The sequence below is a fragment of the Amborella trichopoda genome, chromosome 9 (genome assembly GCF_054954075.1).
Source record: "Amborella trichopoda isolate Santa Cruz 75 chromosome 9, AtrichopodaSantaCruz75HAP2 v2.0, whole genome shotgun sequence".
NCBI classification, from domain to species: Eukaryota; Viridiplantae; Streptophyta; class Magnoliopsida; order Amborellales; family Amborellaceae; genus Amborella; species Amborella trichopoda.
The window spans coordinates 56,078,974-56,139,921 of NC_142344.1; the positions used below are offsets into that span (position 1 = coordinate 56,078,974).

At 34.9% G+C, this 60,948-nt stretch overlaps 3 protein-coding genes and 1 long non-coding RNA gene across 8 annotated transcripts in view; 1 reads left to right on the forward strand and 3 right to left on the reverse strand.

Annotated features, from left to right (window-relative positions):
- Positions 1-2,243, reverse strand: part of HCF208 (chaperone (DUF2930)) — a 3,701-nt gene extending 1,458 nt beyond the window's left edge. Inside the window, exons 1-5 of one of the 4 annotated variants that reach the window (XR_016041589.1) lie at positions 1,817-2,205; positions 1,200-1,312; positions 764-835; positions 455-537; positions 1-59 (exon numbers count right to left, since the gene is read on the reverse strand). The exon at positions 1-59 is cut by the window's left edge and continues 85 nt beyond it. Coding sequence is in view for 3 of the 4 variants with exons in the window: in XM_006857832.4 (XP_006857894.3) it covers positions 1-59; positions 764-835; positions 1,200-1,312; positions 1,817-2,141 (569 nt within the window). In the remaining variant the exon portion in view is untranslated. Of the gene's footprint in view, positions 60-376; positions 538-763; positions 836-1,199; positions 1,313-1,816 lie in introns of those variants that run through there. The other 3 variants (XM_088848319.1, XM_006857832.4, XM_088848318.1) reach the window with 3 other exon arrangements.
- Positions 2,244-5,441: 3,198 nt separating this feature from the next.
- Positions 5,442-13,292, reverse strand: LPLAT1 (MBOAT (membrane bound O-acyl transferase) family protein). Of its 2 annotated transcripts, none has more exons than XM_006857831.4 (8): positions 12,928-13,292; positions 10,250-10,305; positions 9,089-9,309; positions 8,517-8,925; positions 7,419-7,504; positions 7,166-7,229; positions 6,579-6,697; positions 5,442-5,790 (listed from the first exon to the last, which is right to left on the reverse strand). In XM_006857831.4, the coding sequence occupies exons 1-8, from the start codon at positions 13,227-13,229 to the stop codon at positions 5,650-5,652; spliced, it is 1,398 nt and encodes a 465-aa protein (XP_006857893.2). In that variant the 5' UTR covers positions 13,230-13,292; the 3' UTR covers positions 5,442-5,649. The 2 variants fall into 2 exon arrangements, with proteins under 2 accessions (XP_006857893.2, XP_088704447.1); XM_088848321.1 differs by having other exon boundaries at positions 9,089-10,137.
- Positions 13,293-27,312: 14,020 nt separating this feature from the next.
- LOC18447743 (metal tolerance protein A2) lies at positions 27,313-41,900 on the reverse strand. The gene is made up of 2 exons (XM_006857830.4): positions 41,579-41,900; positions 27,313-28,779 (listed from the first exon to the last, which is right to left on the reverse strand). Exon 2 carries the CDS (start codon positions 28,777-28,779, stop codon positions 27,535-27,537), a length of 1,245 nt encoding a protein of 414 aa, XP_006857892.1. The 5' UTR covers positions 41,579-41,900; the 3' UTR covers positions 27,313-27,534.
- A 4,970-nt stretch (positions 41,901-46,870) lies between these two features.
- On the forward strand, positions 46,871-50,707 carry LOC148780673 (uncharacterized). Its single transcript, XR_016041593.1, has 4 exons — positions 46,871-46,919; positions 48,531-48,731; positions 49,968-50,045; positions 50,176-50,707. It is a non-coding gene; the product is annotated as an uncharacterized LOC148780673 (long non-coding RNA).
- The last annotated feature ends 10,241 nt before the right edge of the window (positions 50,708-60,948 follow it).

Sequence of the window (60,948 nt, forward strand, 5' to 3'; positions counted from 1 at the left end):
AGAATAAATATCTGCTGGTTCCCTTCTGGCAGGGATTGGCGCTCCACTGGATTGGCGCCCTGCACAAGAATTAACACTATAAGCTGAAATGAAAACAACCTAATTCATCAGTTCAAACCATACAGCCAGAAAAATAGGTAATGATTAATAAGTTCTAAAGCTAGAAGCCTAGATTAATATACAAATTCATCAAAGGATTAATCTAACTTAAAAGAGGGCCTAATGAAAAAAGAAACAGAAGGAGAAACCAATTTCCATGAGGAATAACCTCGTAATTACTATGGAATGCTAGTGTTGGGAATGGGAATGGTATAGTTTCTAAGGGTTATCAAAGGCTAGAGCTTGAATCCTAGACCCACTTCAAAACATTATGCATAAAAGGAGGAATAATTAACAGAAAACCAAAGGAATAGATATAAAGGAAATATTTCTTCACGATTTGCCTGGAAATTACCATCGAGTGCAAGTTTTGGGAATGGGCATGGTACCCAAGTGCATAGTTCCAGCAACTAAGTGAGAATCACCTGTCAATCCATCCTAGAATCTCTAAATATGTTAATTTACACATGAATTCAAGAAATAGAAAGCGATAAAGCTACCTGACAAACACTTTTACAATGCTGATAAATGCAACCAGATAACATCAATTCCGTTTCCTTTTTAACTTCAAAAGCCTATTAATTCATGAACTTGATGAAAAAAAAGAGAGAGTATTGAAAAATACTAAAAGCAGGAACATGCCAGTTTCTAGGCTTATTTGTACCTTCAGAAACTTTCCGATATAAGGGAGAGTGATTGAAAAGGCGGCCAAGCAGATGCCTACAACTTCTGATCTCTGCCACAACAAAATTACCATCTCAACAAGATAAAGAAAAGACAAGTTTCATATTTATGGCATTTAAACTATCTAAACGTTGGACTTCGGTGAAAGAAAGGCCGATTATGATTATGAACAACAATGCCAAAGCCAGATTTCAAAGATACGTAAGATATACTCTCTCCTTAGGATGCTTTTGAATAGTATCCATACTAGCTCATAAGGGTGAGTCACTATGAGGATACATTCCAACTTCATAATAACAATAAAAACTACGAAAAAAAGAATAAGGAATTGAGGATGAATGAATGGGGCTCTTATTAATTTTCCAAGAGAAAATTAAATGAGGGTTTTGACCCATGATTCTAATCTTTTCGCTTACCAGCTGTGCAGGTGTCACAGAGTTCACGCCAAGAAAATGGTTTAATAGCAGCAAAAACCCAAATGCAGAGCCAAGTAGTCTGGGCAAATTGGACTCATCAAAACCAGGGATTCCTGCACGAAAACAGAGGTGGCGCATCCACAAAAACCATCTAAAAATTGAAGCTCGAGAAATCTCCAAATCCATTGAAAACCATCCAAATAATAGAGAGAGGAGGAGGGAGGGGTTGGGGGAGGGTTGTTGGATTATGAAAACTAAAGAGAATTTATCATTAAACGCTCAAAGAATTCAAATTTCAAATGCCCTGTTTGGAGAGAGAGAGAGAGAGAGAGAGAGAGAGAGAGATGAAAACCCATAAAATATTTCAGAATTCAAGCTTCAAAAGCCTCATTTGAACTCTGACAGAGAGAGAATCTCCCAGAATTCAAGCTTCAAAAGCCTCATTTGAGAGACTGTTATGAAAACCCATGTGAATTTCTCATTAAAACCACTCAGAATTTTTTTGGGTAAGTAAATCACTCAGAATTGAACTCCGAAAAGCCCCATTCAGACTCATCTCAAGAAAACAGTCGAAAACTTCAAGAAACGAAATAGAGCACAGAAGCAGAGGCACTTACCCAGTGTGAAACGTAATACAGAGAGATTGAGCTGCTGTTTATCGACATTCCTGTTAGGGTTTTCCGCATGGACCGCAAAATTTCTGAGCCATTTGGGCTCCAAAGAGAGAAAAGACAGAGAATATGAAAAGATAGAAGGGTGGGTTAGAGAGAAGAGCCCATTTTTAGAGCGAGAAAGCAAACCGCTTGTTTTGATCAGTGTGGTGGTGGGGTGGCACCTTTGCAAATAATTAAAGGATAGGGTGGCCATTCCAGTGAGAGATTCAACCAGCAAAAATGGAACTGATATCCGGATAAATTGGTAAAAGCTTATTAAAAGGGACATTAAAAGGGAATAGTTTTAATAAGGTTGCATCCTTAAAATGCACAATCACATATCCACCTCAAAAACTCTATCGGAAATGTTGTTTTAATGTTGAAAAAACTCTCTAATTAATTACATCCATATGTATGAATACGAAAAGAAAAAAAAGTTCAAGTATCTAAAATAGTGCATCTTGTAATTTTTAAGAATTTTATATATTTATATTTATAAATTTACTTAATTTTTAACCATTTTTTAATTTTAAAGTTTTCTAATTAAGTATGAAAGTAGAGTTTAAGATAATACTAAGTTTTTTTACAATAAAATTACATGTTATGATAAAATTTTAAAGTGTGCCTAAATTGGATTATTTAAGATTGCAACCTTATAGAAACTATACCCTAAAAAATATTTTAAAAATAATATTAAAATTAAAAAAAAGAAAAAAAAAAGAGACCAAAACACCTTTGAAATTTGAAATTTGCAGGGTATTTTGGTTTTTTTATTTAAATTAATTATAGTTTTTTAACACTTTTTTTTTACCATTGTACAAGCCAAGGATGTTCAAAATTTCATTAGAGGTCATTATTTTAAGTAAAACAGTTCATCTAAGTACCTCCTCTTCCGAGTTTCTTAAATACATATGGGAAAGGTTTATATGCTTCCTCTATAGCATAGAAGTTCTATCCTCCCCCTACCATCCAGCCCTCCAATTTTGATCAAGAGAGCCGTTTACCGTTTGATCTTAGATCCGATATCTCAAAGTATTTTACTTTTAATTTTTTAATATAAATTTTATGAAATGAAATTTGGTACATGTCATCTTCTCATTGGGGCGTACATATAAAAAAATATTTAAAAGAATTTTTTGATAAAATATAATGACCAAAATACCCCTTGAAACTTTCAAGGGTATTTTGGTCACTTTATTTGATTGAAAATAGTTTTTTTATATTTTTTTCTAGTGCAAGTTTAATAGATGAATGGATGTCCAAAATATGGTGTCAAAATAGTTTATAAAAAAAAAATTAAAAATAAAATAGTGTAGAGACATGACATTGTGTTTGGGCAATCTTAGCCATCCATTAAGAATGGACGGTTGGATAAGGGGGATGATAGAACTTCTATGCTGTAGGGGAAGCATAGAAAGTTTGCCCATTAAATATATGGGATTGTGTACAACCATCCCATGTGAAATTTGATATCTTGGATATGTTATAAAGTTCGAAATTTTTTTTTTTTTCAAGTTTGAGCTTGGTCAATGGAAGACATGAAACCACCCAATTTTGCATCCAATAGTTAAGATTCATTGTGATCACCTTGTACCAAAGGTAAATGGTCTCATTCTATACTTTTTTTAAATATACCCCATGAATTTTAAATTTAGAAAAATTCCACTATTTAATATGTTATATATTTTTTTATTGTTCCAACTCATGATCATGTGTATATTTTGAAATTAGATCAATTATATAGGTACAGCATTAAATAGTTCATCTCGCATAAGTATCTTGATAAATTTTTTAAATTGATAAATTTGTTAAATCAAGCTATATGGTACAATGTCAAATAATTAATCCCTTATAAGTATTTTGATAAATTTCTTAAATCAAGCTACACGGCTCAACATGGGCGGTTACGACATCATTAACATAACTTCAGGCCGGGGCAAGTCTAAATTTAATACTTGTTAGCTCCATAATCTTGGCTTGGATCTACTTAGGCCTACCCTGCTTACACCTCTATTGGAAGAGTAGAAAAAGAGCAGTAAGGTTGGTTGTGGTTTTAGAGTTCGATAAGAAACAGTTAACAAGATGGGACTCCTCACCAAGCAAAGGTATTTATGCAATCTGATCCGGGCCACTTAATTATCGAAATGCTTGCTTAATATTTCAAGACCTCGATATAGTGTTCGTACAATCAAACTGGAACGGTTAACCGCATACGAAGCCAGAAATCGTTTAACTGCCATAACCGGTAAACCGGCTTTTCAATTGCTCTAACCAGACAAGTCCCGGGCAGTCAATAAATTATTGAAAAAAATAAAAAAAATACAAAAAAAATCTATTAAAATATGAAAAACATATAAAGAATGATTACATAAAATACATTCAAATGAAGTTGAAAAAAAAATAGATTTTATAATCATTTTTTTATTTTAAAAAATTTCTAAAAAAAATGAAAAAATATCATAGTGAATATCAATGACCAAACAATTTCTAATTTTTACCATAATGTATAAGAATATCAAAAAATATATTATAAACCAAATTTTTTATTTTTTGGATTTTATATCTTTTTTTTGTTTTTTTTTTAAATACCAGCCGATCATCAAAACTACCTGAAACCGGAACCAGACAATAGCCGATTCCGATCTAATCGAGCTGTTACCGATTATTTTGCCCGGTTTTTCCAACATGACCTCAACATATCAAATATTTGTTAAATAAGTCATCATTATTGTCGCAACTTTTTCTCAACTAATTAAGGTTGGTGAAAATAGTTAAAAAGGTACTTGAATAAAATTATCTTTTAAAAATAATCACTTTAATGATAAATTAGTTCATTTTCACTTCTGTTTTGGTAGATTTGGAGCGTCTTCGTTTTTTTGAATTGGTGCCTCAATTAAACCCTATGGTTTCTCTTTGCTAAAAAAGTAAGAATCCACTTTGTCAAGTTCTCCATTTGCTAAAAAAAAAAAGCATTCCTTGCTTGCAATTCATTCTCTTTGTGGAGAATTCACGTGGTCATTTTTTTTCTTGCTTGGAATTTGTCTTCATGCATGCATCACTTCTCTATAAAGGCACGTTTTCATTCGCGTGAAAATATTTTCAGGTAAAAAAATTTCCTAATGTAGTTAGGTGTGAAAATACACATCTTTTCACACTAATTGAAAGCTAATTGCTATAAAGAAACTAAAAATATCCCTACCTCTAACCAAAAGAGAGAAATTTTTTTACACGAAAAAATTACCCAAAAAATATTTTCACGAGAATTAAATGTGCCGTAAGGGTTTATTACTTGACAAGATTTCAGCCTCTTGGCCAATACTCATTTTGGCCAATCATTTCACTACTACGCTTTTTCTTTTTTCTTTTTTTTATGCCTTGTGGTTTAGTTCGTATTTCATGGTTTATTTTCTCTCTTTTTTGAGATTTCAAGACTGAAAAATGTAAAACTGGAGAGTTGGGGTGTTCATTTCCCTGCATAATATGAGATAAATTCTCTTAACTTAGAGCCAGGTTAAATCCACACTCCAACAATCTGCTTCTACATTTAACAGCTAAGTGTCGACAATGACCTTTCTATGACAAAAGTTAGTAGTCTAACTGTGTCCTTTCTTATTAAAAAAAAAAAAAAAAAACGTTCATGAACAAAATTGGAACACTAGTATGTCGAGGAGTTTTTCTCTGATCTATCCATAGACAACAACAGATGGACATGAAAATTACAGAGAGATTTAGGCTGAGAAAAGGAAAAAGAAAATACAAGGACACCAAAATCAAGCAAGGGGCATCAACTTTTTTTCTCACTGATCTTTTCTAGCTTGTTGTTTTGAAGGCCTTGGTGGTTTTATGAGAGATCCCAATATGATTAATATGATGGGAACAATTGTGCCGATATAATACACACTTCCATATGAAGCTAGCGTCTCGTGCATGCTTAACACCTTCATGCAAAAAGAAAGGAACTATTAGAATGTAATTTTGTAGCTCGAAACTCAAATGAAATTCTCTCCCTCTCTCAATCCAAATATAAATCTCCCTCTGTCACAACCCCAATGAAAATCTCTCTCCCTCTCTCTCAACCCAAATGAAAATCTCTCTCTCTCAGCTAGAAAATAAAACGAAAATCTATCTCTTTAGGCTAAAAAATAATCAAATGGAAATCGCTCTACGCTGGAAAATCAAATGAAAACCTCTCTGAGCTAGAAAACAAAATGAAAATCTCTCTCTAGGCTGAAAAATCAAATGGAAATCTCTCTTAAAGATGGTTGTAATCAAGTTTGAATTTGAATTTTGAACTAAAATCAGTAACCTATCAAATGCAATCAAATGATGTGAAATATAATTAGTGAGAGGAAAATCTAAAAGAAATCTCTCTCTCTCTCTCCATACATATAGATAGATGCAATCAGGTTTGGATTCGAACTAAAATCACAGACCTATCAAATGCAAGCATGTGAATTCAAATATAATTCATAAGAAGAAAACTAAAAGAAAGCACCTCTCTCTCTCTCACACACACACGCTCACGCTCACGTGCGCACACACACGCACAAAGAGGCATAGTCGTAATCAAGTTTGTCTTTGAGCTGTAATGTAAGAGAAAATGCCCTCTCTCTCTCTCTCTCAAATTAAATATGAACCTGTAACAGTAACTCATTGGTCATTACTTCCAAATAGGGCAGTGACCCTCAGAGTCTAATTTCTAGGTGAAGGGAGAAGGCGAACTCACCTGGAAACCAATGCATGCGTAATTTAGAACCAGAAGCGTATAGGCAAAGTTCAAAAATGCCATGGCCTTCCCAACCATAGCCATCTTTGGAGGGAATGCTTGCTGCCATCTATAAATTACTGCAGGCACACAAAGAATTCCACTGATCAACTTCGGTAATATGAAAGAAGGGTCTTCATCTATATCAATATGAAGCAGCATCCAAAAATTGGTGAAGCAACTCGGAATCTCCCTAGTAGGTTCGGACACTGAGGATTCCCGGATCTGGATGATCCTGAATTGGGGAATCGCCTTGAGTTGCCCAGAACCAGGTGGCTTGCTGTAGTGAAGCACCCAGTTGACTTTTGGGACTCGGCGATTCCAAAATCCTAAGTGTCGTGGGCAATTTTTCATTTTTTATTCTCATATCTTTTTTCCTCATTTTGCATTGGGAGATCCCAGAGGGCCGGAAGCGGCAACCCAACTTGGATCATGGGGTCCCCAAGGCGGCACCCTATTCCTTTTTTCTTAAATATAAAGATAAAGAGTCCTTTGAGAATTAAATATGAAAAAAGGGTCTTGAGACTTGAGCAATATAAGGTTTGTACCTTTGGATCCGGCAATCAGTAATGCTGAATGAACAAAGAAAATAATGTATCCGGCATATAATCCCTGCATATCCAGCCATATTAGTACAGCGGCAAAGGTAATAAATTAGACCAAGGGACACAATTGGCTGACTAAACAGGTGACAAAACTTGTGACTCTCTCTCTGTCTCAAAAAAGCTAAAAAGCATAACAATGATTGGAAAAGCGGGTCTTCATGACCAACTTTTAGATACAAAAACATTCTCTACTCACATGCCAAACAGCACTGACTGTCTGAGTCGCCAACAACTGAAGAAATCCGGGTTTCTTGCCTTTTTGAATGAGTCTTTCATACACATCTGAAATAAATCTACCATTAGCTTCCAAGAACAAGAAATAGGTTGGTAAGAAGAACAAAGGGACTGATATCCTAAAACAGACATCTCAACTTCTCGGAGAATATAGAATAGCCACACCACAATGCTGGAATGATAACAATTAAGACTATACAGAGCTCAACCAAGAAGAAATATTTCAAAGTGGATGGCAATGAAAAGAAAGACTTCATCTTTGTAGGGCAAGTAATAGTTAGGAAAACAATAATATTTAAGATAAAATGAAAAAACTAATATCAAGAAACACAATTAGCCAGGAAATAATATAAAGGGAAAAGTGGCAAAACTGGAGATCCAAAATTACATTCTGTGAGAATATGCAGTTTCTCAACAATAAATTAGAGAAAGGGGTTTCCTGGTTTTTTATGGTTAAGATAGAAAGGGGTTTCCTATCTTTAGTTGAAGTTTGTAATCCTTCTTCTCTTTATTTTGTGAAAGTTAGTTTGTAATCCCACTCTAAAATCAATGGACATCAAATACACAAAACCTTATGAAAAACATTTTTGAAATTGGAAAATTGAATTTTCCATGACCAACATCAATAAAAGTGCGTCAGCCCAATGACAAAACCCCAACCCAAAGAATATTTGCATATGCACTTGACAAATCACAAAAGCCACCAAATAAATTATTTGCCCTGTAAGACAACATTATTTGAAATCCACAGAACTGGAGTGGGCTAACAAACATCACAACAATGAGTGCGTGTCAACAAGAGAAAGCAACACTGTAGTCCAAGAAAATAGGGGAAAACTGTTCTCTGATGGATCCATGACAATTTGATGAAATGATGGATGGTGATCTATCGAGAGTAGAACCCACTAATGGAGTCATGTCCTGTTCTCGTTGTGCCCACTCTCCCTCCATCACTGGCTATCACTTCATCAGATGGTCATTACCTCATACATAGTAGTCTCACAAACCTCTCAACAAAATGGAACAACATATTGACTAAAACTGATCTATGGAAACTTACAGTAGCGCAGCCATGTGCTGACTTGTATGTTCCACACAAGGGGAAGCTCTGCTGCACTCTTTGCAAATTCGACACCAAGAATATCAACATTCTTTGCACGTTCCCATAGCGATTTTGGGGGATTAGTATCTGACCAACCACTAAAACCCAGGCCCGAAATTATAATGGAAGCCTCAGAAATAGACCAGATAAAGTAGTACTTCCATCGTGCAGTAAACCCTGACATGTATTGGTAACCCAACCTTTTCCAGAATCCCCATTCATAATATATGGGTTCGGAGAACCGAGATAGTGGAAAATGAGGTACCAAATACAAGTAGATCCCCATGCAGACAGCAGACTGAAGCACAGCTTGTAAGGCAGCACCATATGGTGATGGTGGTGGCCTCTTATCTGATGGACTCCATATCTGATGACAGAAAAAATCAAACACTGAATAAGTAGGTGTATAGAAAACCAATTGTCAGATACTAGATTGGATAAAGAAAATCAGTATAAAATAACTAGTGAGAGAAAGCGCGAACAACCAATAAGGGAGAACTAAATGATAAAAGTGATGAAAGAGAACCCACCCCTGTATTCTCTGTCCACTCCAGATACTCCTTCATTTCATAAACTGGTCCAGCAAAGTGACTACCACAGCAAAGGCAGTAGCCAATGTATTCGATCAAGGAAGGGCACTGGATCAATCGATATTTCTTCTGAGCCTCGCGTAGGCCTTCTTCTTTCAGCAAACCGTCATTGTAATTAATTGAGCAAGAAATGACTTTCAGGGTTAACACCATGAGTGCCCCTATTAGGAACAGGAAACACCACAACTATCAGCATCCATGTATTCAAATCAATGATCAAGAGTATATTTCTTTTTCTTTTCTTTGTTTTCCTTTTTTTTTTTTCAGTTGGCATTCTCAAGGGTATTATTGCTATCAGGTACTAATGCATGCCAGTTTGGGTGAATATGGTATGGATTTTACATGGCATTACCAAATATGCTTTTAGAACAAGCAAAACCCCAATCATAAGAAAAAAGTCCTATCTTTTGTAGCCTTGCACTGCTTTTTCAACCATCTTCTTATTTTCTCCTATAGCTTTTCATAATCTTTCTAATTTCGAAGAGAGCCAAAAACTCCCTAACCTTTCTGAAAATGCACAAATTGCTTCTCAATTTTTTCGTGATATGCATGACCTTAATAACAACACTTTTTTGCTTTGAAAAGCATGGGACGAGTTTGTCTTTGTTCATCTTTTCATTTCTAGTTTTTTCAGCTCATCTTTATTATTTACAATTTTGGCATTGTCAAAGAACTCTGAATTCTTAATGGTTTGGTAGATCAATGTCTCATGGGGAAAGGGCATGGGCAGTTAAACAAGCCTCAAGCCAATAGCAGCATAGCGCAGAAGCCAATATAATTCCAGCATCTCAAATTGCGAAATATGTGGAATCAATTTGATTTGCCCAAGTCTATAGACTCGAAATCCAAGGATCCCTCACAATGCTTCATTAGTTCTTTATATAACTGCAATTCTGCAAACGATATTTCCAGTGCAATTCTAAACTGTCCAGCTCAACTTTCCCGACGATCTGATCAATTTCACCATGCGAAATGTTCTTGAATCAATCCTGTTGATGTTTTATTATTTAAACAACTAGTCTAAGAGTAAGAAAATTTCATTGGCAACTTGTGTAAATGACCAAAACAGAAGGAATGAACAAGGTATCAAATTATGGTTACCTGTTGCGTCAATTCCTCCTTCTTTCCATGCATCCCCACTCATATAATATACATGGCTAAAACAGAAAATAGAGTTGGAAGTTCAGTACATATCAATGAGGACATCTATGGGTTCATACCTTAAGCATGGGTCTGTTATATAACAGTGAACAACCCCAAACTAATTGATATTTTACATCCAGAAAACTCTACAATGGGATAGCACAAACTCCGAAGCATCAAATCTCTTCTTCACAAAGACAAGTCACTACAATGCAATTATAAAAAGGATGGTGGTGACAGAATCAACTAATGACACGAATAACTTGTCGCTATTTCATAATTTTTCTCAGTTTATCGCAGAGCAAAGCTTGAATTGATGAAAGAAGGTGACTAAAGAACCAATGGTTCATAGAATAAAATGCCTTTAAGACTGAAATATGCATAGAACAAGTATAAAGAAAAGCTATAAATGGAACCCCAGTTATCATGTGAAACCAATGCCATAGAAAATGTTATTTCTCGTGTAATACAAAGTAAGGCATCAATAATGGATATTAACCCAAATCTATAACCCAACGTAGCTGAATACCAGTACCGTACCTGAGCTTTTACTTTATAGCTCCCTCATGTAGAAAAGTAACTCATGAGAGATGGGATGTCATAGTATTATACAAATGCATGTATTTAAAAAATAATGAAGTATACATTCCAGTGCAAACCAGGATAAATCCAAATATTTATAGGAGTTCCTAGGCATTCTGTTCAAAGACTAATGTACATGAATAAAGTAATAGACATATCTTTTCAGCAGATACTTCTTCTCAAGCTAAGAGAAACATGGTAAGGATCAAAGTTGCTTAAACACTAGAAATGACCTTTCAGAGATACATTGGTGAATATTTCTGCCAAATTGTCCTCTTGGATGCAATACAAGGTGTCTGAAAATTCTGAACGCAAAAATAAAATCTTTTTATGCAGATAATCATGATAATCTGCCCCAATATGCTTGGCGAATAAATAACAGCATTGATGCAATCAATTGTAGAAAAATTGGCTGCAATAAATAATATAATAAATGTTTGATCTAAATAGTTTTGGCTTCATTTGTAAAGATATTAGTTTTTAGCCATGGCACAAGTTTGGGCTACAGTGTCATGCTTCTCTCTGCTCCAAGGGATCATTTTTCAACAAAGTTCTAATGAAAGGATAACGTCCTCATGATATTGCCCCAAAAAATAAAAACAATAAATAGTTGGTGGTAGAAGGTTTGAGCAGAATCTGCATTGGAGAAACTGAGAAAGTTCCCCACTTCAACAAAGCTATGAAGGGAGGAAAGGACAGGACCACGGTGTATTTAACGTGTTTTACAATGATGGCCACATCCTGCATAAACTAAAACACTTCTCTCAATTCTAATTGATTAAAACAACTACATTAGTAACTTTTAAAAATATACAGTTAATGGACTGGATTCAAACAAATTGCAAATTCCATTAGAAGAACACGGTATCCACTCAAGGAATGCAAAAAAAACACTTTTCATGATAACTCTACACTCATGAGTGCTGAAAACTACAAAATACCAAATGAGATAATATAAACAACAGAGAAAATGAGAATCTGAACCGTATCTCTTCAAAGACATGGGATTCTTTGAACATCGAAAAAGCAGAAATTGTCTCTTCAATACTGGGTAGTTTTTTAAACCAATATTTTAGAATTAAATTTGCATTAAAAGGATTAGAAACCAAACTTGTTTCAAGTGAAGATATTTTATGGAAACTAAAATACCCTTTCCACAGTATGATTATCCATGCAGGAAGTACACTCCATTTAAACTGAACTTTTTCAAATTCCAAAATATTTAAGCCTTGAAGAAACATGGCATTTTCTCCATGACTAGGTGCATGGAATCATGAATGGAACAAGTCCTCCATGCTAAGTTATTTAACTAGCTAGATTAACACAGTGGAAGCTTTCTGTAAAAGGACAACCAGCGACACTAAATTTTGTATTATACTTTGAAAATAAAATAATAAAAAAGGATAGGTTACATTTAGTTAGGAACTATACTTTGAAAATAAAATTAATGAAAAAGAATTTGAGCCAAATTTCTTCAGATAGCAATGTGTCCTAAACCTGCAAAACTTTCCACAGTAATGGGAACTGAGTTTTCAGAAAATGAAGAAACAGGATTAGAACTTCCTTAAATATCAGTGGATATACTCAAAGATTATGAAGCTGGACACTTTTTGCACAGTAATCATGGTCCTTTGGAAGATTTCCATGGAACTTAAATAACAGAAAAGATCAGAACCAAAATTTTTCAAATGATACTGACTCTGCTTTGATCACAAAAGCTGAAAGAATTGTACACAATAGCAATTCTTCTTCCCCGAATTACTCCATCCAATGAGATCAACTAGAGTATCTGAACCTTTTTAAAAATGAATATTAATTGACCTAAGGATTGTAAGAGCTGGAACACAGCTAGAAAGTGATCTATGCAAACAAAAAAAAAAGGCTAATAAAAAAGTATAAAGCAAAGGATCTCAATTTATAGGCTCAAATGACAGTTAATACACACCAAGACGGTAATCAAATCATTATCAATAGCGATATCAACGAAGATCTAAATCCAATTCTTCAAATTGATCGCCAAAAACTCAGAAATTCAGAGGTTTTCCAAAACGCACCATCCAATCAGGTAGCCAAAGCCTGCAATGAAGGTGAATGGGCCACAGAGTGGCCTGTAAACGAGCATGGAGAGATAACCTAGAGACATGGGAATGAGGAAGTGGAGATTCGAAGAAAAACCGAAGGAGAGATACGATAAGAGAGCTCCTGTTAAAGCAGAGTAGAGATGCTTTGGAAGCCTTCCTGGTACAAATCTCCATAGCCAGCTGACTGGTATGGTGGCCACAAAGCAGAGGAGAAATCTAAGAACGGGAACTGAGACGCCTATTGAAGCGGCCATGGCCTGCATATCCATCGCCATAGCTCTCTCTCTCTCTAGAACTCGTTTCCCACGCCAGAGAGAGACACCAGTTAATTTGTCACTGGTTTTATTGGGGCTCATGATCCTTTAAATAGGCCCCTAAAATTTTCACCGTGCTTCTACTTGCCCTGAATGACTATTTTACCACTGAAATTTTAGAGAAAATAACCGTATCATCCTTGAAGGAGCAAAATGAATATGCAATTTTTAAAGTTTTTGAAATTACGAGGTTAAAGAAAAGAATATGTGAGGAAAAAAAAAAAAAGATAATTCAAATTTTGCTTTTGGCTTCCCGCGAAATTTCGTGAAACACGCTGATATTTTGGACAACACTGAATACCTGCCGAAAGTTTCACAAAATTTACCGAAGTTTGAGATTGGAATAAGTGGACAAAAAAACAATGAAAAGGGGATGTTTTTTTTTTTTGTTAGGGGATTAAATACTACATGACCATTCATCTTTAAAACAACGATATCACAATTATTTTTAGCTGTTAAATATAAAAATAAAAATTTTATATAGAGTTGAGGCTCTAAACAATCAAATTAGAGTGCATCTCAAAAATTTTACTATAAGAGGTTGTTTTGATCCTCAATATGTATAGACATGAGAAAAAAATGGATTTCAAGTTTTAGAAATAGTGCATGTTGTAATGTATTTTTGGACAGCCAATTTTCAAGATTTTCAAGTTTATATAGATCTACTAGATCTATACCATTTTTAAGCTTGAAATTTTATAATTAGAGATGAAAATATATTTTAAGGCTATCATAAAGATTTCTAAAGCCTTTTGAACTACGAAATTCAATAATAAAAAAAAATCCAAATTACATTCTAAAAGAAAATAATGCTTTGATATTGAATAGAAAATATCCAAATTTTAAAGTGTAATATATGTTAGAAATAAAATATATATTTTTTAATGTAATCATCTAATAATTTTAAATGGTTCCTAAAATTTCATACCAAAAACTCTTTTCCGGTCAATCTTCTACCCGAGGGAGTAAGAGTATAGATGCTCCCGGGGAGCATAAACAAAATTATACAAAAAGGGTCGCTTGGTTCTGCTAATCCCATTCAAAATAATTATATTAATTATATTTTGGGTGGGAATAACAAAATACAAACCCCCAGCATAATTAAGTGAAAAAAAAACAAATATAGCGATATTTCCAATGAACTAAAATACCAACCAATGAAAGCTTATCTATAGATATCTCTGTTATTTATCTTAAAAAAAAAAATAGAAAAAAAGCCATTGGTTAAGATGCCCTGTTCACCAAATCTGGAAAAAGAGGACCAGTAGCTCTATGATTGCAGGGATGTAGTTGAGTGAGAGCATGTCTCTTTCGAAAAAAGCCACTGTTGTGCTCTGATATCTGGTTATGGATATTTGCCTTTTGGCGTGTTGTGCTCATATTTGTGAATATGGCTATTTGCATTTAAAGGTATTTGGATTTGGACAATTTCAGTGGATTTTGGGTTCTATATGTTTTGGGGCACACAAACTTTTGTTGATTTTGGTAAGTTTGGCCAGGTGGCCCCGCCCGATCTTTATTTTTTTTAATTTGTTATTTTTTTAAGACAAATTTTAGCCTAGCTCTAAGAGAGCTAGAACGGGCCTGAGCCACGGCTTCTTTGGTAGGGTTGAGAATAGGTTGGATCATATTCGAATCTATCGAGATTTGGATTCAGATTTGAAAAGTATACATGACATTCGGATATGGATTAAGAACCGATAGAATGCAAAACATTTAAAACTAGATCTGGATCTGAAAAGTATATATAGAGTATTCAAATCGAGATCCTACTCAAAATAATTATATTAGTTATATTTTTTATGCATAACGTGATTAAGCAAAAGAAAACACTCATCAATATTTGACTCTTTGTCAAGTACATCTAAACCAATCATAGATATTATCATTCTTATTAGGTATCAAGTAGAGTGTAATAATATTGTTAAGTTACTCACAACTATCCGATCAAGATTAAGCGGTTGAGCGGTTCGAGGCATATTCATTGTATAGACATTTACATTTGTACGTATATAGATGTAGGAAAATGTATTCAGATGTAGAAAAAATCACCATGCTTTTTTTTGTTCTACGAATGATTTTAAATATATGAAAATATTTAAAGAAAAATAAAGGGAGAGATATAAAAGAGTCAAGCCTAACATTAAGGGTTTGAATCCCATCACTTAGTGACTAGAAAGAATGTCAAAGATATATAGAGAGAGCGACCATTTATGTTGAGAAATGTCTTGGGTGTTATGGGAGGGAAAAAATAGAAGAGTGAGACATATATATTATCCACACAAGTGTTTGAAAAAGGAATGTTTGAATAAGGATGGCTCTTTATACTGTGCAAGTAAGACCCACCTCTAAAATTTGTTTAGAGATGTTGTTTTCGAGTTGAAAATCTTCTGATAGCTTAAAAATCTATTTTCATCCTTCGTTATAAAATTTAAAATTTGAAAATGGTACAAATAGAGCATATTAATAAACACTTAAAACTTTGAAAATACATTGTCCATACAACTTGTTACAAGATGCATTATTTTTTATTTAAAATTCATTTTTTCCCATCATGTCAATATATCGTAAGGTTGAGATGATCAATTTTAGGGTCCTCCAACTCCTTGACACTCTCTTTTGTATGTAGGATTTTTGAGGTGCAACTTACTTCAAAAGAATAAGGTTGCAACCTTATATGTACTTGTTTCTTATTGCTAATCCAACTTAGAATTGGCTCACTTGAATCGAAATATAGAAGCTAGTGATTCCCAAGACTCTAAGGTTTCTTTCTTGTTATGTCTGGTTCGACTCGAGAATCGTCAAGTTAAACCTATTGGATTAGAATTACATGTCTGTCAAGTTGAGCTTGATTTTGATTTTTTAAACACCGGTTATACACACGCACGCGCACCACACATACAAAGAGAGCGAGGGAGAGATATTTTACATACATATTAATATTAGACATGAATATTAATAATCGTGAATATTAAAGTTAAAAGCCTTAAAACACTTGGAATATTTATTTAATTTTAGACTTTAAAGCAAAAAATTGAGGAGAATGTTCTAAAATATAGGGACAATCTGGTTATTTCGAAACCTTCAAAGGTTAATTAGTGAACAAGGGAATCCTTTCTGTATTTTACAGCTCAAATTCCCAGCCGTGCACGCCTTCCGTGTGGAAGCCAACAATGCAAAGTAGTTAGGAGACAGAAATTAGGCCACACGTGCCTTTAGGACAAGCAAGCATCGATGGTCCAGATCAATCATGTTTATCCAACGGTCTACAATTTTAGATTTAGTGAGAATATCATGACTAACCCCTTAGAATGAAGTGAGAGGAAAGATTCCCCAATCCACAAGACCATAAGTGTGCCCAACAAGGAGAGAGGTTTATAAACTTAACCCAGTCAAGTTGCTTTCGAAACTGGATCAGATTGGACCTGGGCTAGGACATCCTTGACCCAAACCTGGCTTGGGTCCCTATAGGGCCTAAGGGCTCCTAACTCTGTTCTGGCCTGGCCGGGACCAAGTGATTCAAAAGTGAAAGGAAAAGGAAAATAAATCCAAAAACAAGGCTAGACGCCCATGCTAAGTTCCAAGCTTAATCCCATGCCCGCTCTGATCAACAGTCGAGCCCTAGTGGTTTAGGCTATACTCGCCTACTCGAGTCACATTTTGTGGCACACGTAGCCTTTCAGGGTAGGGCAGATTAGCCCACTGCTAGCCTTAGATCCTAACTCCGACCTAAATCTAATATAACCTAGTCAATTGGGACTAAAACCAACCGAGACTCAAGTTAGGTCACAGGTGGACCCGACCCAATTATTGCAATTACCTTCACCCATGATGCGAGGTTACCGAAGATAATTCATGAAAAAGAGATGCAAGTTGGAGAGAACTTGAACTTTATAGGCTAGTGCCAAATATTCCAGGTCCTTGGGAAAAGAAACAAGAGCAATTTAGGTACACCTAAAGTACTAAATTCCGCATATGAATTAATGATTAGTTCGTATGTCACCGTTCAATAAACAAATAAATAAATAAAATACCTAACATGACACTTTACTGCCAAACATCCTTTTTTAGGAATTATAGGTATCAGGACGAAAAGAAATAAAAACAATTTATATAGGGACACAAATAAAGTACATAAAATGCAAAATGGGTTACTTTTGGGTCAAAACTAAGGGTAAGCCAAAAGCTTATTTTTTATTTATTCTCAATTATCGATCGGTCCGAGGACTCTAGAATTGTTAATTATTTTTGTTTTTAGTTTTTCCTTTATAAAGTAGGGATGTGAAGTCATGTTCAATGCAAATCAATGATACCAACTTCGGACTACTGAAAAACGACCAACACAAAGTATCAAATACAATATGAAAATGTCAACCTCGAACCGTCTTATGGAGACATGTTCAATGCAACCGTCTTATGGAGACATGTTCAATGCCAACTTTAGACCGCCCCAACACAACAAAACAAGGCTTCAATCCGATCCGAGGTTTCCAACCTCTTCCTTCCCTAACGCCACCACAAGAAAGAATTGATTTTCTTCCCTTATTTTCAATTCAATATATCACGCTCCCCCAATAACTTTTCCCAAACGGTCCTCACATAGAATATGCGTTTTCCCTCTTTTTACATTTTAACTCCAAGAAGTGCTAAGTTTTTATTATGAGAAAATATCCTATTATTCTCTATTTTTAACTTTTATATCTCATCAAACTCAATAATTTAAAGTATTACTTGTAAGCAAATAGACTCAATTTTTTCTATTTTTTAACCCCCTAAACCCTTTTGGTCATGTATTATTAACCACAACAACTTATGAAATTACTCTCTCTCTCTCTCTCACATACACGTCACTATCTCTCAAAACTCCATCTCTCTCTAAAATGCAAAATCCATCTATCTCTTTCTCAAAAGTCCCTCTTTCTTTCTCTTTAAAACTCCATCTCTCTCTAAAACCCAAACTCCATCTCTCTCTTTGAAATATCTCCCTTTCAAAAATAAAAAAGTGTACTCGTGTTCGAGCTCAAGCTAAACCCCTTGACTGATAATACTCACTGAGAAGCGAAAAGAGAGACATGGAGTTTTAGAGAGAGAGATGAAATTTGAATATGGTATCATTTTAGTGTTTGTTTGGGTCAAAAATTTATGGTCAAAAGGGTCCAGGGAGTTGTAAGATAGAAAAGATGTGGATCTTTGTTTATAAGTAATATTTGCAATTCTTGTCATGAGATATACAAGTTAAAAATAAGAGACAAAAAGATATTTTATCTTTTATTATTATTATTTTCTTATCTCTCTCTCTTATTCACAACACACTTATGTGGGTTTAAAATCATAATATACAGCAAATTTGAAGGCATCGAAGGATTCAATGCGGTCCGAGGATTCCAACCCTAGACCGCCTTAACACCACTAAAACAAAGCATCCAATGGTTCAATGCAATCTAAGGATTCAAATTATAGGGCGCAACCCTATTTACCAAAAAAAAACAAATTGAAAAGCAGTACGAGTTTAGTATCTTCGGACCAAAGGGTCTTTTGAAATAAATAAAAAATAACCTTTTGATCGACCCTTCGAATATTTTTTACCCAAAAGTGACCCATTATGTATTTTATTTAATTATCTTGTGCGTACATAAATTGCTCAAGATTTCTCAAAAACAAGGGAACAAATTGGTTATCAGGACCCGACCACAATGGCTTGTCATAAGTAGTTAGACTGACGATCGGTGTTTTAACCAATTTGGTCTAAAGTATAGATCAAGTTTGGTAAAAAAAAATGAATCAAAATCAATATTTGATTAGTTTTGGCCAAATTAGTTAGTTTTAGCTGATTCAACAGACTAAATAAAAATTGGGAAATATTTAAACTACTAATTTTATTTTCCTTCCACTTATTTAAATCTAATATAACCGATTCAACCGGCAGTTAGGTGGGTTTTAATTTGACCATACCACCGGTTCTACAAGGACATAATGGCACATGAACATTTATAGATATGATTAGAGATGTTAAAACATTAAAGTCAATTTGTACGATTGAGTAGCTATCAGTAGATGTTGCTTTCATAAAATCTTAAGGCCCCTTCTTTCAGTGGATGTTGATTTCATGAGTAGGTATCAGTCAATGTTGCTTTCATAAAATCTTAGGGCCCTTTCTATTAGTTGATGTTGATTTCATAAAATCTGAGATATCTCTATTTAAAAAAAGGTGTAAGGTTGTAACTTTAAACGATCCAATTAAGGCGCACCTCTAAATTTTATCATAACATATAATTTTGGTGTAAATTTTTTTAAAGATTATCTGAAAATCTATTTTCATATCTAATTATAAAATTTTAAACTCTAAAAATCGTTAAAATCAAGTAGATCTATATACATATGAAAATTGACGGTCTAGATAATATGTTGCAAGATGCACTATTTTTGGGATTCAAATTTTTTTTCTTTTTTATTTTTCATATTCATACATCTCGATGTCGAGATGATCAATTAGATGGTTTTTCAACATTAAAACAACATTTTCCAATGGATTCTTGATGTGCATATTTAATTCTACATTTTAAGGTTGCAACCTTAAACAAACTTTTTCCTTTAAAAAATCCCTCTTCAAAGTTAGTAAAAAGTTCATATTCATTATTTTTTTTTTCCTTTTTTTTTCAAATTGTCCCTATTTTGGACCTTCAATGTCTAATTTTTTTTCTTCTTTTTTTTCTCCAAGCCAAGCCTATTTTGGAACTTTAAGGTCCTAAGTTAGCCGAATTTTTATTTTCAACATGAGAGATGAGACCATCAAAATTTGGGACCTTGGAGGTCTCGTGTAGAAAATAATAATACTAACTTTACTAACATTGAACCTTGTAGGTCCGAAGTTTTAATCTTTGGACCCTCGATGAAATAGCTTTGTGTTAGAATAAAAAATAACTTCTGACATTGAGGGCTTAAAGCTTAAAACTTTGGACTTTCATGATTTGAAGAGGCGTAATTTGTAAAAAAAAATAAAAAATTCAAAAACCGGATATTAGCATAATATCCAGCATAAAGAGAAATTTTTAAATAACAATATATTATGATGATATATGCAGGGCTAGTTCAATTTTAATGGGGGAAGGGCAATTCATGTGCTTATTTAAGAGGCTCGCTCCTTTGGTTAAGACGAAGCTTTGAAGCCACCCATTAATTGCGTCATATTCTTGTAAATATTTTCTCTAAATTTTCTCCCTATCAACAAAAAAAAAAAAATCCCAAGAAAACTATAATTTAGTAAAGTCAACAGATTTTAAGCTCAAATGTGTTTATCCCATATGTTTCCTCAGGTAAGCCCAGTCCAATAGGGGTGGCAATGGGTCTGGTTGGGTCCGGATCCGGCTGGACACAAACTCAAGCCCAAAAATATTGTTTACGACCTAGACCCGATGAGATCCGTTCATACCCCACCCAAACATTAAAATCTGTATGTATTTAATTATATTTAAGTATATGTGAAATATTGGGACCCGAAAAATATTACAGGACACGAACTTGGATCTGAATAGTAATCAGGTTACAGATTTGGACACGGACCCAACTCGGCAGGTCCACTTTTTGAACCTATACCCGAATCCAAATTGGGTCTACACCTCGGGTCCTGGGTTGAGTTCGGGTCCATCGCCACCCCTACAAGTTAGGAGTATCCAATATTTGGAGGGTGAGATATAAGTGTGGAAGAACCCAAAATAAAAATTTTCATTTTTCTATAAAATATTCATTCGTTGATTCTTAAGTAGATCCTAAATCTTAATGTTGAAAACATCATCTCAATTAGCTCTTTCACGAGGGAGTAAATGTACAGAGTCCTCTTGCAGGAGCATAGTACGGAGAAGAAGCAAATATCGTAAAAACAGCGTTTAAAAACAAAAGCAATGAATGAGGTTTGGGCTTGAGTGGTTAATAATTGACATATTGCAGCGCTATATCTATCTCAAATATTTTGCTGTTAAAATAATAATAATAATAATAATATCACAATAAAAAAATCCCCAATAATAATTCACAACACTATATCTCAAATTGGATTCATACTGCAAAATAAAAAAATTAAAATGTACAATAAAAAAATCCCCAATAATGAGAGTTTAGCCAATAAAGGTTTGTGTGAGAAAGCTACAAAGTGCTACTATTTTTACATCAATGCCCAAAAAACAGCCACTAGAGATTACCTTTAACATCAACAAATCATGCGCCTAAAATTTAAGGAGCCATTCTACAACAAGAGATAACATTTTTCCATTTCTAACCACAAAAAAAAGCTCTAAAACTTTGATAAGAAAAAAAAAACAAAACAAAACAGTAGGCAATTTTTTTTTTTTTTTTGGAACATTAGGTAAAAGACTATAACTTAACATTTATATCTCTACCTGTCCTGCAACAACCGATCCTATCAACCAAAAGTCTCCAACTGCAACGATAACAAGAGGGAAAAAAAATTCAATATCAACCAAAAGTCTCCAACTGCAACGATAACAAGAGGGAAAAAAAGTTCAATTTTCGTATTAAATTAGGAAAAAGTTTATGTTAGGTTGCAATCTTAAAATATAGAATTAGACCTGCGCTTCAAAAATCCATTGAAAAAGTTATTTTTCATGTTAAAAAACCCTCTAATTGATCATCTCGACATTAAGATGTATGAATATGAAAAAAACAAATTGATTTTGAGTCTTAAAAATAGTGCATCTTACAACACATTATCTAAACTGTTCATTTTCAAGATTTTCATATGTTAATAGATCAACTTAATTTTAACCATTTTTAGAGTTTAAAATCAGATAAACCTTATAATTTTTTACACCAAAATTAATAAAATTTAGAAGTGCGTCTTTTGTTTAAGTTTGCAACCTTACATAAACCACACCCATTAGATTATCTAACAAAGGATGTCAAATTATCTTATTTAAATGTGGAGTGTTACTTTTTACATTTCATTTTACTCTAAGTACCTCATACAATAAAAAATAATCAAATTCACCTTAATTAAGACTTGAGAACCCTGAATAAATAGGGAATAGGGACTTGTTGATGTTGCCAACTGAAGTGGCCCGGGGTAATAAAAATTGTAAAAAATAATTATAAGGTTGTCTCTTCTATAATTCCGATAAAATTGGAACGATACAGAAAAATTTATGGAAGGCATCAACTTTATATTGTAGAAGTAAGGTACACCTCAAAAACTCATTAGAAAATGTTCTTCCAATGCTGAAAAACCATTCAATTTATCATATTGACCTCAAGAGATATGAATATGAAAAAAATAGGACTTTCAAGTCCTAAAATAGTGCATCTTGTAAGATATTATTTGAACCGTTTATTTATCAAAATTTTCAAGTGTTTACATATTGCTTAATCTAGACTACTTTTAGAGTTTTAAATTTCATAACTTGATGCGAAAATGTCTTTTCAAGCCGTAATAAAATTTTATGGCACCTGAACTGCATATTTTAAGAGGGTCAAGGGGTACCGCCTATTTTGATTGTTTAAAGTGAGTACGTTATATAAATTACACCCATAAATATATCCATGTTCATTCAAAGTTGGCAACATAGAACAAGGTTTACAAATGAAAGCAAAGACTATTATTAATAGAAGCATTTTATATAAGGGCGAGTTCCTAAACAATTAAATCAAGGCATGGATCAAAAATCTATTAGAAAAGGTTATTTCAATGCTAAAAATTCTTCAAATCGATCATCTCAGCCTCAAGATATATGAACGGCCTCAAGATGTATGGACATGAGAAAAAATGGATTTCAAGTTTTGGAAATAGTTCATCTTATAATTTATTTATGGTCTGTCAATTTTCAAAAAATTTCAAGTGTTTATAGATCTGCTTAATCTGCACTATCTTTTAAGCTTTAAATCTTATAATTAGATATAAAAATAAAATTTCAAGCCATCACAAAGGTTTCCAGTACTGAAAAATATATTCTGGCACTATTTAAAGGTGCGCCTTACTTTGATTGTTTGGGGCCTCAGCCCTATACAAACGACACCCATTATTAGTTGGATGGATGACACTGACATGCATAATACACCTCTATTTTTTTCTTACTAGTTCTTTTTTTTTTTTGTGTTAACTATATTATTATCAAAATCTGTGCAATGAGGAGAAGTTCATTTAAGCAAAAAGAGAAGAGAAAAACATTTATACTAATAAAAATATGGGATCCACACAATCAAAGAGGACCACAAACCAGGTATTCAGTTGAAGTTAATATTACACTGCTCTGCTTTACAGACCCTTTCCATTTTCCATTTCACCCCTTGTGTCTGCATCATTAATGATTCCCTCTGGATATCTTGTTGTCACCAAATTGTCAGTTCCATGATTCGTCAATCTACGCCATTGTCTAGAAAATCACCTAGGCCCAAAGGACCTGATCGAGCCGAGTTACTCTATATAAATTTAAAAACAAAAAATTTGAAAATAGTAAAAACTACTAAAAGTTAAATAAAACCAAAAGCAGCTTTAAAAACTTGAAATAAGTTTAAAAAAGTGCATAAAAAAATAAATTTAATTTATAACATTTGATTCACAGATGGTGACATTTTAAAAAATCCAAAATAAAAAATAAAAAAAATAAAGATTTTCCCGAAAAAGAGACCAATCTTTACCAAAGACATCTAAAAATACATAAAAATTTATATAAAAATCCTAAATTTTTAGAATTTTTTTGGAATCTTTTGTTATCTGTTTTATTTACCCTGATTGTTATACTCAACTTAGGGCAACTCGGCCTCAACCATAGGACGAGGCCGAGTCAATTGACAGAGTCCGAGTGAACTTACACTGCTGTAAACTATGAGCTTCCTGATATGCTATCAAGCGCACTTCTTTGTTGCCTCATAAGTTTCTTGGCATGTTTTAAAGGTGCAAATGTACAATGAAAAACTTTGGCAAAATCACAATGAACATTATTTTGCCAAACTTGTCAGTTGAACTCAGTGATTCAAAAATCGAAATAGGATTGCTAATCTCCAAGGGAAAATCCCAAATCTCATTGTCTGACTCGGATGATTATTGTGTATGTCCAGGCTGCAATTGATAGTAAAAAACAAGAGGAAAAGTGGTTTATGCGTTGGGGGATGTAGAACTACATCTGAATCCCCTGAACCATCACACCTACATCTTTAACTAAAGATGTATGTGGAATTGTAGACTCTCTGGAAAAAGGTAAAATCTACAGTTTAAAAATTTCTTTCAAAATTTTATCCTTTTTAGTTTTTAAAATGTATTTATCTTTTCACATTCATGATCTTCATGTCATAAATTATCATCATCATTCGAGCCTTATCCCTACTATTTGGGATACCGCACGAGTCATATTCTGACATCCCTCTCTATCTCGTTATTCACAAAATAGATGTAATAAAAATTTTATGCTTGATGCCAACCTAACACAACCGGCCTCCTTCTCTAGACTTGGGACCGGCATGACCTGCTCCGGGCCAGTAATGGCAAACTACCAAGTTAGAGATTATATGAATGAATATGGAAGAAGAGATTAACTATGGCTAAGGGTCTCGTTTCCGGTAGATAAGAAGTCTCCCTCTCCTTTAGGTATTGGTAGAATATCAGTAAGACCTTCTTGTTGTAGTTCCTACTGTTTTAAAGCAACAACCTAGCTATTGGAGGAAAGGGATGGTAAGAGCCTAATAAATGGAAAGACAACTTACTACCCCACCTATAAAAGGTCAGAGTCCTCTATCTAATTCAGAGAAGGGTTTGCTTTTCTTTTGAAAGGGTAGGTGGGTCAGAGTCCTCTATCTAACTTAGAGGAGGGTTTGCTTTTCTTTTGTGTCGAATTGAAGTAAAGGGGATAACCTCAATACTAGAAGAGGAAAGCAAGATAAGGATTCAGTTTCGCTTGATTGCTCGCTTGTCTTGCATCATCTCTCGGTTTCATGGTAACATGGTTGAAGAAGTCTATATAGACCAACTTTCTGGATTTATCCAGCCTATAGACCAACTTTCTGGATTTATCCAGCCTCAGGAAAAAGGGCTTGTCTGTCTCTTTCGGAAAGCGAACCTAAAAGATTAGGTCCAAAATCCATCTCATAAGTTAAGATAATGAAGAATAGACACATATATATACATGAGTCCTAGGACTCATAAAAACCATGTCCAAACTAAAAAAGAATTGAAAAATCAGCCAATTAGACAATATTGGCGCTCCTTGAACTTGAATCGCGCACCTACAAAACCAATCGAAATCTAGCGATTCCAACTCGAATAAAACTACTGCTAAGTTGACCCTTACAAAATATCTACTAGAAAACTTAAAGAAGGAAATTTGTTCCATGAGTAAGCGGGTGCAAGAGCCCCAAAAATCCCCGGGTCAAATCAAATATGGATGGTATCAAAAATATCCTCAAAAAAATATATATATATTTTAAGTAAAAAAAAAAAAACGAAAAATTATATACATATCCATTATAGTTTTCGTTATTATGGTTCTACCGAATAGTTTTTGTTATTACCACCGTATCCATTTTATTCATGTCGAAACGAAAATTTAAAAAAAAGACGACTTCACCATATTTCTCCTAATCTTCTAATCTCATAATCCCTAAGATTTCTCCTAAAGTTATGGGCTCAAACTAGTTGTTCCCTTTTGATTTTATCGGATAACTATTAGAGAGGTAGAGAAATACGCCACAAGAGAGAGAAAGCAATTTTCTGTCCTTCAACCAAAATTTTCGATTCTTCAATAACCGAAATTGGTGAATGGTGTATTTTTCAGTTGTTGAACAACAAAAATTACTTTGAATTCAGTTGTTCAACAACCGAAAAAAGGTAAAGTAGTCTTTTTTAAAAATTTATGTTCTGACATGAAAAAAACAGACATGGTGGTAATAACGGAAACTATTTGGTAGAGCAATAATAACGGAAACTATAACAGATATGTATATAATTTTATCTAAAAAATTGTGCTTGGGAGCTACAGGTCTAGCATTAGGACACGGGACATTTCATCGTGCTTGGGAGCTACAGGTCTAGTATAAGGACATGGGGGTTAACGGTCTCATTGCAACACTGTATCTCAAGTTCAATTCTAGTATTGAATTTGAAAAAATCATCATCAAAGTCTTTTTACAACTATTTGGAGTTGGCTAAATGAATCTTAGTCCATTATTCTACTCTGTTAAGAGCCACACCCTCAGTAATCCTGATCTATCATTCTACTCTATTAAGGGTCACACCCTCAGTAAAACTATAAATCCTCATATCATATGTCCTTTTCAACCTACTTCTAACTCTTTTTTAACCTTCCACTTAAACTAACTCGCACTTTTTAACATGTGTTGTACTGAATCTACTATACATATGACTAGCCCACTTAGATCTACTTTATCTCATATTATCGTCTATTGGTGCCACATCTAAGTTATCCCAAATACATTCATTTCAAATCTATCCTTTCAACCACTCATCCATCTCAACATTGAATTTCTAAAAATAAAAAATAAAAAAACAAAAAAGCTTAAAAGTTTGCATGTCAATGATTTATTGATTAAAAATAAGAACAAGCCCTTGAATTGCAAAAGGTCCAATTCCAGTTCACCCAATCTGAGTCGAGCGATTCTTGAGTGGGATTGAATTGCACATAACAGAAAATAAAAGAATCCCTAACAAGCTGGTAGAATGAGGCCATTCCAAGGGTTCCTTACACCAGAAACGCCCACTTCTTGATCCCAATCTGCCTTGGCCATGGCCAAGGCCAATAACCGAGCCTGCTCGGTTATTCTCCATTGTTAGATGGAGATTTCCTCAAACCAAAACCCCAACCCCCAATTATCGATCAAACTCAGCCAGTTCCGAGCCTGATCAGTGATGCTTTAGGTTAGATGTTTGTTTGATCAGTGATTCTTTACGTTAGATGTTTGTTTGTGTATATTGTGCACAATTTGCCTATGCACTTGCTGAGTTTTCACACAAAAAAATGGAAAAAACAAATTATATGCCATCCAACCACATGATGAAAAGAATAAAAGATTCATAATGCACGCCTTATCAAGGAAATTGGCGGAGCTCTTCTCGATGAATATGAGGTCTACAACCCATGATCGGGGGCTTTCAAATGGCATGGATGCAAAACCAAATCAAAAGGAACATAAGGCTCCTCTCCAAATGGCGAAGTACAAGAGATCTAATAAAAAATGCGCCTATACATCCATGCCATGCATCCACACCTCATCACCATATCATCATCTCCATCGACATTATCCATACGCTCTAGCGCTCGATTTGTATGGTAACATGGCTGATGTTGTACTCTCTTTGCAGGTACCCAATCACCTTGTCCAACACATGATCTGCATCCGCCTCAGGTTGGATCTTCACATGGCATGCCAAGAGGATCTTCCCCACTGTGATAGCCCATATATGAAGCTCATGGACAGCCACTACCTCCTCCATCTCACATAACCCTTGCTCCAATCTAGTAGCATCAATCTCTCTTGGTGTACTCTCCATTAGAACCTCCAATATATTCCTAAGCATTTGGATGGTGGTTCCCAAAACAATCACCGAGAAAACGAGAGTGCATATAAGGTCTATTATCTTCCACTTCGGCTTGTACCAAATCAGAGCCCCACCTATCATGACCCCGATGCTTTGAATCGAGTCCCCGAGAACATGAAGATAAGCCCCTTGCAAATTGATATTTCTTTGCTTCTTGCTCTCACCATTTTCTCTATGGTTTTCAGTTTCATTGGTGCACCTGCATTCAATCAAGGGGTCTCTTGGGTTGTCTTCATCCTGACACACTGCTTTCCCGTGCTCATGGTAATGATGATGAGTTGTAACAATGGGACCATGATCATGGCCATACCCTGATGAGTGGGCATGGTCATGGATGTGGGCATGCTCACGCCCATGGCCATCTCCATTACCATGGTTGTGATCATGATGCCCATGTCCATGACCATGGTCATGACCCAGCAGAACAGCCATGATGATATTCACAACCAGCCCAAAAGCGGCAACTAAAAACATAAGGAAACCTTGAACTTCACCCGTGTCATTGACGATCCTAGCAATGGCTTCATAGACCAGGATCCCAGCTAGGAGCCAAATCATTTGAATCGAAACCAGTGCACCAAGGATCTCAATGCGAAAGAAACCATACGATTGGCGTGGGGTTGCTTCCCAACCTGATGCCCATAACGAGAACAAGGAGATAGCAAATGCAGCGACATCAGAGAGGAGGTGAGCAGCATCAGTTAAGATTGCGAGACTGTTAGCTTTTATACCACCAGCTACTTCAATACTCATGAATATTATGCACAAAACCACGGCCATCACCAGTTTTCTCATGGATGCCATCCGCTCTTTTGAATCTTTAGCACTGCTCACAGCATCGGAAAACCCGCAGGCTGCTGCCCCACAGCTCTTACTAGCACCCTGGCTTGGCCTTCCCACCGGCACATCTCCAATAATTTCTATTACCTGCCCATGTGGGTGACTCTGTGCCTCCATCTGAAATATCAGAACAGATACGAGCAAAAATATTGTCAAAAAGAAGGATGCGCATAGTGATCTTTGTAAATGAATGTGTTACATAAGTTTTAACATTCTGCAAATATATATCAGGTGTGTGTTTTATTTACATGGTGTTCCAGACAAACCCGCACACACATTCTTTCATATAGAATGTACTCCAAATTGCTTTTAACAGGATCAGAAAAAATTAGCAGAAGCACATAATTGATGAGGAATAAGAATGTCTTGCAACACATTCAGACAAATCAGTTGAAAGTGTCAGATTTGAATGAAGCAAAAGAGAATGTCATAAACTTTAGGCTAAGGGACTATTTACCTACATAAATTACATACAATCAGACAAAATAAAGTTATAGGCACTTACAGACTTACTCCACCCCAAAAGTCCACATAGAAGCAACTACCATACAAATAGTGCCAAAACTCACACCCCAAGGTCAACTTATTGGAGAAGAACAGGCATTGAGACTTTGCGCACTAAAGACCAACATCGACCTGGGAGATATCTAAGCAAACATGTCTCCAGGATGATGAAGATTGGATCTATTGTGGTGAGAAAAACGGTCAGGAACTTCTTTCAAATGGAACAACAATTGACTTCAATGTGCTTGCTCTGGGCATAGAATACTACCTTTCATCAAATCTAAATGGCTCTATGATTGTTATGGATAAAACACCTTTAAACAAAGAGTAGGTTGCGAAACCACCTCCCAGCACTTGTTATAAGCATTGTACCTTTCTTTAAGGAAACTAAGTCTTGTATATCTAAACTAGAATATGTTGCAAGCTGAAGTCTTCATGCAGAAAGCATCAAAGGTTAGTATCGATGAGAGAAATGTATGTATTTGATGATGCAAAGGTCGCCAACACAAGTTGCTAATGAGAAGAAACCATATACATGGCCAAGAAATTGTTAAATATCCCATCTATAATGAGTAAGAGTAGAAACGAGATCGTCCATCCATATAAATGACTCTCACAATCAATGGAGCAGGATATCCACAATTCAACCCAAACAACCACTATATAACATAATACGTGGTGCACAAAGTAACTAATATCTGATATGCTCCACAACAATCACATGGAGCCGAGAATGAAGGTTACAATTAAGCTAAGCACTAGACATCCTTTCTTCTCCAAAAAGAATAATTTAGATAAAGGCAAGAAGTAATCCTTCTCAACAAAAATCACACAAACAAGAAGCTATCACATCAAACGTGGTCGATAAAATTGAAACCCAATGACCCATGATGGAGTCTGAGAACGCTGTATCAGATGTGGTGGCATGGTAACATTCACAAATAGATTGCAAGGAACAAAGACACACTACCCATCAAGCTAAAAATGGTATTTGTGGTGAGAGACCTGGCTGCATGAAGGAAGTTCAGCATTAAAATGAGAAGTTCCCTAAAAAATGAGGGACATATCAGGCATTTGATAGCAATGTATCACGATGTTATGGAAACATTCACAGGTACATTGCAGTGAATAAAGTCACTACACACATCAAGCTAAAAATTATCCTTGTGGTGAGAGACCTGGTTTGCATGAGGGTAGTCCTCGCATATAATTGAAAACTTCCCCCAAACCAAATGAAGTTAACCTTGGCCTTAAAGAAAGGAAAAGAGATCCTAGGGTCAGATAGTTGCAAGAGAAGTAATAGGGCAAATACATTATCGTGGCCTTGGCAAAAATCTTCTTTTAGTCAAATACCATCTTGCCAAGAAGCTGGGTATTAAACTGAGACAAACAAACCTGGTCTCTTTTGGTCAATTTGTACATCCATCTTAATAGGAGTGACATGTCTGCCTGTCCAATCTTTCACTTTTAGTTGCCATTCATTCCTCCCAAAGCACAAATCTTTGGATGATCAATTTCCCTTGACATTGCATTGATCGCTATCTCCTTTTACCCTATAAAACCCAATTTCACGAATGTATGGATCATGTAGCATATGAAATTATGGATCCCAGGAAAACTTTCACCCCTTTTAAACTATGAAAACCAATGTCTCAAATAAACGTTTTTCCTAAGTAAGTTGATAGGATGAAGTACCTACAAATGCTCAAACAACCTCTAAAATGTTGTCCATCTAAACTTTGATTTGGACCATCAAAAGAAGTTCCAAATCCCCATCTAACATCCATTAAATTGATGATCCCAATTTAATTTTGGGGCTGATTTGATTTATTGGCCCTTGGGTCACTAGAACGTTTTTGCTTATATACAAACACACACACATCCATGCACACATTGCACATTTATAGGATATTTTTCCATTAAGACACTTCAATAGGGGTGCTTAGACAAGAGTAACAAGACCACCAGCACATAGTAACATATGGTTGGAGAGATATGAGGAAAAAGGCATTGAGCCCTTCCTGCCCCCTCCCCGGGGGGAAGGGGGACTTTTAAACTGAAAAATGTATCACAGCTGACGAGTTCTGATAGAATAACTGACTCTAGCTGTTCCAGTGGTCATGTTTAGTGTTTCACTTTCACTTTCTTCTACTGTCTTGCCTCGCCTTGTTCACTAGAGCACCATTTCTAGTTGCTAAAGACCACTTTCTTAGCAAGCCCTAACTTCTCATCTTCACCTGCACCTACTTAGATGGCTGACTCAGGAATGTAGCCCGTCATATTGCTTGTCATATTCTTTGCTAAGCAATAGCTCCATTGTGTGTGACGCAATATTCATTACAATCTACTCACTCACTCCATTCCCTCTTTAGAACCCTTTTCATTCATCTTCAACTGATTAGCCTGTGTTTTACAGTCCTGGTATTTCTTTTCATGTATCATTTATTAGTCAAGTTGTTGGTTGCAATTCCTCGTCATCATCTTTATCATCTTAACCTTATCCCTACTATTTGTGGTCAGCTACACGAATCTCGCTCTGCCATTTTGGCTATGGGATACATGAATCTCATTTATTAGTCAAGGGCCATATTCTCAGTCAAACCATAAGTCACCAATTACCTTAATCAAAGTTGGCTGCAATTCCTCAATTACCTTAATCGAAGTTCAACTGCCTTGGACCAATATGCTCGTCATGCACATAATCAAGTGAGCAACAAGCCAACTGAAAATTAGTAGGACATTTGGATTTAATGCATAAAGCCTTCTGGCTATGGGCTATGGAGATCTCCAGCAGAAGATTAATTCACCATGTGGGTTCATCGCACATAGCATGGGCACTTACTTTGGGTGGGGCGAAAGATATTCAGTTAGTTATGAGAAGGCCTGTTAGGGGAGGAGAAATATGACATCCATGAGTAGTTCGTCTAAGACTTCAATAGGTTTAGGTTGGGAACAAGAGTGGAGTTCGCTTTTTGGTGTGATGATTGGTGCAATGAGTTCAATCTTCAAATTGTTTCTCATTGCTCAAAGAAATTGCCATCAGCTAAGACATGTTTGTCAAGCAGTGCTAGTGCTAGTGGTTATATCGTAGAATGTTTTTTTAGAAAAAATTGTTAATTGTACATTGCAGAATGTTTGTACTAGGTAACTCAGGTTCATCTTTCCTTATCGATGCACAAGGTAATATGGGGCTGAGTGACTATTGGGTGTTTTCTTTCAAGCTTTTAGTCTAAGTTCCACAAGGAGTGGACATATCTATGAGTCTGATCTTTCTCTTTTAGACTCCATTCGTGCTTGCTAGAGTGCGAGCCTTTAAATAACTCGTTTCCCTTGAAATTGCATTAATACCTATGACTTCCTTTACACTATGAAAACCAGTTCCCCGAATGTCTATCTTATATCACGATCTTATGTCAAGTGGAGGAGGAGAATGTGGATCCTCTTTTTCTTCTAGCTCTTTCTGGTATTACTTATGTTGTTCTTCGACTTGATTGGATTCGGCAGATCTTACTGTGAGTGGCAACTTCTTTGATTTTTGAATTTGATTGATGGAATACCTGTAATATCTATGTGGTATATATGTCTCCACTCATCTTTTGTAGCTTCTTGTTAAAGCCATATCTGAGAGGATCCATGATATTCTGGTTCATAGTTGCTAGATCTCCCAAAGTAGGTGGACATCCCATTCTAGAATCTTGATCCGGCAGTCCGAGAAAGGGATCTTGATCTTTAAATTCTAGGCTCTCGATCCCCATTGTTAGGGATCTCGACTCCCACTATAATGAACATGATAACGACCAAACTGATTATTTTCTTTATCTATAGCCAGCTAGCAATGCAATTATATTTTTAATACAGTTGCACTGTTGCTTCATCATCATCATCACCATCACCACCATCACCATTCGAACCTTATCCCAACTATTTAGGGTTGACTACACGAATTTTGTTTCTCCATTCCGCTTTATCAAGTACCAGTCAAGCTATAAGCCACTATATCTCCTTTCACTACTTTCATCCATGTCCTTTGGGCTTTCTTCCTTGCCCTTTTCGAGCATCTCACGTGCACTAAATTGCCCCTCCTCCTAACCGGTGTTGTTCAAGGTCAATGTAGCACATGGCTAGATTACTTAAGTCTACTTTCCCTCATCGACATGTCGTTTCTTGACTACTTTATATTCTGTCCCATAAAGAATGGCTGGTCTTGCATCTGTCCTATAGAATTTCCCCTTTAGTTTCATTTGTATGTGACAATCACTAAGACTACAAAAGAACATCTCCACTTCGCCACCCAGATTTAATTCTATGAGCGGCACCTTCCTCAATTTCTCTGTTCTCATAGATTATCGACCCAAGATATTGAAAATAATTTTTTATATTACTCCTATTATTACTAAACTTGCATTTCATATATTCTATCTTAGTCTAGCTAATTTTAAAATATTTAAATTCTAGAGCATTCCTCCAAAGTTCTAAATTTGCATTAACATTCTCTCTAGTTTCATCTATCAAAGCTATATCATCTATAAAAAGCATACACCACAGTTACCTCACCCTGTAGATATTTAGTTAACCCATCCATAACCAAAGCAAAGAGATATGGGCTCAGACCTAACCCCTAATACAAGCCTATTGTCATTGAAAACTCACTTGTCTCTCCACTAGTTGTCCTCAAACTAGTTTGCGCTCCCTCTTTACATATCTCTCACTATGTCAATATATCCTTTAGAGACTCATTTCTTATCTTAAACCCACCAAATTAACTCTCCAGGTACTCTATCGTATACCTTCTCTAAATCAATAAAGACCATGTGGAGGTCTTTTCTCTTCTCCCTAAACTTCTCTAAATCAATTGACTAAGTAAGAAAATAGCCTCAATTGTTGACCCCGTGTCATAAAACCAAACTGATCACACTCGTTTCATATTGTAGTCGTTGCTCAATCACTCTCTCCCACAGCTTCATAGTGTGGCCTATAAGTTTGATCCCCTCGAAAGTTCGCACAATTATGTATGTCTCTTTTGGCATGGTAAATAGGCACCACAGTACTTTTTCCCTAGAATATGCCAATCTCTCATTCTCTATTAGAATACCATTTGATCCTAAAGCCTTTCCTATTTTCATCTTTCTCAAAGCTTCTTTCACTTCAGACATCCTAATCCTAATAATGTAGCTATGACCTCGATCTCATTTATGTCAGTTTCCTCCTAAGGCTATGCTCCCATACTTGACTCATTTAACAATTTTTTAAAATAAATTCTCCATCTTTCGTTGACCTTGTCATCCTCCACCAAGACCCTCTGATTCTCACTCTTATTGCATTTAATAAAATCTTGATCCCTACACTTCCCCTCCCTCATTTTTGCTAGTTTGAAAACATCTCGGTCAGGATCGGATCATAGTGCATAGATCATAAGCCTTGAGTTTAGCTTATGATCTTAGCATTCTTCTTGGCACTTCTAAATTTTGATCATGAATATTCCATTGCCGGGCTTTAGAACATAACCACTTTTCGCTAGTAACCTTTTAAACCTCATCATTACACCACCAAGTTTCTTTAACTGAAAAATTCCTTTCATTCTAGATTCCTCTAAAATTTCTTTTGCCACCTTCTTAATACCAACGTTCAAAACAGCGGAGGCGGCCATGGGCCCTGACTGCCTAGGCCAATGGGCAGCCCTACGGGCCACCCGGGGGGGGGGGGGAGGGGGCAGGATTTGGAGTTAGAGGTGGGAGGCATATGTTTTGTGTGTGTGTGTAAATATATATATATATTGTGTGTGTGTGTGTGCATATAGTGTGTATGTGTCCGTGCATGCGTATGCGTGTGTGAGGCCTCGCATGAAATACTTAAAGAATAAGATAGAGAGCACATATATCCGTGTTTGTGAGAGAGGTCTTTAACACTTAAAGCACGTGCTTCTTTGTCTTCTTCCAAAATGGAGAGAGAGAGAGAGAAAGAGAGAGAGAGAGAGAGATTGTGTGAGAGCGGGACCTCGCATCAAACACTTGGACATAATCTTCTTCTTTTTCTTCTTCTTACATGTAAAGAGAGAGCATATGGGTCCATGTGTGTCGTTGTATAAAATATGTGTGTGTGTGTGTGTGTGAGAGAGAGAGAGAGAGAGAGAAAGGCCATGCATAAAACATTTGGAAGCCAACTTCTTCTTCTTCTTCTTATATAGAAACAACACATGGGCCCATGTGAGAGAGAGAGGCTTTAGATACGCTTGAATTTTTGTTTTTTAATGTGGCTTTTTTTAAAGGGGTGGCATGCACTAGGCGCCTCCCCTGAGCCTGCATAGTCAAGCGCCTTGTGCATGCCTGCCTAGCAGCAGTTAGGCGGCCGATTTTTTCAACCTTGCCTAACATAATCAGCTATCTGATTCCACATATCATGAACTAGTTATAAATAAAGAGATCCCTACTTGAAAGAGTATATATAATTATATAGTCCTCAATTATATTGGTTATAGTTAAACCTAGGAGAAACCTCTTCTATTTACTCCTTGGTTTTTACACCAAACTCTGTAATAAATTAAATAAACAAATTAGGGGTTGCTGACAAATTATAATCCACATATGAGTTAATCTCAAGGACAGATCAACCCTCCGCATATTACCAAGTGCGACGGCCAATCAAGTGCACTAGAAGGGAAAGGGAAAGAAACGGTAAAATGTAAAGATAATCTAAACCCAAAAAGTGAAAAACAGAGTTAAAAGATGCAGACTTCTTAGATGCAAACTTCTTGCTCGAAGCAAGGCTCGCAGGCCCGGTATTGGGAGTCGAAACTCAGATGAAACTACTTCATACGTGAGTTGCCTTCTTGAGAAATTGGTTGGAACCACCTTTGGGCTTGAAATGTGTGTAGATGGGATGCTAAGGCCAAGTAACTCATGGCATTAACGTCTAAGTTGTCTTAAGTTTAGTCTTGCCATAGGAATGGGCTTAATGCTAGGTGGATAAGGTGGTAGGTTGCCACAACATGACATCTTGAGTTGTTCCTACCATGTGTAGGGGATCACATCCCCACTAAACTGCCCAAAACAAAAAAAAAGTTTATTCTCGTCACTCATGGTTGGAATGGGTTTAGATTGCAAGGGAGTGTTTAAGGTTTAGGCCTAGGCTAAGGTCTCAAGAGTGTTAGAGTTTGTTTAAATGGACAACAGATTTGTTTGAATTCGACTGCCAGAAAATTCCCCTTGAGCAGTTTATAGGCAAATCCCCCCACCCCCAAAAACAAAGATATCGACTATGTGCAAGAATCAAGTCATCGGATTTGTTCAGCTCACCATGAGTAGGAAAAATAACGGTGCGCGACACGACATGCACCGAGCAAACTGACAACCCCAAATTTCGCAGTCAACGAGTTGTTGGCTCATTTCCTGATGCTTTATGAGGTATAAGCACCTTTTCTCAATTTCGGATGGGCTTTATGATTCAAATCTCTCTTGTGTCCAATCTTATCCACTTTAAGGAGGGTATTTGATGGTTTTCAAAAACTTTCTATGCTCTTTAAGGAGTACAGAACATAGTGAAGGTATTTTATGGGTGTCCAAAGCAAGCATGGTCCCTATCATCAGTTCTTAAGGTTTCCTTTCTTCTTTTTTCGAATGAGATCATTTCCTAAGGTTTATGGGATCAATTTCTCTAAGTTTTAATTGCCGTTCAGGCTAGGTTCAAGTTTAGGGTCAAGGCCAATTTGACGATTAGGTGTCTACATGGATATTACTCATTAAGATTGGGAGGAAGATCTCCAAAAGATTGGAACCGAGATCCCTAACATTTTGGGTTCTTGATCTCGAATATATTCATTGTATGGACAACTCGTCCAACCATAGGGATCTTCTAGCTTTTCACGATTTCTTGCTCCCGATCCCAAAAATTATGGAATGGTGATGCAATTCCCCTTTCTATTGAATAAGGGGTTCTCCCCTTGTACATGCATTAGTTGTTGATTCGAAAAGTTTAGAAAAACTTTTTCTTCAGGTAGTAGAGTGCCATTTTTGTTTGATGTTTGCTCCTGTATCTCTTCTCAACTTGGATTTGGCTCCTAGTTACTTTTGTTAGGTTTTGAACTTTTGATGCATATTATTAGCATATTGGGATTTCTCCGAGGGACAATATATTTTAATTTCATGACTACATGGCATGAGGCCATGATAGTTAGCGCCATCCAATCAAAGGATTGGATAGGGGTGATCGAGAGCGTTAGACTTACAAGAACATGAGATGGTGGTTACAGTTGTCTCCTCATTACTATTCCTTCCATTCACTAGACAATGATGAGCCTACAACCACATGTTTCAGGCAGTCCAAGAATCATTTCATCATCATCATCAGAGCCTTTTCCCAACTATTTGGGGTCGGCTATATGAATCCTGGTCTGCCATTCTTCTCCATCAAGGACCATACCCTCAGTGAGGCCATAAGTCCCCATATATTTTCCCACTACTTTCAACCATGTTCTTTTGGGCCCACCCCTTGTCCTTTTTGAGCCTTCAACTTGAACCAACGCGCATCTCCTAACAGGTATTGTATTGGTCGGCATTGCACATGGCCAGCCCATCTAAGTCTACTTTCTCTCATATTATGAACCTTTTATCTTACTTTTATATAACAAAAATTCTAGTGTTAATATTCCACCATATATCAGCCCATAGTTCCGACCCACTTAGGCGCCCTCAAATAAAAACCTTTTTCCTCTACCATAGTAAAGTTTCATGGTATTATGTACCATGGTCTTGTCTAAACTCCCATATGGCCAAAGTAGCTAAGTAGAAAAGCTGCATAAAAACATGTGTGCGCGTATGGGAAAAGGTTTCTCAGAATAAATATATGCGAAAAGGTTCTACCGGCCCAAGGGCCAATACCACAGCAATTAACCTTCCCCCAATCCACCAATTTCAATTGGGTGAGGCACCCCCAAAGGAACCAAACTCAATATTACTATCATGAAGTAGAAAATCCCTCTCCTACCAAAAAGAAAAGTGGATTTGGAGTTCAACAACTGCTCTATATCCAATTGCCCACAAGATTTAATCTGGACCTCGAAGTTGGTGGATGCCAGATGAGTATTTGGAGCTCTTTTAAGATCCAAACTAACTATAGATAGTGTTTTAAAGGTTCAGGCCTTTGTGGGTCCTTCACCCCATCAACTTCCTAAGTGAAAACATTTGTCTGGGAAATTGGTTTTCATATTGTAAAAAGGGATGATGAAAGTTTCCCTAGGATCCATAATATGATCAGCTACATGACTGGAGATGCAGATATTTGGGAAATTCATTCCCATATTGCAAAAGGAAATAGCTATTAATACAATGTCATGGCAAACCAATCATCCAAAGGCTTGGGCTCTAGCTTTTAATGCAAAACCACGGCAAACCAATCATCCAAAGGCTTGGTTTCCAGGAGGGGTGAATAGCAGCTAAAAGTGCATTTATTCACTGTAATCTACCTGAAAATGTTCACATGCCACCACATCTAGGTGCTATTAGACACCTAACATATCCATTAGAATCATAAGGCAACATGGACATGGACTCCAACAGTATTGGGTGCAAATTATAAAATTATACAGACTAGGATCAATGTGATTTCTTCCTTTTGCTTGTCAACTAGGAAGGATTACTTCGTGCCTATAAGTACCTATATTGTGATTATTGGAGATGATAAAATTTCTTTTCCTCAGCTTATTTGTAAGCCCCATGTGATTGTCAAGGAGGATATCAAATATTTGTTACCTTGGCCCTCATATTATTTTATAACATATAACTATCTCCCCTAGCTATTTGGTTCAAATAGTGGATTTTGCTTGATTAACTGTCAAAGTCATCTATACAGATTAGGATCTCATTTCCAGATTTACTCGTTATCAAATACTTATTAGGATATTTGACAATTGCTTGGTCATATATCATTCGTGTTGTTTATGTTCCTTGGTTATGATTTCTCCTCATAAGCAACAGACATTGGCAACCTTTGCATTATCAAAGAAATGGTTTCCAATAATGACCTTTGATGTTTTCTTCATCATGACTTTAGCTTGCAGTATCTTCTAGTTTAGCTACAAAAATCTTGGGATATGGGGTTGGTAACAAGCGGGGGTGGAAGAGGCCCTGGCCTAAGTGGGTCAAATACCACCCAAGAAAAAAAAGGGAAAAAATAAGTAATAAAACAAGGGCCAGGCCAAGACAAATGGGCTGGCCCTGTTGTGGCCCTCGGCCCTGGCCTGGCCCAGGCCCCTGAGCAACATCTTGTGGCCCAAGCCCTATTTTTTTAGAGCCGGCCTAACTGCACCGAGTCGCTTGTTTCATTGTCGGGCCTATTAGGATCCTTTATTAACAAGGAGTTCAACGTTATAACAAAGAAGCTCTAGGAGATGGTCTGGCAACCTACTCTTTGTTTAAAAGTACAATGACTTCAGGCAATAGGTTTAAGGATCTTTTGTGGGTGGCTATTGTTTGTAATTTTAAGACTTATCAACCTAACTGTAAACGATAGAATTTATCAAAGGATGAAAAACTTAAGAGTTTACCCAACAAAAAAAAAAGGAACAAAGAAAAGTTAATATTACAATAGTTAAATGCTGAACTTCTTCGTGCGCGGAGAAGTTCTATCAGAGACTAATGAAACCATAATGTTCTGACAAAGTTAACTACATACATGTTGAAGGCCAATAATACTGCCACATATTATGTAAGATTTCACATTCATTGATTTATCATAAGCCAAAAGTTATTCAAATATAATGCGGTTTCAAGCACAAGGCACCTCTAGAAACTATTAGGTTCTACAAGAACAAACATAATTCAGGCCATAACAAAAGGCTTTTCTTTTTTTAGGCCATAGAAAAGATGATTCAAGCACAAACAAAGACATGATAGGAGACAAACAAATGTGAACTAATGGTTCTCAAATCTCAATACATAATTAAAAAAGGGTTGAAGTTGTGGTGGTAACACCACCAAAACCTCAGCTACCGGTCTAGGTTTTCATTCTCACTTACGCATTCTAAAACCACTAACTATTTCTAAAAAAACAGGTAGGGGCCTGTATTCCCCACTGATCTACCCAAAAAAAAAAAAATTCCAAAAAGTGGTAGTGCATAGTAAATTTTGGGCAATAGCAAAAAGCTTTTTATTTGTTTTGTTTTTTACTTTGATAGACCATAAAAAATATAAGAGCTCAGCCAAGAAAGAAGGAGATAAAAAGGAATATGCCCAAAATTGGCAACAGAACTCACATCAAATACTTCAAAAATATAATCAAATTGAAGAACTCAAAGTCGTGTCATACATATATAGTCAAATAGAACAATCAGTGTGCTGGGACTAGGCCAAGTACCCAAACAAAATCGAAAAAAAAATTGTAAAAAAAAATAATTTATGTCATGCAAATTTTCTTACCTAATTTAGATGTATTTGAAAAAGATTGGCGGGTGCCTTTTGCCATAATCACATTTTTTTATTTCTTTTTTTTTGGATTTTTTAATATCCCAAACTGCAAATTGTTTTTTTTTAATCCACGTTTTCTCGACCTTTTTTTTACCTTGTTCAACTTTTTAAAGGTTTTTTTGGTTTGAATTCACTTTTAACACATGCTTTTAGTTTTTTCCATTTTTTTCTTATTTTTTCCCATTTTTTAGGGACTTCTGAAATTTTGGCCCTTTGCTGGACTCGGTCGAGTAACTTGCATCGGCCAGGGGGCGAGTCCCCTAGTTGAGGTGGGTCCCTGTACACTGAGAATAATTAACCAAAAAATTGTAAAAAGTAATCAAGCATTTTCCAATAAAAGCAAGGGATGAACAAGATATACCAATATCACAGCATCAATCTACTAAGCACTATCCATTAACCATAGGACAAATAAATTCATCATCATCATCATCCAAGTCTTATCCTAATTATTTGGGGTCGGTTATTTATATAGGAAAAATAAATTAAATCACTATAATTAATTAACCTCTGCAATTATTTTAACTACAGTGAACCAAAACTCCTGTAACTACTGTAAAAGGATATTAGGTTTACAGTGGGTTTTCATATTTAGATAATTTCAAAATTTTCATAGATTTAATGTGATTAGGCTTTACAATACCCAAACTATGGTTTACTGTATGCTAAAATTAGAGTTTACTTTCTCCATCGGTTCTTAAGAAATAGGGTTCCTGCCATTACAGTTTCAAAAGCCTCTGCTACCCAAAGTGTAGTCTCGAATATCCCTGCAACTATCTGATTAACTGAACTAGTTAAACATCTCACTCTCTATAAACCAAAATCAGGGTTTATAGCGAACCCAAAATAGGGTTCAGATTGAACCCATATTGGGGAATACGGTGAAACCCAAACAAGGGTCTTCTACTAGTCTAAAAAATTACGGTTTACGATAAGGTTTGAGAATTGGGCTTCACCTGGTCCTGGGTTTCCGTTTTTGAAGCTCGCAAGAGCCTGTATCTGAAGTTTCACCACGGCTTTCTAGGATTAGCGTTTCCGGATTGGGGAGGCTCGCCGATTGTCTAGAGAGAAAGAGAGAGAAACAAAGGAGAATTAAAGAGAGAGAGAGAGAGGGGAAGAATTAGAAAGAGAGAAAGACGTTATGGTATCTGAGAAAGAGGATTGAGAATATCTGAAAAAGTGGAAGGAGAAAGTGGGGACCCCTCTAGAGAGAGATATGGGGTTGGTGGATTCGAGAAAGAGGGAAAAAAAATTGATTGGGGAAAGGCGCGAATCGGTGGAGAGAGAGAGAGAGAAATGGGAGAGTTAGAGAGAGAGGTGAGAGACTATGACAGAGAGACGTCAGAGTATCTGAGGGGGAAAGTGCGAGGAAGAGAAAGTGGGGATCTCTCTAAAGAGAATCAGAGAGAAAGAGAAATGGTTTTGGGGTATTCCACAATGAAAGCAAAAAGCGGATTGGAAAGGGGGGCGATCAGTAGAGAAAGAGAGACGTTATGGGATTCGATCGGTAAGAGATAGAAAGAGAAAGAGAGACAGAGAGAAAGAGAAAGAGAAAGAGAGAGACAGAGGAAGAAAAAGAGAGAAATAGAGAGACGGATAGAGAGAGAAACAGAGAGAGATGCGTTCTGGGTTCGATCAGTAAGACAGAGAAAGAGAGGCGTTTTAGGTTTCGATCATTAAGAGAGAGAGACAGAGGATAGCTTCGCCCGTGCCCCATGCAATGGACCGACGAATCATCGTCCGAATATGCCTCATGCATCTGTCACACCAGTCCGCACGCACGCCCTTGTCCATCACACGGATGAGCATTTTCATCCGTGTGTTGTTGAGCCCACGAGCATGTGGGATTGACCACGTTTTGAAACCGTTGGATCGGTCTGAGTGCAAATAATTGATCTTGACGTAGGCTACATGTACGTCTTTATCCATCCTAAACTACTCGGCCAATTACGTTTAGGTTTTCCACACGCGAATAATATTTTATAGAGAAAAGTTTATACCTCTAATCTAAACCATCGAATTATAGCCTACCTCAATCATTTTACCCCAAGATAGCTGATTTGATGCTCAATTATCATCATCTCCACATCCGAATGCATGGATATGAAAAAAATATAGATTTCAAGTAGTTTTGAAAACAGTGCGTTTTGTAATGTAATTTTTTTTATCAATTATTAATATTTCATAGATCTATCGATCTACACTATTTTTTATACTTTAAACTTTATAAATAAAAATGAAAATATATTAAAGAAATAATGATCCTATGAGACCTTTCCAACATCCATGTGTGTAGGATTCCAAATGATCACCAGTAAATTTGGTACAGATCTCTAAAAAAGTCAAGTCTCACACCCATGTGATAATATTTCTAGAGATCTGTATCAAATTTAATGATGTTCGTTTGGAGTTCTGCACAAATGGATGTGGGAGGATCTCATATGATCATTACTCATATTTTAATGCTATTACAATGATTTTCAGCATTAGAATCACATTTCTCGACAATATTTGGAAATAGGTTCTAATTTGATTGTTTAGAGCCTAGGCTCTGTACGACACCCAAATTTATAAAATTCATAATAAATAACTAGTTTTATTTTATCTAGACTCCACTAGACCTGGCTCCTTGGATCCGGTCAAAGTGGGACTCAATCCTCCTTGGATCCGATCAAAGTGGGACTCAATCCTCCTTGGATCCGATCAAAGTGGGACTCAATCCTCTAAAACTTTGATATTCTAGTAGTTTTAGAAATGTAATAAGTTTTCAATTCATTGTAATTCTTTTTTTTCTTTGTGGAAAAACAGCATCCATTTTGAATCTTTGACATGGCGTCATGAGCTATAAGCAATGAATATGTAACATAATTTAGGTGTGGTTTCTATAAGGTTGCCATCTTAAACAATCCAATTAAGGCGCACCTTCAAAATTTATCATGATATGTAATTTTGGAATTAAAAAACTTAGGATTATCTCAAAATTTATTTTTATATCTAATTATAAAAATTTAAACTCCAAAAATAGTTAAAATCAAGTAGATCTATAAACATATGAAAATCTTGAAAACAAACAGTCTAGATAAGGTGTTGTAAGATGAATTGTTTATGGGACTCAAAATCTTTTTTTTTTTTCATATTCATATATATCGATGTTAAGATGATCAATTAGAGGGCTTTTAACATTAAAACAACTCTTTCCGATGGATTTTTTAGGTGCATATATAATTCTACATTTTAAGGTTGCAACCTTATAAACTTTTTTCTAATTTAATTAGATGTATCTAAAACGGATCTACTTTGAAGTGAGTATTCCCTAGATACATGCCTAAGTTGAATCGATTTAAAAAAAAAAACATAAAGTTGGGGATTCCTCTTAAAATTCTAGCGTCTATATTAGCTTTATTTATTTGTTGGCGTTTCGAGTTGACTTGACTTCGAAATTTTTGCTAGACCATTTTTACATTATGGTCGGTATGGAGCATTTTTACATTATGATGACCTGGAAAGCGGCCTTACGTCCTAATGTGTGGGCCACAATGCTTTATTACTGCATGTCGTCACCCTCGTTAGTCATTTCATGAATTAGAGCCACGTTTCGTTAAGGTGTTAGTCATAAAAAAACTTATTACCTTTTTTAGCCGCCTTTCCCCACGTCACAATGTGAAATCTATGCATATTTTTTTATGGGAATGTTCAACGTATTATTGATAGGAGCAATGATCTCATACAACAGTTGTATCGTCATATAATGCAATCATATTAAACAGTTATGGAAGACATATTTGTTTGACATAATTTTCTAGTTATATATTTTTTATTTAAAAAAGTAATTATAAAAAACAAAATTTAAAATAAAAAAACACGTTAAAAAATATTTTTCTAACTCAATTAATATAAGTCATCCATTTTAATGATAAAATTAAATATAGGCCTCAAAAGGATTTTTTTATTCCCAAAATTTGTATATCGTGTTATCATCATTAGATTAATAATGCTAAATAAGAAAAAAATGATTTTGAAGTTATCAAGGCCTAGATCTTGAAGTTCACCGAATGGACGGTCGAGATTCATTGTTGGAGGGTATTAATTTTGACTATATCTAGAGTGCGAATTGAAGTTTTTTTCTCCATAAAATTGATTATGATGATGAAGATAATGGGTGTGCAAAATTTGGAATCATACAAATGCCAAAAACATGGTTTTCTAGAAGTGTGGTTGCATTATACTATGATACAACCGTTGCATGAAATCATTGCTCGATAGGTAATTATTAAATGTTGATCAATGATCTAGTACGACGGTTGTATCATAGTATAATACAATGACATTTCTAGATAACCATGTTTGTGGTATTTGTATGACTCTAAATTCTGCACACGCTATCTTCATCTCAATAATCAATCTTAAAAAAAAATCTAATTTGAACCTTAGATATGGTCATAATGAGTCATTTTCAAAAATAAATCTAGACCATTCATTTTGTGAATTTTACGATCTTATATATAAAGTAATAATAAATATTTTTTAAAAATTATGGAATTTAATTGTCAATGGACAAGCTATATAAAAGTGTTGGCGTTAAATAATAGTGAATAACATGTGGGAAAAATAAAACTAAGCAATCTATGTAGGCCCTTAAATTATAGACCTCATCAAGTTACATGGCTTGTATGAAGTTGTATGAAGAGCAAATAAACGAAAAAAAAACAAGAAAAAAAATACTGCTTTAGAGTTAAGAGAATTAAGAAAATATATTATAAGATAGAAAAATAGAGATACACGCTTAAGGCTTAGATAAATCCAGATAAGCAAAAGAAAGATGGATGTGCTACCCTCATCTGTAGTGTGTTATCTTCTTCCCCAAGTTCAACTATACTTCCTAATTTTATTTTCAAATAATAAAATGTTACGTTTTATGTAGGTGTTTTATTATGCAACATGATATAAATCTCTAAAATATAGGACATTATGTTTTAGGTGCTTTTCACGACATAAAAATAGGAGAGAAAAAGAGATTGTGTGGCCCAAGAGATAAAAAACTCAACAATGAGATTAAACTTTCTTCTTCTTCTTTTTGCGGATTAGTTTTCAATAATTATTTATGTTTTTTAGATACCATTTTTAATGATTTTTTATGCTTTAAATAATTCCAATTCTCATATTTGTAATACCTTTAATATTATTTGCAATTTTGCATTCATTAAATAAATTAGTTAGTCTTTTATTTTCGATATAAATTTTTTAAAATAACTATATTTTAAATGTTATTTTTAATTGCATTTTGATTAATTTATATTTTTAAACATTAATTTTTTATTAATTAAATATTTCTTACTCTTTATCATGGGTTTCATATTTAAAGACTATTAAGTCTGATACTTTGTACAAATTCTTAGGCACAAATAAGTATTAATAGATATTGTTAGCTCTAACGCCTTAGAGTTAAAAATATACATGGGCATATGAATAACATATGAATGTTTACACACATGAAAAAGTCCCACATGGACGATTAGACAAAGCAAAGAAGGTGACAGATCCATACATATTCCCAAATATCACATAAGGATACTTATCGCTTGAACATGTAAGAACACATGATCAATGGAAAATATTGAAAAATCAAATAAATGCATTGAAACAAATAATCGATTGGGAGAGAAAGAGAGATGTTTTAGGTGTTTTTACATTACCTTTTGCAAGAGAGAAAAATATATTATCAAATTGACATCTATCGGTTATAGATATCCATCTCCTAGATCTATCTACAATGTAGATATATCAATCATTTAACTAAAATATTCAACAATTAAAAACAAATAAACAATTAAAGATAGAGAGAGAGAGAGATTTTGGATATTTCGTTGAGAGATTTATGGATAGAGGCATTTTAGGAAATAAAATCTCTCTCACGGTCATAGTTTGCAAATCGCCGATTAATCGCCGATTTTTTCAAAAAAATCAGAGTTTTTTTAAAAAAACGTTAAAAACAGCATTTTTTTTAAAAGTTCGTTAAAAAGACGCGTTTTTTTTCCTAATAACGTTAAAAATGGGTTTTTTTTTAGAACGAATTAAACGGGCCTAAAAAAGCATATTTTTACTTGTGTTTTTTTTAAAGAGAAACAATTTTTTTCCTGATATGTGTAATTTTAAAAAAATCATATTATTTTCAAAAAAAAAAAACCTAAAATAGAAATTTTTATCCCCAATTGATTTATGTATTGTTAGGGGTTGTTGTCTTAGGGTTTATGCTAAAATCACATTATTCTTCTTCAAAACCTCATTTATAGATTGAAGGTATGGTTTTTTTTTCCTTTTTAGTTTAGACATGTCAATGCTCAGTAGTTATTTTGCAAATGAACTATTGTTTGCTTGTAAACTTATAGAGGAAATTATTGTGTATAGAAATAATATAGAAGCAGAGTAAATAAAACCATATCGATCCAAAAACCAGATTTTTGTGATGAATAATATATGCATACATTAAACTTTTTTACTCCTGCAAATTACAGAAATATACATTAAAAAATATATATAATCAGATTAAACCTTCAATATTTAGGGCATCCCTAAATGCAAACAAAACCTAAAAAAAATATATATATATCTTAAAATCAACAAACCTAATTTCATGCTCCTGCAATTATAGAGAAAAACGCCAAGAATCCCATTTCATTGTCTCTCTCTAACAGACAACCCCCTTTCAATTTCTCTATCAGAGAAAACCTCTTTCAATTTCTATTTCTTTTTCTCTCTCTAACAGAAAACCCCCTTTCAATTTCTCTCATTGATAAATTCCCCTTTCAATTTCTCTCATTGATAAATTCCCCTTTCAATTTCTCTCTCTAACATAGAAACCCCATCTCTCTAACATAGAAATCCCCTTTCATTTTCTAATCCTTTCAGCTCCAGCCCATCCTCCCCTTTCAGCTCTAGGGATCTCCCTGCTTTCAATGGAGCAGCTATTCAGCTCCAGGCATCTCTCTGTTCTCAATGAAGCAGCGATTGCCCATACTCCCCCTTTCAGCTCCACCCCATCCTCCCCTTTCAGCTCCAGGCCTCTCCCTGTTTTGAAGGAAGCAGAGATTACCCATAGTCTTCAGGCGACTCCCTATTATGAGCGATAATTGTTTTCATTGAAAACAAGAATATAAAGTACAAAACCTTATTTTTAACTATAGTTATAAAATAACTAAACCATGGTTAAAGTATTTAATGAAAAAAAAAAAAATGTGCCTTTTTTTTGGGTATGTTGATATTTGCTAAAGCATTTAAGTACATTTGGGTATGTTGATATTTAAGTAGATTTTGGGTATGTTGATATTTAAGTAGATTTGATATTTGTTGATATTTAATTGTACTTTTTTTTTTGGTATGTTGATATTTAAGTATATTTGATATTTGTTGAAGTATTCAAAGTGAAAATTTATATGGTGTATGTTGGGTATGTTGATATTTCAGTACATTTGATATTTGTAAAAAAAAATTGTGCCTTTTTTTGGGTATGTTGATATTTAAGTAGATTTGATATTTGTTGAAGTATTTAATGATAAAAATTTACATGGTGTACTTTTTTGGGGTTTTTTTTAAGTAGGTGTGATATTTTTTAAATTATTTAATGTAAAAATTTATATCGTGTATTTTTTTCTTTTTTTTTTGGTATGTACTAAGTAGGTGTTATGTTTGTTAAAATATTTAATGAAGATATTCATATGGTGTATTTATCAAGGACTTATTATTTTATTTTTTATAAAGAGCATGAATGCCTAACGTGTGTATACTTATATATTATTATTTTTTATTTATTAAAAAACATGAAAGAAGATACAATGATTAGGTCAAAAGATCCATTTTGGGATTATTGTGAAGAAAGATGACATAAATTGTATTGCAATTTTTGCGGTGAAGGATTTTCTGCCGGGATAACAAGATTCAAATATCACTTGTCAAGAGAACAATGGAATGATATAAAAGCTTGTCCTCAAGTACCAGATGATGTACAAGCTATAACCATTTATGCGACACACGAGGTATCTTCTAAGCCTCCAAAGAAGAAGAACAAAATTACACCATATGTTCAAAATGTTGATCAATATTCGATAAACTTAGGTACATCTATTGTTAGTTCTTGTTTGCAACAAAGTTATTTACCGTCATTGTTGAATAAGAAAAATAAGACAAATAAGTTGCTCATGCATTTATTATGGATAATGTTGCATTTAATGTTGTCAATGCACAATCATTTGTCAATATGATAAATGTATGTATCAATTTTGGTCATAGCTACACATTGCCAAGTTATTCATCTATTTGCAATAAATTGGTACAAGAACTTAAGACAGATGTCGATGCATATGCAGCTTCAATAAAAGAGTCGGGTTCAATCAGGATATACTTTGATGTCAGATCTTTGGTTGGATATGAAAAACTGGTCATTGCTCAATATTATTGCGTCTTGTCCAAAAGGATCAGCTTTTATAAACGCATTTGAGGTGTCTGAGCATAGCATATCTGGATTATTTATTGAAAAGATTATTGTTCAAGTCATTGAGGAGTTAAGACCACAAAATATTGTTCATCTTGTGACTGACAATGGATTAAATTATGTACTTGCTGGTGATCTAATAGAATCGAGATTCTCTCATATTCATAAAACACGGTTTGCTACCCATAGGTTGAATTTGCTTCTAGAAGACATTGATAAAAAGGTTATTTGGGTACAAAATGTTACTATGAATACTAAGCTAACAGTGGACTTTATGTATCGGCATACCATTATATTAAATTTAATGAGAAAACACACAAATGGAAGGGAATTTAAAAAGTATGGTAAAACTAGATTTGCCACTAACTTTTTGATGGTTCAATATGTATTGCAAGTAGAAGAGGGTTTGAGAGTGATGGTTGCAACCTATGAGGGGAGAGCTATGAATTATAGTAAGAGTAAAAATGATACAAAAATCACATAAGTAATTCAAAACTCCAAATTTTGGAAAGATGCGACAGATGCAATCACTACATTAGCACATCTTATCAAGGTGCTTCGTTTGGGTGATAATAAGGGGTCAACCATGGGATATTTATATGAAGCAATGGAAAGGGTAAGGGGATCACTAAAGATAAATTGTAATGGTAATGAATCTAGGTATCTTGAATTGGTGAAAATATTCGAAAATAAGCGAAAGGAAAATATAATTCACCCCATTCATGCCGCTGTCTCATTTCTTAATCCAACTTTAATGTATAGTGGGTTTGTTAAACTTGATATTGCTGAAGTGAATACTGGTTTTATCTTGATTTCAAATTCAATGATCCGAGCTGAACAAAAAACTGTATTCTTTTCAGAGTTGTTGAAGTACCATACGCAGGATTCAAATATATTTGATAGCGTTGCATTGAGATTATTGTCAACAGCTCATCCTCGTAACTATCTTCTTGATTATCAATTTTTTGTATCTTCTTATATTATTTTATTCTTTGTTTTAAGAAAATAAATTTTATCTTACTTTTAATTGTATCTTGAGTATGTAGTTAAAAAATTCCTGTTATGCAGGAGTTTGGTGGGAATTATGCGGAGAAAACATTTCACTGGTTCGAATGGTTGCCATTCGGATTTTGAGCCAACCATGTAGCTCTTCAGCGTGCGAAAGAAATTAGAGTGCTTTTGAGGCGACTCAAACGAAAAAAAAGCATAGATTGATATAAACTATGTTAACCTACTTGGCTTACATATGAGTGAACTCGAAGTTGATGGTTGCATCATGTGAACTGAAATTCAAGATTGTAATGCAATTAATCTAGAACAACTTGGTTCATTGCCGGAAGAGGTTTCTGAAGCGGTGGAACATGAGGACTCCTCTCCATATGATGATGATGCATGACTACATAACTTGGGGATTACACCTTCCCAAACTCCTAACTTTTCTTTTGACTGTACCCTGCCTTATGCTTAATTTTGAATATTTTTAGTTAATTATGTTTTGAATATTGGATGGCTGGATGAGAGTCACGAGTCATCTAAATTAATTGACTTAATTATATCAGTCTTGTAAAGTTTTTATGAATGGATTAGTTATTGATGGCTTTTACATAATTTTTATTTTTCAGAATTTCAAAATTTTTAACATTTTAACTTATCTGATTTTTTGAGCCTAGTTCGATATATTGGCGACATCTTTACATGAAGTATTTTTTCCGATCCATATTTGTCGTCCGATTGTTTCATCCGACTTTTGAAAATAAAAATGAATTTTTCCCGACTTTAAGGTAAGTCAATTTATTGAAAGTCCCCGACTTGCTAACTATGCTCACTATGCCATGTCTTTTTTTTTTTTAACAAAATATATACTATAAAGATTTCCTATAATTTCAATAAAGATGGTAGATTTTGGAAAAAAATAATAGACTAATAGATAGATATCCAATTATCTCAAAATATCATTGCTTTGTCTACCTATAAGTAACTATGTATCTCCAATAATCTCTATTCAAGTCTCTTCAAGAAATTTATTTTACAATATCAATTTCCTCTCCATGTCTCTCTCCAGTCTCCCCCTTTGAAGATTTGAAAACCTATCTTAAAATTTATTCTATATATCATTAACTTATGATATGCTAATTCTCACCACTTTCTCTTACTTGGATAGAAAACTTCCCCTGATATTATCACTCACCTTTAACACATACTCTATCTCTTTACTTTAAACAATTATTGATTTTCTCTATTAAATTCTCTTCTAAAACTCTCTCCCACATATCTCTCTTATCCACTCTTCTATCTCTCATTCTCTATTTTGAAGATTCCCTCCCTCACACACACACACACAAAATGGTATATCTCCCCCCTTTCTCTTTATCATAAATATAGGGGATGTGACATACAAATAAAAATTTTATCCTACATTCTCTAAAATATTAATGCCTATTTTTATTCTTACGACACATTTTTACCCTTTAACTTTAGCTTAATAATGTAATAATATAGATAAGATGTTTGTGTGATTTTAGATCCTAACCAAGGTTTTAAAAAATAGATCGATGATCTGGATCAGCCACACCAAAAAATGAGTTGGATCGGCGGATCGACGATCTGGAATGAAGGATCGGCTGGTTTCAACATAAAAAAAATCCTAAAAATCACTAAAAAAACCCTAAAAATAAAATTGTCAATAAATATTAGGGATGGTGTATTATGTACTTTCATTATTTTTGTAAAAATACAGCATTGATGCATGTTTGGATGTCTATTGATTATTGAATATTCAAAGGTTTTCAAAGTCTAAAATTTCTATTGAAGATAACTTCTCTCTCTATCAATTTGGTTGTGGCCCTTAGTGGAGAAACATGGGTGGTTGCAAGATTTAAGTGAAATATTGAAAACAGTTTGAGTTTGGTGAAAAGGTAAATGTTATTTCTTCAAGTTTAGAAATTTAAATGCATCAAGCTTTTTTATATTTATATATTATTTTTATATAAATATCAATTACAATGGTTTTATGCTATATGTGAAAGAATATGCCGTTGTTGAGAATAGGAGACGAAATTGTCCTACATCATAAATTAGGAGAAGCATTTGGCTGTATAAAAGACATTTCTTCTCCGACATGAGCGTGATTGATGCCCATGGCTTTCTTATGCATGCAAGTTTTGGATAGAATGGGGCCAAAAGAAAAAGAGCGCATTATGCGAAGTTTTTCTGATGCGAAGTTTTTGACAAAGGATCCAACTATTTAATTTCAAAAAGACATACAAGGGACAAGGGATGGCCCAACAACTATTTAATGTTGAAAAGGAGAGATTACTACTTACACGGAAGGAATTGAGGGTGGATTAGTCAACATGTACTATTTAATTTCAACATAATAAAAGCAAAGGGTTAAAATATTTAAAAGTTATTAAAAAATGCATTTGAAATTTCAAAGGGATGAAATTTTCCATTGACAACCGGTTCGCTTGTAGAATCGTCCGGTTCCCTCTAGCATGATTGGTGTTGACCAACTTGAACTCGTTGGTTATAGGGGGATGTAGGTGTTGGTTGGTTATAGGGGGATGTAGGTGTTGACTAGCCTGCACTGGTTGGTTCTAGGGGGGACACAGCCGATTCTTGACATAGTATATGGTATTCAACCCAAAACAAATTTCGATCTATATTGCCAATTTTTCAAATACTAATCCTAACTATAGCATTAAAACAAAAATTTAGAGTTTGTTTTTTGTTTTAACTTTTTAATTTTATAAGATTCTTTTTCTAACTATTTTGGATCTGCTACACAAATTCTGACTCAAGATTCATGAAAAGTTTTTTGGCAAAGCTTTATGTTAATTGTCTACCTAACACAACCCACATACTTTAACCGAGTTTGGGACAAGTTACGAGAAAGTATAATATCCTCATTCTTTTTAGACTTGCTTTCTTTCTTCTATTTATAAAACTAATGTTATTAGTTAGTTTCAAAAAATACTTTATAAAACCCCAAAAGCCTTCCCACTTGAGAAGTCCATCCCACTCCTCTTTCTTCACAAAGGCTATCTCTTTTACTCTCTCTGAATCCAGCACACAACTCTCTCTCAACCCAATTCGCTCCCTTTCTTATGTGCACTTACTTAATTCCCCCTCCTCCCAATCTCTATGCCAAAAAGGCACCAGGGTATGTCTCTGTGCAAAGGTTCTCTCTCTTTCTCTTAATCAAACAAATACACTCTGAAAAAAGGGCTAGGGCTGCAGGGGTATCACCCCACACTTTAGTCATTATATTGTAGTTTTCATTCCTACCACCCCATTAGTACATTTAAAAAACTAAATCTTAATCTACTTTAAAAAAGCTAACCCCTTCCTCCAAGTCAAACCCCAACCCCTTGAAATAATGTTGAGAAACAACAAAATTTATCCTTAATTGCCTCAATGTCTTGCCATAAGTTGTAAGAAAGAGTGGACAAGATCATTTTAAGATTCTGGTTGGCGGAATTTGATCGTGTGAAGTTGAAGGTGAGGTCAAAAGAGGGTCATAGCATTTTGATGAGGGTCATTGTCATCATCAACACATTTTTTCAACTAATTAGGGTTCGCTATTTTGATGATAGTTATAAGAGGAATTTGATATAAAAAAGTAGTGTTTTCACTATAAAATTATCGGGAAATAGATTAGATCATTTATTGGAGTTTGAAGAATGTGAGGATATTGATGCTTTATGAGGATGTTGAGCGGTTCTGATGCTTCTTTTTTTTTTTTTATTAGATTTTGAGGAAGAGGTTAATAAATGATTTTATGAGCGTGTTGGGGTGCTCAAAGTAGTAATGAAATGGACTTTGTTTGTTTTTTGATATATCCCAAGCCAAGAAGATGGTTGTATTTTCATTTTGCATGGTAGAACCCCAGTGAAAGAATGTATAAAGCTTGATTTAACAAAAACATATCCAAGTGAAGTTGAAAAGTAATTAAAAATAGATTTTAAACAATCAATTTGTGCCCAGGGATATTTAAAAAAAAAATCAAAAAAAATGAGAAAAATATAAAACTAAGTATTCATGGCCCAAACACTTTCCAAACTTTGTCAAAATGATTAATAACATTTAAAAATACATTAGAAACAAATTCTTTATTTTTTGGGATTTAATAGTTTTTTTTTAATTTTTTTAAATACCCGGACATACCACCAAAACCGGATTGGCCAGTGTCTGGTTCCGGTTTTACCGGCTGGTTTCAAGTTGGACCAGTCAAGTTTTCGAGCATTGTTTGTTTACCCATCCTCTTTCGTTACCCTCACTCTTAATTTTTTTTTTTTGCGCTCTCCTCTTTTTTTTTATCTCTTTGCTCTCCACCATCTTTTATACTTAGTGCATATGAATATGGACTCAATAAAACCATACGGACCGAATAAAACCATCAAATAAACCCATATAAAACATCAATATTGACTAGAAGATGCTACCACTACAACTCAATGGTTATTTTCGAACTTTCCAATCCTTTAAATTGGAAATATGCTATTCATTTAATATATATTATTTTCATTTTTTATTTATTTGTCTATAATTTCATACTTCAAAGATTCAATGTGTGCAAGCAACTAGCTATCAAGAATACCAATAATCTTTAAGCAAACATGCAAGAAAGACTCACTCATGGGAAAATCAATTTCACAAATGCGATATATGCAAAGGTATAACATAGGCACAAGTGGGAAAATCACACAAAAGATGGAATTATTTGCTCAAAACACAAGCAACATACAAGAAGCTGCAAGCTCTTCCCAGCTACAAACTAGTTAAGGATTGAAGCCAGCATAAACACGTTGAGGTCGTCGAAATGAAAAGGAAACATAAATTATCCACTCGATTCGACTGCATCTACAGATTAGGTAGGCGTGGCAATTGATCGGGTCCGGCTGGACCCAAGCCCGGACCCGGACTTGAATAGTATTCGGCTCTAGGTTTTGGACCCGGACCCGAATCTAAATTCGAAATTTGGACCCATATCCAGACCCGAGATCGGATCTACCTTCTGGATCTCAGGTTTGGTTGAGTCCATTGCCACCCGATTACTGTGAGCTTCTTCTTCTTCTTTTTCTTTGCCTTTTTTTTTTTTATCGCATACCCGTATTATTACATTTACAGTATTGCATAATATTTGTGAATACCCACATGCCTTACTGTTTTACGTAATAACTGGAAATTCCTAAGAATCAAACGTATTGGCAATAGTTATAAATAGCCTTATGTACCATGGGCCATATTATTTGGGTCGGGTTCATATTGGGTCCGGCTAGACCCGAATAGTATTCAGATCTAAGTTTTAGACTCAAACTCGATCTTTCGGGTCCAAATTTTGAACCCATACCTGGACCCCGAGGTCGGGTCTACCCGTCGGGTCCATTGCCAACCCTAAGATTATGCATCATGGCATCTAAACAAATATGTAATGATCTTTTGCTTTCCTATAATAACCTAGTCTAAGTGAAAACAAAAGTGACAAACAATTATGAGAATCATTGGCAGATGAACCACAAATGATTGAAGTGGGTAGGTTGACCGTTGGGCATCTGCTAAACAGGCCATGGTCTCGAACATGGTAGATGGTAAGGCTTCAATTGTGAATGAAAAGTTAGACTGATGACCAAAAGAATTGATGAAGTCACAGAACAACAATACACTACCTTTCTTCAAAAGCTTAATGCATGTTGCTTCTGTCCTCATGGATATCATTCTTTGGTGTATGGGAACTTAACCCTAATGGTCATTTTTGGGCAAGTTCTTTTTACTGTGAGGTAAGCAATGAGAAGATTTTTTTTTTTAACAAAAACACAAGAGTTTGGAGTCTTTGGACAATTAAGATCCCCAAAAGGGTAAGAGCATTTTATGGCTTTTGGAGCAAGCCAGAGAGCTTATGGGAGATTAGTTAAAAAAAATGGAAAAACTTATGGTTAATGTGTGTTTCCTTTATCTTCATGCCAATGAAGATTGCCACTGTATATTCTTGCACTGCCATTTTACAAATTTCCTTTGGAGTTCTATCTCAAGTTTGTCCAAATGGCAGTGGATTATGGGAAGCAATATTCAAGGTTTTTTTCTTCAAGTGCTTAATCCACTTTTTCCTAAATCGAGCATTCAACGATGGCGCATTCTCTATGCTGTTGTACTTTGGTGCTTATGGAAAGAGAGAAATAAGATGATCTTTGAGGGTATAAAATGTGATAATGATGTTATACTTAAGAGAGTTTTAAGCCTCTCGGTTCACGTGGGCCTTTCTTTGCTTCAAGGACTACCCCAAGGAAGTTTTTTTCACCAATTCGGGGATCTTCTCCTCCGTAGGCATCAAGCCCTCCCTTTGGATACCCCTGCCTGGTGGTTGGCTGAAGCTCAATTTTGATGGCAGTGTTAAACAATAAACCCTTTAAGGTAGGATTTTGGTGAGTTTGTTCCAACTTTCTTCTTTATCTTATGCATCTAGAAATACTACAAGAAGGTTGGGAAGTATTATATAAGTAAAGAAAATAGCTATTGAGTATTTTCTTATATTGTTGGAATGATTTTTAATGGGTGCATGCTTGCTGGATATTTCATTTGGATTGCTTATGAGAGTTTATCAATAGCTGCAATTGATTTTTGGTTGAAGATTCTTTAGTGGATTACAAGCTTAGGGATATTTGTATATCCTCTTGAGTTCCAAAGAATTTACAGCAACTTGTTGTGGGTATTTTGATAAGAATAGCATGTCATATGTTTGTTGATTTTTTTGATTGAGTTCAAAACCCATATTGCATGTTGATATAGCTCTATTTACTTCTGAAAATCATAAATATCCACTGTATTTGGGCCAACAATTGGTATTAGAGCTTAGGGGTTTTCAATTTGTATCGAAAATGGCTAATCCTAAAGCTGTATTGACTAATTTAGTGAAGATTGATAAGCTTGATGGCTATAATTTCTCACTTTGGAAAAATGAAGTATCGTATTTGTTGCATACCGTGGGTTAATTGTATGTAATTGAAGAAGAAATCATAATTGAACCTGATGATGACTCTACAACTAGAGAGAGGCAAAGATCCTTGAAATGGAAAAATGATAATTTTACATGTAAATGTGCCATTTTGAATTGCCTTAGTGATATATTGCATAAGGTCTTTGAACTGTACACTAATGCTAAAGACTTATGGGAGGCTATTGAGAAAAGGCACACTGAGGACAATTATATGTCAAAACATGAACTTTATGAAAGATATAACCAACATAAACCAATCGGTGCTGGAATTTTTAATGACATGGTTGTTATGGTTAACCAACTTAGATATGGAGACCTCATATCTAAGCATCATCAAATCATGAAGATAATTGAAAATCTCCATTTTTCATGGAAATACCTTAAGAAAAACGTGCGTCACAATGATACCATCTACACCCTTGATGATTTAAGATGACATCTTAGGATAGAAGAGAATGACAGGGCTAAAGAGAAAAATGAAAGAGCCCATCAATAGACTTATTTGGCTACTCAAAAAGGGTAGGCTAGACCCAATCATAAAAAGAGAAAGGAAAATAAAGAAAACAATGAAGAAACAAAGAAAAAAGACAATAAAAAGGGAAAATTCTTTAAAAGGTTAAGAAGATGTTTTAATTGTAACAAACTTGGTTATATTGCCAAATTTTGAAGGGCCCCACCAAAGAAGATGGAGAGAGGAGAAGTCAATCACCCAAAGGATGTTGCATTTGTAATAGAAGAGTCCTCGTGGTTATCCCATCCAATGGATGGTGGATTGACTTGGGTGCAACAAGGCATATCACCACAAGCAAGGAGCACGTGGTGGACTTCAGAGTGAGAAAATTGGAAGGTCTATATGGGAAACTCCTCTTGGGTCCACATTCTTGGCGAGATGATTGTGAAGCTTCCTCTTCCTAGTGGGGGTACTCTTCCCCTAAATGATGTCTTCTATGCCCCCGATATGAGGCGTAACCTCATTTCCTTGTTTAAGGTAGATAAAAATGAGGTCCAAGTGAATGTAAAACTGGGGAATATGACTGGCTTCTCTTTGTGGCAATTTGTATAGACTTTAAATTAATAAACTGAAACCATCTTCCTCTTATATTGTTGATTCTTCTTTCCAAGAAAGCTTCAATGTATAGCATAGAAGATTATGACATATTTGCTATGAAAAATTGTCTAGAACGATAAAAGAAAAATTAATTCCTTATGAAGAAAAGAATAAATTTAAATGTGAGAACTGTTTAAAAGAAAATATGCATAGAAAACCATTCCCAAAGGGATTAAGGGTTGAAAGTGTTCTACATATAGTCCATACTGATATTTGTGGACAATTAAATGCTAAAACATTTAAAAGACGTGAATATTTTATCACTTTCGTTGATGATTATTCACGATATACATACATATTTGATTTCTCATAAAAGTGAAGCTTTAGAAAAATTTAAAGAGTATAAGATGGAAGTAGGAAATCAACTAGATAAAAAGATTAAAATTTTGGGAAGTGATGGAGGAGGAAAATATATTTCACTTGAATTCGAAACTTTCTGTAAGGAACATGGGATCATCAGACTATGCACACTCCCTTATACACCCCAACAGAATGGTATGGCTGAAAGAAAATATAGAACTTTATTAGAGATGGTTAATTGGATGATATAGTAAGCTAATATATCTTACCAATTTTGGTGAGAAGTTTTGTTAGCCTCAACTTATATTTTAAATAGAGTTCCTAACAAATCTTTAAATACAACCCTTTTGAGTTATGGTTTTATAGAAAGCCTTATTTAGATCACATTAAAGTTTGGGGTTGTGTAGCTCATGTCCTTAACCCTAATAGAGAAAAACTAGGACCTAAAATAATTAAATGCACTTTTGTTGGGTATCTAGTCATTCTAAGGGTTATAGATTCTATGATCATGAGACTAAGACTATCATAGAAAGTAGAGATACACATTTATTTGATGATGAAGTAATTCCAAATGAAAAACAACCTAAAAGTATAGAGGAAGAAGAAGAAGAAATGGGACAACTTAGTGATTCTTATGAGAACCCTAGTAGTATTAATTATATATCTATTATAGTAGAGCTTAGAAAAAGTACTAGTGAAACTAAAAGACCTAGTTACTTGGATGACTTCTATGGGTATAATGTAGAACTTGATGATGAATCTATAAGCTTTAAAAAAACCATAAGTTCATCAGAGGCATCCATTTGGATGGAGGCAATGCAATATGAATATAACTCACTAACGAAGAATGAGACATGAACCTTAGTAGATCTACCAGAAGGCCGTAGAGCCATTAATTGCAAATGGATCTATACTAAAAAACTGAATCCAAATGGAATAATTAATAGGTATAAAGCTAGACTTGTTGCTGGAGGTTTTACCTAAGTAGAAGGGGTAGATCATAAAGAACTTTATCCCTTGTTACTAGAAAGTCATCTATTGGAATTATACTAGCAATAGCAAACAGTTATAACTATGACATACATCAAATGGATGTAAAGGCAATATTCTTCAATAGTGAATTAGTGGAAGAGATATTTATGAGGCAACCCACGGGTTTCGAGTCTAAAGAACAAGAATACAAAGTGTGCAAGTTATATAAATCTCTTTATGGACTTAAATAGTCCTCAAGACAATGATATTTAAAGTTTGATGAGGCACTAAAGAACTATGAATTTGTTAATAGTAGTGCTGACTATTGTGTATACATCCGAAGTAGTGGGGGTAGTCATCTCATTTTAGTGTTATATATAGATGACATTATCATTACAGGCAGCGATCCTAAAGTTATTAAAGATACCAAAGAGTGGTTATCTTTACAATCTGAGATGAAAGACACAAGAGAACTAGAGCAGGTACTTGGCAAGCAAATTACAAGAGATAAGAAGAGAAGATTACTCTACTTAAGCCAATAATTACACATTATAAAGATACTGAAAGAGTTTGGAATGGATGAATCTAAACCAATAGGAATCCCATATGAGAGAGGGTGTAAATTGTCCAAGGACATGTGTCCTAAGACTGATAAAGAAAAAGATTATGAAAAAGATCCCTTGTGCACAAGCAATAGGATCATTAAACTATTTGATGAACTGCACGTGCCCTGACATAGCATATGCAATGGGGGTTGCTAGCCGTTATATGAGTAACTCATGCATATAGCATTAGAAACTTGTAAAGAGAATATTTAGATATCTAAAAATGACCACCAATTATAGCCTATGCTATGGAAATGGTAAATTAGAATTGCAAGGCTACAGTGATGCTAACTGGATTGGTAGAGAGGATGAATTCATATCTACATCTGAATGACTTTTCACTTATGGAGGAGCATGTATATCATGGGGCGGCCATATACAAAAGAGTATGTCACAATCAACAATGGAGGCAGAGTATGTTGCCTTGTATGAGTCGGCCAATGAAGCAATATATTTAAGAAAATTGCTCAGTGAGATATCATTGGCTAAATTTAAGAGCACTCCAACAGTTATTCATTGTGACAACCAAGCTACCATAGCCATTTCTAAATATCCTATGTACCACAATATTGCAAAACACATTGATAGAAAGTATCATTCCGTGAGAGAGTTTGTGGGACGAAATGATATAGAGGTAATGTATCCCTACACAGATTTCATGATAGCTAACCCGTTGACTAAAGGTGTCAACATAAACACACATGAAAAGTGTGTAAGGGGTATGGGATTGAGATCTACATGTTTCTTATAATACACGTGATGAGTCTTAGTGGCTCAACTATTGAGCATGTGGAATGTTATGTGATTACCCTTCACCTGTGTGGCATATCCGCCTTTATGGTAATGACGCCTATGTGGCATAT

Coding starts and splice junctions, on each gene's coding strand:
- LPLAT1 (XM_006857831.4), bottom strand. CDS start 13,229: ATGGCGATGGATATGCAGGCCATGGCCGCTTCAATAGGCGTCTCAGTT. Junction 8,926..9,088: donor AGTGGACAGAGAATACAGGG/GTGGGTTCTCTT, acceptor TTCTGTCATCAG/ATATGGAGTCCATCAGATAA. Junction 5,791..6,578: donor ACGCATGCATTGGTTTCCAG/GTGAGTTCGCCT, acceptor TTTTGCATGAAG/GTGTTAAGCATGCACGAGAC.
- LOC18447743 (XM_006857830.4), bottom strand. CDS start 28,779: ATGGAGGCACAGAGTCACCCACATGGGCAGGTAATAGAAATTATTGGA.